Source organism: Procambarus clarkii, chromosome 19 (genome assembly GCF_040958095.1).
Source record: "Procambarus clarkii isolate CNS0578487 chromosome 19, FALCON_Pclarkii_2.0, whole genome shotgun sequence".
Taxonomy (NCBI): Eukaryota; Metazoa; Arthropoda; class Malacostraca; order Decapoda; family Cambaridae; genus Procambarus; species Procambarus clarkii.
In genome coordinates, this window is record NC_091168.1 from 30,611,036 (window position 1) to 30,679,944 (window position 68,909).

Sequence of the window (68,909 nt, forward strand, 5' to 3'; positions counted from 1 at the left end):
CGTTATCGACCCATGATAACCCTTTACGCTATGGACCCACAATAACTCCATAGTTCGCTGGTCCTCTAGCTGCTAGTTTGACCCACTGTGACACGCTAATGTGTTGACCTCTCATAACCCCTTATTTTATTGATCTACAATGGTTATGTGTTTATTAAACTACCATGATCCTTCATTTGCTCTCTCTCTCTCTCTCTCTCTCTCTCTCTCTCTCTCTCTCTCTCTCTCTCTCTCTCTCTCTCTCTCTCTCTCTCTCTCTCTCTCTCTCTAACATGGCAGAAGATGTAACCTATGTCAGAGAAAGAATTGTAAAGAGAAATTTCAGAATCAAGTGAGGGTCACTGATGCGCAGAGCGCCGAGGAAAAGGGACACGGGAAAACTTGTCTTAACAATAGGACTATTGTAGGAAAAGAAATGAATGTACATACCACTGTGCATAGGTTTGTGGTAGACGGAGAAGGGGAAGCCTGACACAGAGCTGTGAACATGCACATCCAGGACAGGAAGGAGGGAATTAGATTCCTAATCAACTTTGAAATTGACGTTTCTTAAATTTTATCAATTGTCTTATCAAGCTAAAAAGAGCTTTTCTTCATGCCAAACCTGTTTCTGACATTAGTAGTACTGTGCTCTGTCTTCCCTTCATGTCTGAACTATAAAATCTCACTAATACCTTTCGTCCTCTTGACAAAGTTCGCCTTTTAAGAAACTAACACTTCGTAGTAATGTGGTTCACACTGTTCCTCCTGCTGCTTCTAATGCTGCTGGTGTCTACTCTATTTCCTGTCCCTCTTGTCCTCTCTAATACTTTGTGGCAACTGCCCGTACACTTAAGGCACACTTAAGAAGTGTTAAGTCTGCAGACACAATGCTGTCTTCTGTCATGTTAGGGACTTTAATCATCCTATTGATTGGTCTTCTACAATAATCTTTGCTGCCTCTACACAGACGCCGTCGTGTTGACGGGGCTGTGATACACAACCTTCCCGACCTTAACATGAACCTTAGTCCTGGCTTTGTTGCTGTTCACTCTTCCCTTGTTGTTTAAGATTCAGCTACTCGGAACAAGTTCCAAGTAGCACGGGCTATGGTGAGCCCGTAGTGGACTTACTCTTCCCTTTCACAGTACATACTTTAATGCTCCAACCTTCTTAACAAACGTGACCTGATTAACTTATAACTCCTTTAGGGACTCTTTTTACCTTTCTTATTCATGTGTTGCGGTCTTTTGGGGTCTTTATATCACATCTTTCTCTTCGCCGTTAATCCTTGTTTTAATTCCCTTCGGTGCACACCTCCACCTCCACACCTCCACCTCCTCACCTCCACCTCCACACCTCCACCTCCTCACCTCCACCTCCTCACCTCCACACCTCCACCTCTTCCCCTCCACCTCCTCACCTCCACCTCCTCACCTCCACCTCACTCTTACCTCAGATAATGACTTTCTCCTCCACTCTTTACATGTCTTGTCCAGGACGGGTCAAGACGCTCTCACTGATAAAGACTTTTTGTGTCCTCTATAATCCCTTTGTATGCGCTACCGCTCACAGGACGAGTATGGGGTGCACAATAAACTACCGCTCACAGGACGAGTATGGGGTGCACAATAAACTACCGCTCACAGGACGAGTATGGGGTGCACAATAAACTACCGCTCACAGGACGAGTATGGGGTGCACAATAAACTACCGCTCACAGGACGAGTATGGGGTGCACAATAAACTACCACTCACAGGACGAGTATGGGGTGCACAATAAACTACCGCTCACAGGACGAGTATGGGGTGCACAATAAACTACCGCTCACAGGACGAGTATGGGGTGCACAATAAACTACCACTCACAGGACGAGTATGGGGTGCACAATAAACTACCGCTCACAGGACGAGTATGGGGTGCACAATAAACTACCGCTCACAGGACGAGTATGGGGTGCACAATAAACTACCGCTCACAGGACGAGTATGGGGTGCACAATAAACTACCGCTCACAGGACGAGTATGGGGTGCACAATAAACTACCGCTCACAGGACGAGTATGGGGTGCACAATAAACTACCACTCACAGGACGAGTATGGGGTGCACAATAAACTACCGCTCACAGGACGAGTATGGGGTGCACAATAAACTACCACTCACAGGACGAGTATGGGGTGCACAATAAACTACCGCTCACAGGACGAGTATGGGGTGCACAATAAACTACCGCTCACAGGACGAGTATGGGGTGCACAATAAACTACCGCTCACAGGACGAGTATGGGGTGCACAATAAACTACCACTCACAGGACGAGTATGGGGTGCACAATAAACTACCGCTCACAGGAGGAGTATGGGGTGCACAATAAACTACCGCTCACAGGACGAGTATGGGGTGCACAATAAACTACCACTCACAGGACGAGTATGGGGTGCACAATAAACTACCGCTCACAGGACGAGTATGGGGTGCACAATAAACTACCGCTCACAGGACGAGTATGGGGTACACAATAAACTACCGCTCACAGGACGAGTATGGGGTGCACAATAAACTACCGCTCACAGGACGAGTATGGGGTGCACAATAAACTACCGCTCACAGGACGAGTATGGGGTGCACAATAAACTACCGCTCACAGGACGAGTATGGGGTGCACAATAAACTACCGCTCACAGGACGAGTATGGGGTGCACAATAAACTACCGCTCACAGGACGAGTATGGGGTGCACAATAAACTACCGCTCACAGGATGAGTATGGGGTGCACAATAAACTACCGCTCACAGGACGAGTATGGGGTGCACAATAAACTACCGCTCACAGGACGAGTATGGGGTGCACAATAAACTACCGCTCACAGGACGAGTATGGGGTGCACAATAAACTACCGCTCACAGGACGAGTATGGGGTGCACAATAAACTACCGCTCACAGGACGAGTATGGGGTGCACAATAAACTACCGCTCACAGGACGAGTATGGGGTGCACAATAAACTACCGCTCACAGGACGAGTATGGGGTGCACAATAAACTACCGCTCACAGGACGAGTATGGGGTGCACAATAAACTACCGCTCACAGGATGAGTATGGGGTGCACAATAAACTACCGCTCACAGGACGAGTATGGGGTGCACAATAAACTACCGCTCACAGGACGAGTATGGGGTGCACAATAAACTACCGCTCACAGGATGAGTATGGGGTGCACAATAAACTACCGCTCACAGGACGAGTATGGGGTGCACAATAAACTACCGCTCACAGGACGAGTATGGGGTGCACAATAAACTACCGCTCACAGGACGAGTATGGGGTGCACAATAAACTACCGCTCACAGGATGAGTATGGGGTGCACAATAAACTACCGCTCACAGGACGAGTATGGGGTGCACAATAAACTACCGCTCACAGGACGAGTATGGGGTGCACAATAAACTACCGCTCACAGGATGAGTATGGGGTGCACAATAAACTACCGCTCACAGGATGAGTATGGGGTGCACAATAAACTACCGCTCACAGGACGAGTATGGGGTGCACAATAAACTACCGCTCACAGGATGAGTATGGGGTGCACAATAAACTACCGCTCACAGGATGAGTATGGGGTGCACAATAAACTACCGCTCACAGGATGAGTATGGGGTGCACAATAAACTACCGCTCACAGGACGAGTATGGGGTGCACAATAAACTACCGCTCACAGGATGAGTATGGGGTGCACAATAAACTACCGCTCACAGGATGAGTATGGGGTGCACAATAAACTACCACTCACAGGACGAGTATGGGGTGCACAATAAACTACCGCTCACAGGATGAGTATGGGGTGCACAATAAACTACCGCTCACAGGATGAGTATGGGGTGCACAATAAACTACCACTCACAGGACGAGTATGGGGTGCACAATAAACTACCGCTCACAGGATGAGTATGGGGTGCACAATAAACTACCGCTCACAGGATGAGTATGGGGTGCACAATAAACTAGCAGAACTCAAATTCCTCACTTCCATTATTTTCAGATGTATGGGTTGGTTGTCTGATGTTCAGCCTCGTTATTGTGACTTGCTCTTTACACTTTTCCTTAACGCCAAGCGCTTGTGGCCATCACTAAATACTCTAACCTCTAAGTTAATTACAATTAAGCCCCGTTACATAGTTTTTAGATATATATTTAATCGTCTCCTGTACACACTAATATATTAGTTCCCAACTGAGGCGCTCGTGAAGGGGTTCCAGGGGGTTCCAGGGGGGTTCCAGGTGGTTCCAGGGGATTCCAGGGGGTTCCAGGGGATTCCAGGGGTTCCAGGGGGTTCCAGGGGATTCCAGGGGTTCCAGGGGGTTCCAGGGGGTTCCAGGGGCCTGTGTATGTGCAGACTTCTGCCTCACGGTTCTAGGTTAGTCTGGCCTCCTATTTTAAGGCGGCCTCTTCGTCCTGTCTGGTAGTTCACACGAATGTTGTGCGGGTCAGTCCCACGCTTGTAGTCTGGCGTGAAGGGGCGAGGTTGAGAGACAGGGAACGATGAGAGCGAGACAAAGTGAGGAATGAATGAAAAGTGTGTAACAGTAGGGAGAGGTCACGGAGGTCAAGTGATGAGAGACCGCACGAGGCATTTTCCCGCTTGACCGCCCTGGGCTATGATCTGTTCGCCGCCAGCCCCTATTTTAGCAGCTTTGTGGGGTCCCTCGCCACCTGCCGCCTCCCCGCGACCCCTGCCACCTCCCCGCCACCTCCCCGGGGAGTGTTTGTGTGTGTGTTATCCTCCCACGTGCGGGAGCAGCCCCCTCCTCCCACGCTAACAGCTGACCCACAACAAACAGTTTGGGTCACGTTGACGCGTCGACTTGGGTTGATCAGTGAGGGTCATACTAGCACTCATAACAGGATGGACTTGATATTCTTATGTTCCACTTCAACCGAAATTAGAAATTATACTCGTAAGTCTTATATAAATGACGAGGAGTCACAACCGGTCCGTCCTGGACTGTTACAATGGTTCGGTGTATTTGGTCATCTTATACAAATGACGTATTACCAGATATCTGAGCAAAGTGGCCTCGAACTATTGTAAATAGTTCTTTGTTACAGTAACTTGCTGGCACCAGTTCTTGAGAACATCTTGCGTCTGTTGTTCAGCGTCAGCCGCACAAGAATATGTTCATCATGGCCTCAGAAAATGAACAACTTGGTAGCTTTCTTATTCCTAATAAATTTTGGGATTTAGTTCCTCAACTCATTATCTGTCCATTTTTTTTTCATCGTCATGCCCCATACCCACAGGATGGGTATGGGGTCCACTACCATCCACAGGATGGGTATGCGGGGTCCACTATCATCTCACAGGAAGGGTACGAGATGCATAAAAACGTATTGCATATGCATAAAACGCATTAACACGTATTTAGCGAGATGTGGTGTTTGACTACACAGGCCGCCTGCACCAGGAAATAAAACATACTGGTGTTAGCTAAACACACATATAAACACGTGTATAAACTATACAATATATACAGACGAGGAGTCACAATAACGTGGCTGAAATATGCTGACCAAACCACACACTAGAAGGTGAAGGGACGACGACGTTTCGGTCCGTCCTGGACCATTCTCAAGTCGATTGTCAAGACCATTCACAATCGGCTTGAGAATGGTCCAGGACAAACCGAAACGTCGTCGTCCCTTCACTTTCTAGTGTGTGGTTTAGTCATCAATATTCAATATATATATAAACAACAATTATAACATTTCTATTAACAGCGAGCGTTGGCGGAAGGGAGGGGGCGGGGGCTATTGTGGTGGGGGGGGGGGGAGGGGTAATATCAAGCCATCAGCTTGATATTACTGGTCAGCTGCCCCCCCCCGCCCCCCACCCCCCACCACACCCACACTAGGGTCTCTCCCACTTCCCTCTGCTCTCCCGAACCATTCCATTAATGCCTCCTGCACCAGTTAGAATCACTAAACAGTGGGGGAACGTAGAAATGATCTAATTTGCTTAGAGGGTCGTGCCACAGGGGGTGACAGAGGGGTTGAGTGGGGGGGGGGATGACGTGAGTCACGGCGGCCGTGTGTTACGGAGGAGGCGCCAGCTTGGAGCACACACCTGGACCTCAAATAGTAACGTCCGCAACACAAATAATGTCGGCTGGAGGCGCACTCACAATAAGGTTTACGTCGCTTTTAGTAACACTTTCACGGGTTGTCAGGAGGCTGGCGCTTCCCGCCTCTCACTTGTTTGTCTCCGGCTTCCCGCGCCTTTGCCTGACCCGAGCTTCCCGCGCCTTTGCCTGACCCGAGCTTCCCGCGCCTTTGCCTGACCCGAGCTTCCCGCGCCTTTGCCTGACCCGGGCTTCCCGCGCCTTTGCCTGACCCGGGCTTCCCGCGCCTTTGCCTGACCCGGGCTTCCCGCGCCTTTGCCTGACCCGGGCTTCCCGCGCCTTTGCCTGACCCGGGCTTCCCGCGCCTTTGCCTGACCCGGGCTTCCCGCGCCTTTGCCTGACCCGGGCTTCCCGCGCCTTTGCCTGACCCGGGCTTCCCGCGCCTTTGCCTGACCCGGGCTTCCCGCGCCTTTGCCTGACCCGGGCTTCCCGCGCCTTTGCCTGACCCGGGCTTCCCGCTCCTTTGCCTGACCCGGGCTTCCCGCGCCTTTGCCTGACCCGGGCTTCCCGCGCCTTTGCCTGACCCGGGCTTCCCGCGCCTTTGCCTGACCCGGGCTTCCCGCGCCTTTGCCTGACCCGGGCTTCCCGCGCCTTTGCCTGACCCGGGCTTCCCGCGCCTTTGCCTGACCCGGGCTTCCCGCGCCTTTGCCTGACCCGGGCTTCCCGCGCCTTTGCCTGACCCGGGCTTCCCGCGCCTTTGCCTGACCCGGGCTTCCCGCGCCTTTGCCTGACCTGTGCTTCCCGCGCCTTTGCCTGACCCGAGCTTCCCGCGCCTTTGCCTGACCTGTGCTTCCCGCGACTTTGCCTGACCTGTGCTTCCCGCGCCTTTGCCTGACCCGAGCTTCCCGCGCCTTTGCCTGACCTGTGCTTCCCACGCCTTTGCCTGACCTCACCTCCACACACACATGAAACATTTCTTGCACAATATTTAAATGTTTGAAACATTAAACTTGTTGAATACAATTGAAAATTGTCGAAATGCGATTAGAGAGACGACTTGATAAGGATCGAGGACGGACCTAAACAAGTTGCTGAGGGTCGCGGCTGACATGGTGGGTGCTGCACACGCTTGGGACGAGGGAGCAACACGGGGCAACAATTGCTTTACCTTAGGCTAATAACAATGTTAAATAATGAAAGCATTTATACATTAATAGTAAATACCTTACATTACTTAAAGAGCACTAAGCCAGTATGACTAACAACATTAGTGAGTGTATTAGTGACTTTATGTAAAGTACACTCTGTACCTGCATCATTGTATTGTCTCATGTTATATAAACATTGTTATTATTTGTAATATTATTATTATTGTTTGTGTTGCAGGAGTGAGGATCGCCGGCCGCCCTCTGCTTGATGCTGCAGCAGCCTCGCCTCGTTGACCACTTCCCCGCCCACACCACGCCCACCATGTCCGCCGACTGTGAGGCGGCCCCGCCCCACCAGCTTGCCAGCCCCATGCCCACCGCCACGCCCATGACGGCCTCCACCGAGCCTCAGGAGCGCCATGGCTCCTCCGGCATCAGCTACGAGGGACGCGTCTCTGTCATCCCGCCCCTGGCCGGTTACGAGGCTACCATGCGTGCGGCCATGGAGCTGGACCGCGCCCACGCCAGGGACATGGACCGCGCCCACGCCAGGGACATGGACCGCGCCCACGCCAGGGACATGGACCGCGCCCACGCCAGGGACCTGGACCGCGCCCACGCCAGGGACCTGGACCGCGCCCACGCCAGGGACCTGGACCGCGCCCACGCCAGGGACCTGGACCGCGCCCACGCCAGGGACCTGGACCGCGCGCACGCCAGGGACCAACACATCCCTATGGACACTGCGCATGCGCACACCGACCGCCACTTCGGCACGATGCAGCAAGACTTTCGTCGCTTGTACGAGCAGCGGGTACTGCTGCACGAGGCTAATCACATGTACGCCCATCGTGAGCAACAGATGCAAGCTTACCCTCAGCCTCAGGAGGCTTGCACGCTCAAGGAGGAGCCAATGAACACATCCAGCGAGCAAGAGAACGAGTCCATCGACACACAAGTAACTGCAAATAGTCCACAGTTTACCCCGTCTCAACAGTCGCCGAGAGACAGCACTTACACCCCCGGACACCAGTCTCCAACAGCTGGTCAGTCGCAGGAGGTGGCCATCAAGGAGGAGCCAAAACCCATGGAGGAGCAGGACCTTGAAGGACGAGAACGCGAGGACGATCACCCGTCGCATAACGAATCAGACACCGTTCTCCGCTTCGCTCGACCCGACCAAAATGATCCAACCAGATCCCCAATTGAAAAAGCCGGAGAATCACCCGATCTTCCAACCGATTCCGCTCGAACTCAGTCCAGTGAGGACCAGAACCAGTCTTTCCGTGCATATGATCAGTCCTTCGGGAACAGTGAAAGCCTTGAGAGAATGTCTCCCTACGACGAGAGCTACCAGGGTAATGATGAACATATGCCGTCAAGCGTCGAGCCTGACGGCGACGACACTACGGACTCCTGCATGATGCCTGCCGACGGCGACATGGACCATCTCTCCCGCCTGCAACACGCCATGAAGTTATCAGGAGTCATGTCAAGCGCTGACGGAGAGACAGGAGACAAACCTCAGGTGTTCCAGTGTCATATTTGCTCGTACTCCGGGACCTCTCGCTTCCACTTCAACGCTCACCTCAACACTCACTACGACCACAAGTGCGCCAAGTGCGAGTTCACGGCACACACGGAACCCAAGCTGAGGGAGCACATGCAGGAGGAGCATGGCATGAGCCTCGACTCCAACGAGGACCTGGAGAGCATCCGCGTACCCCGTGTTAATGCCCAGGGCAAAGTTAAAACGTTTAAGTGTAAACAGTGTGAGTATGTGGCCATTACGAAGGGGGACTTCTGGGAACACGCGCGGTCACACATCAAGAGTGAGAAGCTGCTCACGTGTCCCAAGTGTCCCTTCGTTACCGAGTATAAACACCACTTGGAATATCACCTAAGGAACCATTTTGGCTCTAAACCCTTCAAATGTAACAAGTGCAACTACTCTTGTGTCAATAAATCTATGTTAAATTCTCACATGAAATCTCATAGTAATATATATCAGTACAGGTGTGCGGACTGTACCTATGCCACCAAGTACTGCCACTCCCTCAAGCTCCACCTACGCAAGTACGGCCATAACCCAGCCATGGTTCTCAACCCTGACGGCACTCCCAATCCAATTCCCATAATTGACGTGTACGGTACACGAAGAGGACCAAAGCTAAAAAAAGACGACAAAGGCATGCCAATCCTCCCACCGCATTACCAAATTCAAGCTCAAATCCTAAAAGCACAGATGCACGCGTCTGGGAAGATTCCTGCGCCGCCCACCTCGCCGCACGAGGGCCCCCAGACACCGCAGGCCAGGCAGCAGGCAACCCTCACACCGGCCTCCAGACCTGCAGGGCCGCCACACTCGCCCTTCTACACATACCCAAGCATCATGGACAACTTTCAAAGTTCTTCGCCAATTCTCTCTCGCGCGCTCGAGAAGTCTCCGGATGATCCTCCTCGAGCCGTGGAGGGCCGGGAACAACTGCGAGAACTCTTGCTGGAAAGAGAACGCGCTGCACATGTAAATACTTTGTCCCCCAAGGATGTCTTAAGATGTTCTCTGTGCGAATTCATGACAGAGCGCCGGGAGTTATTGTCACAGCACATGATGACCCACGTTACTACTGAACACCGAGAGGACGCCAATGAACCCCCTGGTTCACCACAAGCCATTGAACGTTCAGTAACTCCGGAACATCGTCCGGGTTCTCCCATTCGGCCCCCCATCTTCCCTCACCAGCCTCCGCCCCTCACTAACAGCGAGACAGGCCCATTATACTCGCCCCTGGCAGCAGCTCACAACCTGAAGGAGTACCTGGCTCGCATGAACCCGTTCATATACCAGCACATGGTGGGTGGACAGCTTCACCCAGCCTTTGGCTTGCAACACCACTTGCAGCGCTTTGCACACCCTGCACTACACGGCCCTCGACCCATCTTGCCGGAGGAAGAGCGCCATCAGTCACCGCCGCAGTCTTCCATCCGGCACGCTCTCTCCCCCACCAGTGACGGAGTCTTGGACCTGAGTAAGGAGCAAACTCCGCTTCAGCAGCTGGGCCTGGTAACGGAGCACACGCCGCCCCAGCAGATCAGAGACACCAGCAAAGAACCGCCGCCACTGCTACAGAGGAATGACTCTCGGGCATCTCTTTCCCCGAATCATTCCTCGCCTCAGTCGTCGTCGCCGCCGCGATCCGAGACATCAACTCCGCCCTCGAAAAATCGCCGAAAGGGTCGCGCTTTCAAGTTGGAGCGTATTGCCCTGCGTCTAAGTGAGAGCGCCGAGGGGGAGAGTAGCGGCCATGATGAAGACACGAAGCGGGACGACGACGACGGCAGGAACAAGCCGTCGTCGGAGAGCCGCATGCCTCCCCTCATGCCTCTAGTGCAGCCTGACACTCCACAAGATGCCCTTCGAGCCTGGCACAGTGCCCACCAGTGCCAGTTTTGCGACATGGCTTTCAAAGATTTAGCTATGTATACTATGCATATGGGCTACCACGGGTACCGCAACCCGTTCACTTGCAACATGTGTGGCCACCAGGCCAAGGACAAAGTGGATTTCTTCCTCCATATTGCACGCTCTTCACACTCTTGAGCAGCGAGGCATTCACATGATCTCACCCATGAGATGCGATCTCATTGACGTTGATCTCGCTGGCTGTTGGTGTTGGGCTCTGGTAGTCAGCAATGGCTGCTACAGCGGTCACCATGGTGGTGCGTGTCTGCTGAAGACATGACACCATCTCATCCCTATTGTGGGTGCTTATAGGCTAATGGTCGTGGTTCACGGAACTACAGTAACACGTAGGCTCTAGTCAGCTGTAGCTCATGTACTGTAAATATATATATAAATATATGAGAGTCTATTCAATGTAAATTAATATTTAGTATGTTGGCTTAGTTCAAAGATGATCTTTAGAACATTTCCTTTGGGAAGTTGATCACCTCATTTACGTTTATTCATGCACTTAAAAACTTCATTCAGCAAAATTTAAGTAATTATTGTATGATGTATTCGAACATTTTGTCACAGTATTAGTTTGGACTTATGCGGGTAATAGTTTGTAGTGATTTTAAGTTTAAATCTGTGCAGTGATAATTTGTTTTAAGTCCATTAGGTACCGTTCTGCTTCATATATTAAGAAGGAAGATTGTAATGGAGCTTGTAACACTGTCTTGCCTCACGAGGCAGTCCATTGTAGATGAAGAGAGTTGACACGCGTCTCTGGCGCCGCCCTACACGGGCCAAGGGTTTCGGACCAGCTAGGAGTCCGAAACGGGCTAGTGTACCTAAATGGGCCAGGGTCCAAACATGGGCTAAGGTCCCGAAACGGGCCAGAGTTCATTTCGAAACCCTTCAGCTGTGGAAACGCATAAGGCCCATGTCAGAAAAAATAGCAATACTATATTTTGAAAATAAAAATTTATATATAAACAAAAAAGATTCTAACTCTCTGAAGGGATTTTAACCTTAAAATCATTACGGAAGATGTTAATATTAATTATACTTTGTGAGACTTCCTCACCAGCGCCCAGTTCATATGGTTTTTTTTAATCAATATTACACAAACGTTCCTTAACTATGTACTCAGGGATGAAAAGAGTGAGGATCAGGACCTCTCATGAACGCACGCCCACAACGTTTATTTTTATTACGTTGTACCGACGTACTGACGTTGATACGACGTTGTCTTTACGTTGTGTGTTGCTGTATCGAGTGAGAGCGTGTCTGGCCTCTCCCAAAACACTACCGGAACGCTTGTATCCCAAATCCTATATACACCTCGCATTCTGTTAACAAAATTCTGTATTTATACAACAAAAATACAATTTTATGTAACTGATATTTTTATTTTTTTCCCCGACATTGATAATCATATATATAAAACCAACATGTAAGAATTTGCATACATTTGTCAGGAATTTATCAAAAGGTAAAGCAGATGCTTATATTATCTCGACTTTTCTATATTGATTGTTAGTAGTCACTGAGAGTGTGGTTGTGGTAGCTGATGGTGGGAAGACTGACAACATCTATGTTTCTTACTTTATTATCATGAGGGAGCACATGACCACATGCTGCCCCAGAATGTGGGAGGCCCATGACCACATGCTGCCCCAGTATGTGGGAGGCCCATGATCACATGCTGCCCCAGTATGTGGGAGGCTCATGACCACATGCTGCCCCAGTATGTGGGAGGCCCATGACCACATGCTGCCCCAGTATGTGGGAGGCTCATGACCACATGCTGCCCCAGTATGTGGGAGGCTCATGACCACATGCTGCCCCAGTATGTGGGAGGCCCATGACCACATGCTGCCCCAGTATGTGGGAGGCTCATGACCACATGCTGCCTCAGTATGTGGGAGGCTCATGACCACATGCTGCCCCAGTATGTGGGAGGCCCATGACCACATGGTGCCCCAGTATGTGGGAGGCCCATGACCACATGCTGCGCCAGTATGTGGGAGGCTCATGACCACATGCTGCCCCAGAATGTGGGAGGCTCATGACCACATGCTGCCCCAGTATGTGGGAGGCCCATGACCACATGCTGCCCCAGTATGTGGGAGGCTCATGACCACATGCTGCCCCAGTATGTGGGAGGCTCATGACCACATGCTGCCCCAGTATGTGGGAGGCCCATGACCACATGCTGCCCCAGTATGTGGGAGGCTCATGACCACATGCTGCCCCAGTATGTGGGAGGCCCATGACCACATGCTGCCCCAGTATGTGGGAGGCCCATGACCACATGCTGCGCCAGTATGTGGGAGGCTCATGACCACATGCTGCCCCAGAATGTGGGAGGCTCATGACCACATGCTGCCCCAGTATGTGGGAGGCCCATGATCACATGCTGCCCCAGTATGTGGGAGGCTCATGACCACATGCTGCGCCAGTATGTGGGAGGCTCATGACCACATGCTGCCCCAGAATGTGGGAGGCTCATGACCACATGCTGCCCCAGTATGTGGGAGGCCCATGACCACATGCTGCCCCAGAATGTGGGAGGCTCATGACCACATGCTGCGCCAGTATGTGGGAGGCCCATGACCACATGCTGCCCCAGTATGTGGGAGGCTCATGACCACATGCTGCCCCAGTATGTGGGAGGCCCATGACCACATGCTGCCCCAGTATGTGGGAGGCCCACGACCACATACTGCCCCAGTATGTGGGAGGCTCATGACCACATGCTGCCCCAGTATGTGGGAGGCCCATGACCACATGCTGCCCCAGTATGTGGGAGGCCCATGACCACATGCTGCCCCAGTATGTGGGGTCCAGGCCACATACCAACAGCTACGGCCACAACCTCCTCGACACAACTTGCAAATATAACTTTCTCACCATTATTTTGTTTGATTAAAAACAAATAGAGGTAATAATTTGGTACAAGTGTGAACTAGCAAGGCGGAATAGGGTCCAGTGTCCCCAAAGTGGTGTTAGAGCAACACACGGTGTTAACACAGTGTGTGTTGGGACCCGGCGCCAACACATGCTTGAGAGGCGTTGATGTCACGTCGTTGACCCAACATGTGCCACTGGGGGTGACCCAACATGTGCCACTGGGGGTGACCCAACATGTGCCACTGGGGGTGACCCAACATGTGCCACTGGGGGTGACCCAACATGTGCCACTGGGGGTGACCCAACATGTGCCACTGGGTGTGGCCCAACATGTGCCACTGGGGGTGACCCAACATGTGCCACTGGGGGGGTGACCCAACATGTGCCACTGGGGGTGACCCAACATGTGCCACTGGGGGTGACCCAACATGTGCCACTGGGGGTGACCCAACATGTGCCACTGGGGGTGACCCAACATGTGCCACTGGGGGTGACCCAACATGTGCCACTGGGTGTGGCCCAACATGTGCCACTGGGGGTGACCCAACATGTGCCACTGGGGGTGACCCAACATGTGCCACTGGGGGTGTGGCCCATACTCGAGTAATTAATGTGGCTGATGATGAGGTCCTCATGATGTGGCTCCGAGCGTCCAGTGTATGTGTAGTGTGTTGTCATGTAGGGTTTGCCTGTGTTCTGGTACTGTGTCATATCAAATATTAAAAACAAATCACCGTTTTAAATGTTTTTTTTCTTCCTTAATATTTCTTTGTCTTGTGTCTTATGCTGGCGAAATTTAATTTTCTTAGGCTGGATAACGTAGCCTCAAGGGCCAGTATTCTCCTTCATAACATATATCCTCCTTGAACAATATATCCCTTGACAACATAGTTCAAAATGCGACGTGCTATAACCAGAACACGTTGCAATGTAACCACTTGATAACATAACCCTCAAACACTAGTATACCCCTCGACATACTCAAGGGTCAGTAAGCCCGACCCTTAAGTCAGGCTTGTCAAGCCTGACTCTTAAAGGGCTTGTGAGTAGAACTCCCAGAACCCCATCCAGCTAGTATTTCCTTAATTACACAGCCTCAAAGGCCAGTAACTGATAACATATTCTCAACGCCCAGTATACTCCATGATAGCAGTGCTTCAAGCATAATCCTTGGTAGCATAACATCAATGACCAGTATAACTTGTTAATAATCTCCTGGGGTCAGTATTCACCTTGATAATATAGCCTCAATGGCCAGTATATCACTTCATAACGAACATAGCTACAATGGCCAGTATATTTTGACAACTGTTAGGATCGCTCCTCCTGGTGATATACCCCAACTGTGTCAGAGTAACCTCAGTCATGGCCTGGTGGAATATAACTGTTTAGCAAACTAGGAGCCAGACTTACCACCACCCGCGACACTTGGCTGGGCCCGGGTAGTCCAGAGAGAACTATCAATACTTGTTCACTACTAAGCTCACTTCATACAGCTTTTCACTTTTAGGCTTTTGGTGGATGTAATAAATATGTAAACGAGTAAAAACAGCTCAGATGTGTTGCAGATCTGCACGTGTACGTCACCACAGCTTATACCTTCTGTGTACACTATGTGAGAGCAATGTTAATTACTTTAGCCAGTTAGTCTTCGGTAGTTACATAATTATTTACCGAATATCTATGGTTCACCGTCTTCCTTACTAAACCTCACGCTATATACAGACCACAGTAATCTACAACACTTTCCCCCAAACTATAGAACAGTAAGAACTAACGGACGATGTTTGACCAATAGTACGAAGACACTAGTCTTCTAACATGAAAGTTGACAAGACTTGTATTCATGCATCGTTACACATACCTGGTACAGTGGCTCCTAACTGCTCGGTGAGGTCGGCCATAACTTCCAGAGAGATGACACGAGACTCTTGGCAGGTGGAGAGAAAGACTCCTCCAGTCTTCGTGACCACAGCTGACCTCGCTTCGGGCACGTGGAGTCTCTGGCCAGTTCCCGCCACGCCGTCTCATTCAGTGCTCAGAGGTCCCGACACCAGTCGACGACTACCTAACAACCTTCCGACTTGTTAGCGGTGATTTTATCCCTTAATTTACATAACCAATAAAATTCTCTATATTGAGGAATTCATACTACGTATAAAGTGTTGTCGTGGAGACATATGTCTTGGAAATGCCATTTTAATCCCACATGTCGGTGTAGCGGAAAGAAACATTACTCGCGAGAGTCGTCAACATTGGAAAAGAAGAACAAATCTTACCATCTTGGTGTAATTGTCGAGGATCCCACAGTGCTGGTTCCTCTGTCTTAAGAAGCCCCATCTCAGATATTACAAAATGGCACCCAAAAGCAGGCAGCTCGTCCTCATAAACAAAGTCCAAAGTCCATTCCATGCACCCGCCAACCCCCGCTGTTTATAAATGAAAAACGGTTTACACGACTCACAATTGATGACGTTCGAACATTTCCGAAAAAAAAGTGTTTCGCTGATGACTTTTGTTCGAACCACAACGCTATAAATGTTTCACCCGCGTACTACAAATACAAATAATCGCCAACAAACCCCGAACACCTAACCTAACCTAACCTAAATATGCACAATATGCTAATATATAACAATATTAATTTATATTTGAGAAAATTCCTATTTTAAATAAACAGCATGTTAAAATTGATGAATGCGTCTTTGGGGGTGGAATGGATAGAATGGATTTGGTCTGAGGACGGGTTGCAAGCAGGATAGACGAAGCTCCGAAGAGAGGTACGATCGTATCTCAGGAACAGGAAGAAACAGTAGATAGACAACAATAGCCCCGTTGATCAACACTTGGGAGAAAGGCGGTGACCGAGGCTGGCCTAGTGACAGGAGGATATAAGGCCGAAAAAGTGTGCCCTTGTGGCTGTAAGGTACAGTCCAACTATACAAACACATATCACTAACGATATATATATATATATATATATATATATATATATATATATATATATATATATATATATATATATATATATATGTACCTAGTAGCCAGAACGCGCTTCTCAGCCTACTATGCAAGGCCCGATTTGCCTAATAAGCCAAGTTTTCATGAATTATTTGTTTTTCGACTTCCTAACCTAACTAACCTAACTTAACTTTTTCGGCTACCTAATCTAACCTAACCTATAAAGATAGGTTAGGTTAGGTTAGGTAGGGTTGGTTAGGTTCGGTCATATATCTACGTTAATTTTAAGTCCAATAAAAAGAAATTGACCTCATACATAATGAAATGGGTAGCATTATCATTTCATGAGAAAAAAATTAGAGAAAATATATTAATTCAGGAAAACTTGGCTTATTAGGCAAATCGGGCCTTGCATAGTAGGCCGAGAAGTGCGTTCTGGCTACTAGGTACGACATATATATATATATATATATATATATATATATATATATATATATATATATATATATATATATATATATGTCGTACCTAGTAGCCAGAACGCACTTCTCAGTCTACTATGCAAGGCTTGATTTGCCTAATAAGCCAAGTTTTCATGAATTAATGCTTTTTCGACCACCTAACCTACCTAACCTAACCTAACCTAACTTTTTCGGCCACCTAACCTAACCTAACCTATAGAGATAGGTTAGGTTAGGTTAGGTAGGGTTGGTTAGGTTCGGTCATATATCTACTATAATTTTAACTCCAATAAAAAAATATTGACCTTATACATAATGAAATGGGTAGTTTTATCATTTCATAAGAAAAAAATTAGAGAAAATATATTAATTCATGAAAACTTGGCTTATTAGGCAAATCTGGCCTTGCAAAGTAGGCTGAGAAGTGCGTTCTGGCTACTAGGTACGACATATATATATATATATATATATATATCAATGAGAAAATAATTGGAAAAATTAGATGACTGGAACCAGCGATGATGGTACTCCCAAGCGTGAGCATTACCCCTGTACCACGACTTGGTATAACTTATACAACCTGGGTTTCCACTGAATCCACAGAAAGTCTAGAGAAATTTTATTTTTGTTCTTGCTCACTTTTTATGACAAAACTTTTATTAATAGTTTCATAATGGAGCTCTACGGAGGAAGTTTTGCACACTACTGTTTCCATTTTAAGATGCAAATGCTTCATCATCCAGACTGTCAAGAAACTGTTGTACTAAAGTGTCCTTATCCTAACCAACCAAAGGACCCTTCAACAGACAACGGGACAGTACGTCAGTTTCATGAGCCGCTTCAATTTTCTTGTACGACAGTTTTTGGCCTTAGGTAACGCATACGTCAAAATACAACGTGCTATAAAGACAACAGATTGTGACGCCCTTTTTGGTCAAAAGAAATGTTTCTCTCCATGATTCTTAAAAATCTCTGCTGTTGCTTCCTTCATTTGAACGGTGTTTTCCTCTGCTAGTTGAGCTGACATTCTGAACACTGAAAATGATGAATACGATAAATAACAATGTTAATAATGTATTGACTGGCCAGTCATTACTATATACATCAAAAATATTTACGGCGTGGAGACGCCTAACGACATATTTACTGATGTTATCACTAAACATCCAGTGTTCTCTCACAGTCAACACGACGCATAATCAGAGCGAAGCCTATGACAATTATTTACTTTGTCATTACCCAAATACTGACGTATACTGCGTTGCGTCACGACGTATTCCCCGACCTCACTGGTCATGACGTGATCACACCTAGTTGTACTTGCGAAGGTTGAGCTTCGGCTCTTTGGTCCCGTCAATCATCTGATGTACAGGTTCCTGAGCCTACTGGGCTCTATCATATGTACACTTGAAACTGTGTATGGCGTCAGCCTCCCCCACATCACTTCATAATGCATTCCATCTATTAACTACTCTGACACTAAAAAAATCTTTCTAATGTCTTTATAGCTTATTTGGGGACTCAATTTCCATGTGTTTTCCCTAGTGCGTGTGCCCCTTGTGTTAAATAAACGGTCTTTATCAACCTATATCAATTCCTTTGAGAATCTTGTAAGTTGTGATCATGTCCCCCTCTAACTCTCCTGTTTTCCAGGGACGTGAGGTTTAATTCTTGTAGTCTCTCATAGTTCATGCCCCTCAGTTCGGGCACTAGTCTGATGGCAAACCTCTGAACCTTCTCCAATTTAGTTTTATGCTTGACAGAGATATGGACTCCATGCTGGTGCTGCATACTCTAGGATTTATTTGACATACGTGGTACACAAGGTTCTGAATAGTTCCTTACACAAGTTGCAAAAGGCCATTCTAATGCTGGCCAACCTGGCAATTGCCGCTGATGTTATCATCTTGATGTGGGCTTTGGGGGACAGGTCTGGCGTGATATCAACCCCCAGGTCTTTCTCTGATTCTAGAAGAATTTCATCTCCCAAATGATACCTTGTATCTGGCCTCCTGCTCCCTACACCTATTTCCATTACATTACATTTGTTCGAGTAAAACTCTAACAAACATTTATTGGACAACCTTTAGCTTGTGCAGGTCTTCTTGAAGCCTCAGGCTGTCTTCATCCTTCTCATAATTTTGGCATCATCGGCAAACATTGAGAGGGATGAGTCTATACCCGCTGGGAGATCATTAACGTATATTTACCTGACGGCCGCCACCTTTTTTCTTTCTTCACAGGTGGATACAGAAGCAGTCGCCGTCTGACTCCTATTAACAGAGTGATAGCCTGACCTTCCTATAGCTCATGGTAAGCCTTACCTTACTAATTTCCCTGGAACACGACCCGCCAATCGGTAAACAATCAGGTAACCAACTGGCTGGGTGAACAGAGGCAAACAGTTAAGGTTTGGCACCTCCCTGGCAAGGACTTGAACCCAGACCAGACTGCCGGTGTGTTAACACTGTACCACCAGGGTCTCAACGGGGACAGGAAGCCAGCAGCTTCTCAAAGATTCCCCCAATGTTTATGAGGACTCTTTCTAAGTTAATTTTGAACTAAAGTAATATCTTTGCATTTACAACCATTTATAACCCTACTTGGTGGGATACTTTGCCGCTGACTGGCTCAACCAGACAACCCATATCTGTCTTGTGTTGTTTTCTGTCTTTGTTTCCATGTCTGACTGTCTTCCTGTGTCTGTTGCCCGACCACTTGGGCTGGACAGTTGAGCTTCATGCAAGTTGTCGCTCAATCCCCAACCGTCCAAGTCATTGGGTATCATTTCTCCCTCCCCGTCCCATCCCAAATCCTTATCCTTAATTCCTTCAAAGTGCTATATAGTCGTAATGGGTTGGCACTTTTTTCTATTACTTTCACTTCCTAGTTCTATGCTTCTCTCTCTGTCTATGCTCACCTTTCTCCCCCCTTTCTGTCTTCATGTCTTTCTTGGTCTGTATCTGCTGTCTACTTTTGTCTGTCTTCCTCTATCTATATGTCTCTCTTTCCTTTTCAGCTCAAATACATACCAGTTTTCCTGTGGTGGGGTAGAGCAGGAAGTTTGGCAGGCTTTGCGAGGAGTTAGTAGCCTTCTATGTACTGTATAGGTGACAGCTGAGTGGACAGCGCTTCGGATTCATAGTCTTGAGGTTCCGGGTCCAATCCCCAGTGAAGGCAGAAACAAATGGACAGTCTTTCACCCTGATGCCTCTGTTCACCTAGCAGTAAAAAGTTACATGGGAGTTAGACAGCTGCTACGGGCTGCTTCATGGCGGTGTGTAACAAAAAGGAGGCCTGGTCGAGGACTGGGCCGCATGGACGCTAAGCCCCGAAATCATCTCAAGATAGGCAAGTAATCCCTTACCTAGAGATAGGCAAGTAATCCCTTACCTAGAGATAGGCAAGTAATCCCTTACCTAGAGATAGGCAAGTAATCCCTTACCTAGAGATAGGCAAGTACTCCCTTACCTAGAGATAGGCAAGTAATCCCTTACCTAGAGATAGGCAAGTACTCCCTTACCTAGAGATAGGCAAGTAATCCCTTACCTAGAGATAGGCAAGTAATCCCTTACCTAGAGATAGGCAAGTAATCCCTTACCTAGAGATAGGCAAGTAATCCCATACCTAGAGATAGGCAAGTACTCACTTACCTAGAGATAGGCAAGTACTCCCTTACCTAGAGATAGGCAAGTAGACCTGGGGGTGTAACATCCTTATTCACTATTGGCTTTATGTCCTGGCATACTATCACTGAATACGTTTGGCTCACCTACTTCAATCTTAATTATACTGATGAAAATGAGATTATTGTTAACCTTCAGCTGCACATTCATCTATTTCAGTCCATTAACTCAAATGTTACCTTCAGTAGCCGACAGTTTGGTGTGTGTTGTTGAGGACCAGTCTCGGGAGGAGGCCGACCCACTTATTCCACTGTGGTGAAGCACCAGCAAAGTCACCAAAAATGTATGGTTGAATGCTAATGTGGATACAAACCTGCCATGATATTAAAACTGTAGTGAAAAAGTATATTAATGTGACCAACATGAAGTGTACCAATTATGAGGTTGGTAACTTTTACAAAACTAGTATTCTAACCCCATTGCTCTACAGTACAGTATTTTCTTTTTTAAAATAGGTTCAGGCATAGGTTCATTACTGTAATATCACTAGCCAAGGACTTCTTGAAATCTAAAGAAAAGTCACAACACTTTTTAAGTAAAGTTTACTTATTAGCAAGAGATACAGATGATTTGATGAGAGCACTGGGAGCCACACAAGACCGATTACTGGCAGGACAGTAGAGGAATAGGTAAGCAAGATATCCTCCACAAGTTAAGGCAATTTCATAAATATGCCCAAGAAGCATAAATTTATTGAAAAATATACAAAATATTGATGGAACATTATCCTCCTTTAAATGAAAAGGTTTCGAATCTAATAATGATCAAATATTTTCCAAATAATACAAGTTTATGTATGGGATGTAATATGGCAAAAGGTATATACAGGTCACTGGTTTCTTTAAAAATTGCATTTCACTCAAGATACCCAGACATGCATATCCCATGTAAGCAAGTGAAGTTTACAACTCTAGTAAGTCTCTTGCAAATGACAACGACCGGCCGAGTGTGCATGCACCTGAAGGAGCGTACACCAGGCTGCACGTAGCCCCTCGTAACATTTTATAACGGCTGGCTATACATACACATGTTAGATAGGTACTCTATTTTCAAGCACCATAATCAGCTAGTTATATGCAATTTTCAATAAACTAATTGCAATATGCATCTAGGATCACAAAATAGTTAAATAACATTTCAAAAGCAAAATGGATGCAATCAAACATGACACCCTGAGACCTGTGTGGGATAGTAACACTGTGATCCACAGTTCCCAAATGCTACTTGGCCCAGTTCATGAAAATCCTTAATAATGAATGGCATGTTTCTGTATTATTTATACTCGCTTCATAATTGATATATGTACGAAAATATTTAAGAGTAAAAATAACACGAGGCAACACGCCTGGATTTAGACGATCAACATTTCTATGAGGCAAATCTCATCCAATAAACGCCTAGGAGAACACGATACAACAACTCCTATCCATCTGCAGAATCGAGACGAGAGTTAACTTGTGTTTGATTATTGATGCCCGTCTTCAATTTCTACCAATGCTTTCTCTAACATCTATTACCAGTTGCTTTTACACATTGTGGTATGACGCAAGTTTTATTATCTACATATATTTGTGAGCTACTGCTGCACATGAGTTATGTTGATCCTTACACTATTTAGCAAATTCATGAGCTTTTCAATCATTGAAAGAATGTAAATATTAGAAAGGTTGCACTAAATAAAATGTGATATATTACTTATTTATAACAAAACAAATTTGTCATACAAACTTTGTTTTATTTTAATTAACACACTTTCACAGTATCAACATACTTACACTTTGTTTCCATTCAGAGTTTAAAAAATGTGATGGAATTTGAGCAGTTAGTCATTCATATATATTTAGAAAAAGCTACACACTCACAAAGCAATATTTACTAAACAATTCTAGGGTAAATTTTTGTTTTTGGCAGTACAATAGTTCTGACTTGCTAGATATTTCAAAGAGAAATTAAATAGCTGGCAGTTGTCTCAAATTAACACATTCAAAAGCTATACTGTATAACACACAGAAATCACAATAGCGTGATGCATCAAATGAACAAATCCACAAGGGCCGTGACGAGGGTTCAAACCTACGTCCGAGAGGATCCCAGACGCTGCCTTAATTGTCGTAGCTCAGTCGATTAAGGCAGCGTCTGGGATCCTCTCGGACGTAGGTTCGAACCCTCGTCACGGCCCTTGTGGATTTGCTATACTGTATATTTCATGCTAGTGTAAAGCAGTGTTTAACTCAAACTTCTCTTAAGTTTAGGTCAAGCAGCAAGCCTAAGATTCTAGTGTCACAATAACATGTACTTTAACTGTTTAATGTCACAGGCAGAGTTATGGCAACACACACGTAATAACCAACCCCCACACAAAATTAAGTGGAAGTGACAATGTTTTGGTTCAACCTGGACCATTATCAAGTCGCTTACTTTAATTTGAGTGTAGAGGTTTTGGGTTATTTGTTTCCACAACATTATTGTGACATTCTTTGTAGGATATATATATATATACCCTGTTTATATATATATTGTATATATATATATATATATATAGTTCAATAAAATTTTCTTAAGATTTATTTAGATTAATAAATGATTTTATAATATAATTTCCCAGCCCTGAATTGTTTAAATATCATTGTGTTACTCCTCCATATCTTCAGACATTTTTAATTAGTACCAAGCTAAACCCCAAAAATATAGCTTTCAGACAACAAGTTACAGAAGAAAAATTAGTATCTGAAGTAAAATGAGTAACTGTAATTACTTTGTGAGTGTATCATACTGAAGTCTGTGACTGCCATCTCCCGCTACTAAGAGGTAGCATTCTCGTGCTTAAAAATTTTGTTTAACACAGACTGTAAAATGGTCAGCGATCAGCAACACACATACCATGATAGATTACACTCAGCCAGGCTCAGCAATTCAAACAAAGTTACTGCATTCTGAATGCAGCCACAGTCCAATCAATTACCCTCACACCCATTAACCTTTACAAGGTACTATGTGCTATAACATGATGAGCTTATCGGTTAACATGAGGAGCTAATCAATTACCTTGATGAGGTGATCCATTAACATGAGGAGCTGATCCTTCAAAATGAGGAGCCGATACATTAACACCAAAAGGTGACCTGCTAGCATGAAGAACTAATCAATTAACACAAGGAAGTGATCCCTTAAAACCCTGATCCCAGTTTGACTCTCCAAGAGAATGCTACTCACTTATAAATTATAGTTTACAATGCCTTCCAACAATGTAACATGGCTCGGTCACACTTTCCAAGTAGAACGTTACTTCTAGAAAACACATCTCAAAATGTATCTGAATGAACCGTTACCCCAATACTTTGTGTATCATTGATGTATTACACAAATATGGAACATAAAGTGAATAATTTAAATTTAAACCTCGACTTGTTTGTTTCTTATATATCAAATTGTATACACCATTCCTATAGTGGATGGCAACAAGTGAATACAAAAGTACCAGTACAGTATAATGAGGTATTGTACTATTGCTTCTTTGAATTACAGAAAAAAATATAAAGTTATGTAACCACCTTAATTACATTCTTATAAGTACTTTTCACACAAAATATAAGCTAGATCAAATTACTATATAACAATGGTGTAAGAAAGTTAGCAAACTTTTCGGCCGTGATTCCATGCCAATGGACAGATACGGACTACAGATAACACTTTTGTAATATTTTTTATATCCAAATATCACCGAAAGATTCTGTATTTCCTCATAATGTTGCTGCCAGTTTTAAAGAGTGCACGACAAGTAACTTATGTGCTTAACGGAAAAGTGCTATACGCCACTAGTACTACTAGTACTAAAGTAGTACTCCATGGTATGGTGAACATGCTCCAGAACATCCTGATGCACATGCAGGAGAAAGTAGCAAATAACCTGATGCACATGCAGGAGAAAGTAGCACTTAACCTGATGCACATGCAGGAGAAAGTAGCACTTAACCTGATGCACACACAGGAGAAAGTAGCACTTAACCTGATGCACACACAGGAGAAAGTAACACTTAAGCCTGATGCACACACAGGAGAAAGTAACACTTAGCCTGATGCATACACAGGAGAAAGTAGCACTTAGCCTGATGCACACACAGGAGAAAGCAGCACTTAGCCTGATGCACACACAGGAGAAAGCAGCACTTAGTCTGATGCACAACACAGAAGTAATACGCTACCAAACTGTACTAATTATAACCAAAGTGAAGGAAAGCAAGTTTAGCAGATGGTTTAGTTGGTAGAACAGCAGTGGAGACCAATTGGGGAAGACCTGCAGCTTTCAGGTCCATCAGAAGAAGGGACAAAGTTCATACATGGTTATAATCTTTCTGATATTACAGTAAGTTCGGAAAACCAGGGGGGGAATATAGTAGTTGTTTACATTTAAAGTTCTAACAACTACAGTGCAAAATTTTGGATTCAGACCTGTATCTTTCACATTTTAAGTGCTAGACTCTTGAATTTATAACACATGCCCCACACAATCAAAGAAAAAATTATGTCATTATAATTCAATGATGATGCAAAAAGATTTTAATAAACATATTCTAATTACCTTTTATCATGCTTGATTAATCCCATACAAGCATTTTTCCTAAGATAAATATATAAATATACTGTATCAAGCAATTCAGTTTCCAATCTTTATACAGAAAAGCTAATCGTTTATTTATGTATAATACGTTTTGAGATTGTCAAAATCAATAATCTCATATGCAGGAGATGCATTCCAGTCAGCCAAAAAAGATATTCGAGGTCTACTGATACATCATTTGTGACCAAAAGTGAAACACACACACACACACATACCATATGCCCAAAGCACATGTAATGCTACTACATATATGCAATTCACACACACACACACACACACAATATTTAAATATATATACATACGTTCAAACTCATACTACACATGCATTCAAATACATAATATACAAACAAGACACACATATAGTAGTGAGTAAATGGAATATGCTATGAAAGTTGATATTTGAGGCTAATACCATATATATATAGTATACTGTATGTAGATACAACAGAACCAAAGTGGCTTGGGCACCACTGCTCTAGATACCCGACACACAAGCAAACATCCACGTGGGTACCCGACACACAAGCAAACATCCACGTGGGTACCCGACACACAAGTAAACATCCACGTGGGTACCCGACACACAAGCAAACATCCACGTGGGTACCCGACACACAAGTAAACATCCACGTGGGTACCCGACACACAAGTAAACATCCACGTGGGTACCCGACACACAAGCAAACATCCACGTGGGTACCCGACACACAAGCAAACATCCACGTGGGTGCCCGACACACAAGCAAACATCCACGTGGGCACTCGACACACAAGTAAACATCCACGTGGGTACCCGACACACAAGTAAACATCCACGTGGGTACCCGACACACAAGCAAACATCCACGTGGGTACCCGACACACAAGTAAACATCCACGTGGGTACCCGACACACAAGCAAACATCCACGTGGGTACCCGACACACAAGCAAACATCCACGTGGGTACCCGACACACAAGCAAACATCCACGTGGGTACCCGACACACACAAGCAAACATCCACGTGGGTACCCGACACACAAGCAAACATCCACGTGGAAAATGACAAGATCTGTGAGAACTACAACAAAACATACAGATCTACAAAACATAACTAGTGTGGAGACTGAGGGTGAGAGACGACAGGCAGCCAGACAATCATGAGACAATAGAATAGTTACTAAAGATGTGCAAGACTAAACAAAACTGGAGGAACTAAATGCAACAAGAGTCAGGCTAGGTATCACCTGGCTGTTGAAGGAGGCTACAAGCTATGTTGATAGATCAAGGGAATGCAATCTAACAATCCAAGAGAAGAACAGAGGGAATATCCTCAATGTTTACAAAATATTTGAGTGAATGGACATGGCAGACAAGAAAAGCTTCTTTAAATTGAGAGTAAATACTTCAATGAAACATCAGAAGAAGCTAGAAATGCAAAATCAACACATAAGAAAGCATTTCTACAGTAAATGTATGCATTTTTTATTATTTGCACTGAGAGATATATAACAAATGTGTCCAAAAAGAGTGAAGATGGTATGACCAAGGTCTAGTATGAATCATTACATTAAAGCAAGCTTCCACTGTCCTACACACGTACTATATACCTGATATATATAACACACACACACACAATTACACATACAAACAATGAACACACTTACCAGTACACATGCATGCATGCACATGCAAAAGTACACACACACACTTTTCACTTTCTCAAACAGTGGTAGACAGTTGGAACAATTTAGGTGAGAAGGTAGTGGAGGCCAAACCATCAGTAGTTTCAAAGCATTATATGACAGTGCTGGGAAACGGGACACCTCGAGCATAGCTCTCATCCTCTAACTACACTTAGGTAATTACACACACACACACACACACACACACACACACACACACACACACACACACACACACACACACACACACACACACACAGAAGAATCAAGACAGATGATGATAGACAGAGACTACAGGACGACCTGGATTGGCTGGAGGAATGGTCTAGAAAATGGCTACTAAAGTTCAACTCAGGCAAGTGCAAAATAATGAAATTAGGCTAAAGTAGAAGACTGAACACAAGATACCATCTGGGAGGTGAAATCCTACAAGAGTCAAATAGAGAGAAAGATCTGGGAGTTGATATCACACCGAACCTGTCCCCAGAGGCCCACATCAAAGGGATATCCTCAGCGGCATATGCTAAACTGGCCAACATAAGAACTGCCTTTAGAAACTTATGTAAGGAATCATTCAGGACCCTGTATACTACTTATGTCAGACCAATCCTGGAATATGCAGCTCCAGCTTGGAGTCCATACTTAGTTAAACACAAGACAAAGTTAGAGAAGATTCTGCGGTATGCCACCAGACTCATTCCGGAACTGAGAGGTATGAGCTAAGAGGAAAGGCTAAAGGAGCTGAAACTCATGTCCCTGGAAGACAGAAGAGTAAGGGGAGACATAATAACCACCTACAAAATTCTCGGGGGAATTGACAAGGTAGACAAAGACACTCTTTAGCATGGGTGGAACACAAACAAGGGGACACAGGTGGAAACTTAGTACCCAGATGAGCCACAAAGACATTAGAAAGAACTTTTTCAGTGTCAAGAGTAATTAGTAAATGGAATGCATTATGCAGTGATGTGGTGGAGGCTGACTCCATACACAATTGCAAATGTAGATAGAACCCAGTAGGCTCAGGAATCTGTACACCAGTTGATTGACAGTCGAGAGCCAGGACCAAAGAGCCAAAGCTCAACCCCCACAAGCACAAATAGGTGAGTACACACACACACAGAGAGGAGCGTATGTGTCGCTTTTCAATTTCAGACTTGCTTTTAATTATATGGATGGTGAAATATTAAAAAACCTGTTCATGTCTTTTGTGAGACCAAAATTGGAATATGCAGCAGTTGTATGGTGCTCAAATCTCAAGAAGCACATAAATAAACTGGGAAAGGTGCAGCGGCATGCTACAAAATGGCTTCCGGAACTTAAAAACACGAGTTACTAGGAAAGACTAGAGGCGTTAAACATGCCAAAACTAGAAGATTGAAGAAAGAGAGGCGATATGATCAGTTGCAAAATACTAACAGGAATAGACCAAATTGACAAAGAGGAATTCCTGAAACCAGCAACTTCACGAACAAGAGGATACAGATTCAAGCTAAGAAAACAGAGGTGCCGAAAAAATATTAGAAAATTTTCTTTTGCAGAGTGGTAAACGGTTGGAACAAACTAAATGAGAAAGTGATGGAGGCCAATACCGTCAGTAGATTCAAAGCGTTACACAACAAAGAGTACTGGGAAGATGGGACACCATGAGCGTAGCTCTCATCCTGTAACTACACTTAGGTAATTACACTCACTCTCACTCTCACTCTCACACTCACACACACACACACACACACACACACACACACACACACACACACACACACACACACGTATGCATCCATGTGTACCCAAACATGTGCTGCACATGTGAACATGTTAACACACCAACCATAAATATTGAATACCTGTAGTATTTTATGTACCTGCATTTTCCAGTTTTGTAACAGAATGCAGCTCCTGAATAGCAACCAAATGATAGAAAATAAATATGAGGAGAACTTGACATTGTACAACACTTGATAAAATAGGTCATGCCATAGTCATGACATTATCTACAAAGAAAAAAAGCAGTTTACAATGGAGTTCTAGACCAACACGCACAATGAAATCAGAAATGTGTTGAATGAGTAAATATTGAAATTGTATGATGGGATCAGACCCTACATAGGTGTGCGCGTATTCCAAAATATCAAGGTAAGAAAATGCCTCTTCACATAATCAGATAAATGAACAACTTCGTTCTCTAAAGAACTTGAAATGCAACATATTAATTAGCCTTTAAAATATTTGTTCAAAGTTTTTGAAAATTTTATTTGCCAACTCGTTTGCTGTGTTTCATTTTGAAATAAGCCTTGTAAAAACCCTGTACATATACAGCTTGGATTAGTATAGTACACTTTCTATACACAGTTACCAGTTTACCATTTAAATATACAACACTAATGTAACTAAAATATGCAATCCTATACAACAAGAATTCAATTATGCACACCATAGTTAAACATGTATGATTGTTCAAGATACCAGCACACTTCGTCCTATATCATCGCACTCATCAATGCTAGCACAAGATATCAGCTCACTCTCTCCTATATGAAGATAACATCACACTCATCAATGCTACCACAGGATATCAAAACCTTTCTGCCCATATCAAGACATCACTCATCAATACTAGCTATAGGATATCAACACACTTTCTTCTTATCAATATACCACCACATTCATCAATACTAGCACAGGATATCAGTACACATCCCCCTACATCAAGATATCACCACACTTGTCATCGCTAGTGAAAGATAACGTACTATATGCAATAATGTTTGATTCACATTAATAATCACCTGTAATTATACCATAAAATAAATAGTACAAAATTATGACATAATTGACAATTAGGAATTTGAACAAGCAGGTCTTGAATAATTGAGATGTTGAGATAAAGAAACCAAACAACATATGCACAATGAAATCACGAGAGCATGATGAATCTATGAGAAAATATTGAAGCTGTACGAAGGGACGAAACCTGTGTACCTGGATTTGCCAGCCACATGCACATGGTTCGGTCGGAAGCACATGTACCTGGAAAATCCAATAACGCAGGTCAGATCCAATCGTACGGTCTCAATATCTCCTCATAAGCAACATATCTTTCTCTAATACAGCAAAGTATTCTAAACCAATGTTACACAATCTGAGACAGGAGAAGCAGGACAGGACTGCATCTTCTATTTATAGATAAAAGTAAATACAGCATTATGAATGAGTTAATATAAAGGAGGTGAAAATGATTCTATACAGTGAAAATGATTGCAACATACATGACTCAAATTTCAAAATGTTTTGGCAATTCAAAGTTACCCCTTTTTATATCCTAATAAAAAAAAATCCACATTTTCTATTGAGTAACATGTAACAATAAAGTGCAAGGAAGAATTTATTGACTACAACTGAACGCAGGCAGTAACTTCTTCCTACACATTATATAAGGAATGCTAACCCAACATACATGCTGGTTTCACTTGATTGGTCGATAGAATAATACCAAGTCTTGAGAGGCGTTTCCCCAGATGAAGTGCTGCACGGTGCGTAGATCCATACTTGGATCCAATACCTGCATGGAAAACAAATGTTAAAGTACAGAACATATGCCTGCACAGTTATTTACTCACAATACGGTAACCCCTGAACATCTTTCAAAGTTATACGATGGCTACTATTTGAAGTAGCCGATTTTTAAAGACATCCAAGCTGGTGTCAGGACACTTGCCGTCCTCTGGATCCTGGGACTAGCGTAAGTTCGTCTCACGTCAAGGTGTTGTCAGTGTCAAGACCACTGATACACGCAACTTGCCTGATACTGTATAGGTAGGATTTTGACTCCATCTTAATTGTTACTGCCTCCTAACAGTTTCTTTTAAATCCTCAGGTCATTCCAACAAATAAATTGTGCGTCTAGTGGATTCTAATGACCACTCATTACTTTTTTCTTTTTATTTAGGCCTTGGACCCGACATTGAACCTGGGTGGGTTGTTCAATGTTTATTGCTTGCTGATGTGTGCAGAGTCTTGCTTTTAACCGACTCCCTCGAATATGTATATTATTGATTTTTTCTATTAAACTAGGAATCACTTTCTTAACATACAGTACATATATACATGCATGCATAAATACATAATAATACATAAATACTAAATAATTAGCATCTTATTAATTTAAAAAATTATTTTTTTTCAATTAATAATTTTTAATATTTTGTAACTAAAAAATATGAAAAACATTGAATATTTAGAATGTAGAAAAACTGGTGAGAGTAATTACAGTGGTCATTATTCTGTGCATTTTGTAAAAATGTCAACAAAATTAAATTACTGTACTAATACACTTCTGAAACAAATTTATCCAAAAATTTTTTTTTGTGATTTGAGTATTGTGTCAACAAATGTACGGCAAAGAACCCCTTACAGAATTACTTCTTCCAAAAGGCAACTGTTGTGGGGTTGCATCTTTGGGAAGGTCAGTAGTTTGACCTTGAGGGGGGATGGGGGAACCTTGATACAAGCCTAGAACTATGTATGTGTGTATACTGTGTATATCTATGTACATACATACAGGCATATACACACACATACACACACAGGGGCCGGTGGCTGACTGGACAGCACGCTGGACGCGTGATCCTGTGGTCCTGGGTTCGATCCCGGGCGCCGGCGAGAAAGAATGGGCAGAGTTTCTTTCACCCAATGCCCCTGTTACCTAGCAGTAAAATAGGTACCTGGGTGTTAGTCAGCTGTCACGGGCTGCTTCCTGGGGGTGGAGGCCTGGTCGAGGACCGGGCCGCGGGGACACTGAAAACCCCGAAATCATCTCAAGATAACCCTGATGCTCCTGTTACCTAGCAGTAAATAGGTACCTGGGAGTTAGTCAGCTGTCACAGGCTGCTTCCTAGTGGGGGAGGGGGGTGTTTGGGAAAAAAAAAAAAAAAAAAAAAAAAAGAGGAGTTGAGAGGCTGGCCAAAAGAGCTCTGCAGAGCTCAACCCCCGCAAGCACAACCAGGTGAATACATACATACATATACTGTGTACTCACTTATCAGTGCCTGTAGGATCGAGCATTGGCTCTTGGATCCCGCCTTTCTAGCTACTAGTTGTTCATAGCAATGACTCCTGTCCTATTTCCCTATCATATCTAGTTTTAAAATTATAAATAGAGTTTGCTTCCACAACCTGCTCCTTAAGTGCATTCCATCTTCCCACTACTTTCATGCTAGAAGAAAACTTCCTTACATCTCTATGACTCATCTGAGTTTCTAGCTTCCACCCATGTCCCCTAGTTCTGTTAGTATTCAGTGAGAACATTTCGTCTATTTCCACTCTGGCGATCCCCCTAAGTATTTTATGTTTTTATCATATCGCCCCGCTCCCTCCTTTTTTCTAGTGTCATCAGGTTCAGTTCCTTCAGTCGCTCTTCATATGCAATCCCTTGCAACTCTGGGATGAGCCTTGTCAAAAACTTCCGAACCTTTTCCAGTTGGATTTCCTTGATAACGTGTTGAAGCACATTTGTGTTAATGCAATAATATATAGTATGCACATTTTATATATATACAGTACATTACAATACCTCTGTAAACAAACAGCAGTATAATTTATTCCAGACCTGATAAGTTTTCAGTTAAAATTAAATAAATCTGCCAAGTTATAATCCTCTCACCTTGTCATTGCACAGGAGCTGAACACGTTCTTCAGCAATTGATGCCGTTTCTGCTTTATCGTCACTCCCTCGGTCATTGTTATTATTAGTAGTTGAACCTGCATCACTGCCGCCACCTAAAACTTTCTCGTAAACGTGCTCTTGCACTTTTCGGATCTGGATGAAATCATTAGCACTTAACCGATCCCTGAAGAAAAAGCAAACAGGTACATCAATGACAGAAATTACATACAACAAGCATTACAAAGGAACTACAGAGATCATTTAAGAAGCAAATGGTTGGATTGACTGCATTTACCTGAACCTAAAAAATACCAGCATTGAATGTAATTAAACTCCAATTTCTGGATGAGTCCCAGTGGCTTCCTGAAGCAACCTGGGCTCCTGCCAGAAAAAGCCTTTGACAGTCCTAAGCAAGTGGCTGTTCTGGAAGCTAAAACATACAAGAGGGATGACAGGTGGACTGCTGACACGGATGAAAAATAATATCACTGACAAAAAAATGAGAGCAGTGATTAGAGGAAATCCAGAGGGAATTCACAGCAAACATGAATATGTTTGCTGATATTGCTAAACTAATGAAAAAGAGTAAAACACCCACATCACTGTCATGCACTTCAAAATGACTTAAACCAAATAAGCAAATGAAGCAACTTAATGATGGGTGGAATTCATTGTAAATAAATACCTCATAATGAGATGTAAATTAGGAAAAAACAGGATACACGCAACCTACAAATTATGCGGGAAGACATTCAAAACTTGGACAAAGAATGAAATCAGAGGACCAATAGGACCACATAAAATGTATCATGGAAGAAGCCTATGCTACACTTGCAAACTTTTGAATTGCTATTAAATACATGAATGGGGAGATACATTTCTAAAGAATTTGTTCACAACATTCATGAGACTGACATTGAAGGCCGTAGCAGTTGTATGGTGTCCATATCTCAAGGAGCACAATAAAATAGAAATGGTATAAACACATGCTCAAATGGCTTCCAGACCTAAAATAAAATGCTATTAGAAAAAGCGAAATAGGGGCAATATAATTACCACGAACAAAATTGTACAGGAATCGATAAAACTTACATGGATGAACTTTTAAACAATATGCTACAGACTCAAGCTAATAAACAAAGGTGCCAATGTGTCCAAAAGGTTCTAATTTGCATACTGAATTGTGAATGGTTAGAACTATTTAAATGAGAGGGTAATGGATGTCAAAACCATCAACAGTTTCAAAGTGTCACATGACAAAGATTATAAGGAAGATGGGACACATGAAGTGTACCTCCAATACTGCAATTACACCGAGATGATGAGAGACGGGCCTACTTCTTTACTTAAAATGGAGCAGTAACTTACTTTTTCTCTCTCTTGATACCAGAAGACGCATGTGGAAGCAGGAAGAAATAAACTTTGTTCTTGGGTTTGGGAGAGGTCTTCTCGACCACAATGTCTAGTACCCAGGGAGGTACAGTTTCATTAAGCAGAACACCTTCGGTATCACCACCTGCATCGCCACACAGCAATCTATACAGCGTCCTTCCTTGTATTTCACTGTGCACACAAACACCACCATAAGCACAAAAGAACTAAAGTTTAGTTACAATCATACAATGAAAAATTGAATATTCACAACTTAATTTATATTATTAAGAACACAACTAGACATGGTTTGAGTACATTAGGGCAAGGGGATAAATATAAAGTCAAGTATCAAAGCAATATATATCATCTGGGTTATTGATTTATGGAGCAAATTACCAGGTAACAAAATAGAAGTGGGATTGCTGGACTGTTTCATGCGCAGGTTAAACATATACCAGTGGATCCTCACTCTAACCAACTGTGCCCCTAACAAATTCCTGGAAGGTCTTAATGGATAGAATTCAGTAGAACATGAATACCTTTGATTAAGTGAAGGACTGTTTATTTAAGCCATCGCCAAGGCCAAGCTGTATTAGCATCATCAATGAGCTATCTAATCCAAGTGTAAACAGCCAAAAGTGAATATTATACGACACGTATTATTAACGCTCGTCATTACCCAAAGGATTTTAATTCAAGTTCAAATATGAATAAAATAAACAAAAACTTTAACAAAAATATGAAAAGTCAATGTGTTAGAAAACCAATCATTAGATGCTTGGCAGAGTCAATGTTGTATTGGTAATTATTACATTATCTTCACAGTAATTTGCCTTTCTGGAGGGACCAAACGGTGGCTCCTTAAAGATACTTTGCTGACATAACTCCCCACCAATAAGTCACATCAGCCTTCAGGGTGGTGAATGGCCTACTGGGGACCAGAGCTTCAACATGGCCCCCTCAGAGAGGAACAGGGAGCAGGCAATTGTTATGATCACCCTCCTACCTTGAGGTTACCTTGAGGTGCTTCCGGGGCTTAGCGTCCCCGCGGCCCAGTCGTCGACCAGGACCTCCTGGTTGCTGGACTGATCAACCAGGCTGTTGGACGTGGCTGCTCGCAGCCTGACGTATGAGTCACAGCCTGATTGATCAGGTATCCTTTGGATTTATGGATTTGGACCCTCACCAAGAAAACAACCAGAAAACAAGAAAAGCAATACAGACAACTGCAAGCATCACAGAAGAATACTTTGTACGTATCTAAATATGATTCAGGGTTATTATGAAATTATTTCGCTCTATTACTCTCCCACAAACCTTTTAGATGCATTATAGTGGATGTGGGCCCAATGATTTTGTTACTGGAGAAGAGAGGTTTCCTGGTGTCTAAATCCCTTATGAAAACATCAGCTTACCCCATATAGTTCACTCAAGCGAGCACACACTGGTATATGAATGAGTTTGGGGTCAGATATAAATAAAAACTGCCTCTTATGGGCTGAGAAGCCTTCTGCAGTTTATTAATTCTAAAGTTTCACAATACAAAGCACTTCTTGAAACAATTCTAAGAAGCATAACTCTCTCATATAATATACTCACACACACAGACTTTCTCATACAAACACTCATACATTTCTCACACACACTTTCTCATACAAGACATTTAAGATACCTTATTATAACTGGTGTGTGTGGAGGAATAGTGAAGTATTCGTTGCCTGGTCTCGGAGTGTGACCATTGTGGTTTGTCACCCCACCTTCTGCTCCTTCTCCAGTTTCATTTTCTTCAAATAAATAAGTTCTTGGCCAGTGTTCAAATAATGCTTTTAATAGTAATTCACCATAATTTACTGGAAAAAAATAAGCATAATTAAGTAAAAGCAATAACAATATACACAGTATATTAAAATACAAGCAATATACACAGTAAAGATTTTTTCTTATACAAAAAAGTTTCTTAATTATATACTGCTGGTGCGTTATAAAATGCAATCTGTTTACCAATAGCTATGAAGCCGTGTCTTGCATTTAAGGAAAGCTTGAGACACGACTACGAGCACAAAGTGCTAAGAAAATTGGCATTGTGTTAGGACTAAGGATAAGTTGAATGAATTGCTTTAAACTCAGCTAGTGAAGGCAAAAGATTTGCTTAATACATACTTTTAAGATCAACTCCATCTTGAGTGGGAAAGTCTGCTTCTTTGGCCGATACCCAAGCCGACAGACAATCTACTTCATCACGTTTCTCTGCTAAATGGATTGTCAACATCTGTGAACACAACAATCATATTTGGCTATATAAATGAAAAAGAGTTTCAGCTTCAACAAACTTATCGTTGCAGTTGTTAACTACAAATGGATGAATTATCAGCAGATATATGCACAGTCATTACCAAGTCTATAATCTTAACTTTAATGTATACTGTACAATCATATTAAAAATCTAAGAAAATATAAAGAAACTAAAACCAAGCTCTGAGGAAGATACACCAGCACTGGGAGTCTTCAAGCATCTACACAACAAGATACGAAACCGGATTTCTGGGAAAATCCCCACAACAGATATGATTCTGTACTAGCCATAAATAACACCACCACAGCTATGACCCTGCACTAGTCATAAATAACACCACCACAGCTATGACCCTGCACTAGTCATAAATAACACCACCACAGTTATGACCCTGCACTAGTCATAAATAACACCACCACAGCTATGACCCTGCACTAGCCATAAATAACACCACCACAGCTATGACCCTGCACTAGTCATAAATAACACCACCACAGCTATGACCCTGCACAAGTCATAAATAACACCACCACAGTTATGACCCTGCACTAGTCATAAATAACACCACCACAGCTATGACCCTGCACTAGCCATAAATAACACCACCACAGTTATGACCCTGCACTAGCCATAAATAACACCACCACAGCTATGACCCTGCACTAGCCATAAATAACACCACCACAGCTATGACCCTGCACTAGTCATAAATAACACCACCACAGCTATGACCCTGCACTAGCCATAAATAACACCACCACAGCTATGACCCTGCACTAGTCATAAATAACACCACCACAGCTATGACCCTGCACTAGTCATAAATAACACCACCACAGCTATGACCCTGCACTAGTCATAAATAACACCACCACAGCTATGACCCTGCACTAGCCATAAATAACACCACCACAGCTATGACCCTGCACTAGTCATAAATAACACCACCACAGTTATGACCCTGCACTAGCCATAAATAACACCACCACAGCTATGACCCTGCACTAGTCATAAATAACACCACCACAGCTATGACCCTGCACTAGTCATAAATAACACCACCACAGTTATGACCCTGCACTAGCCATAAATAACACCACCACAGCTATGACCCTGCACTAGCCATAAATAACACCACCACAGCTATGACCCTGCACTAGCCATAAATAACACCACCACAGTTATGACCCTGCACTAGCCATAAATAACACCACCACAGCTATGACCCTGCACTAGCCATAAATAACACCACCACAGCTATGACCCTGCACTAGCCATAAATAACACCACCACAGTTATGACCCTGCACTAGCCATAAATAACACCACCACAGCTATGACCCTGCACTAGCCATAAATAACACCACCACAGCTATGACCCTGCACTAGCCATAAATAACACCACCACAGTTATGACCCTGCACTAGCCATAAATAACACCACCACAGCTATGACCCTGCACTAGCCATAAATAACACCACCACAGTTATGACCCTGTACTAGCCATAAATAACACCACCACAGTTATGACCCTGCACTAGCCATAAATAACACCACCACAGTTATGACCCTGCACTAGCCATAAATAACACCACCACAGCTATGACCCTGCACTAGCCATAAATAACACCACCACAGCTATGACCCTGCACTAGCCATAAATAACATCTTAAGGCCTAGTATTCCATTACTGGGTGTAAATTTAAATACTTACTCCAGTTTTGAGATCCACTGTAAACCAACTAGGAACATAGATAGGCTTGTTTCTCTTCTCCTTTTCACTGTCAAAATCAACTTTCCCCAATTCTTCTACTTTTGCTGCCTGAAAAAATGCAATAAACCAACATTTCTAAATTACTGTTTATAACTGTAGAGAATAAGTCACAATAATGTGGATAAAACAAATTTACCAACCCAACTATATGAAATGAACTTAAAGCCATGATACACACAGGAATCACAATAACGTGATACATGGCATGGCGCAATCGACTTGGGCGCGTCTGGGATTATCTCGGACGTAGGTTCGAACCCTCATCACGGCCCTTGTGGATTTATTCATTTAGAACGATGATGTTTCGACTCGTCCAGAACTATCATTATCAAGCCATGACATAACAAGAGCCTTATTAAATTGAATTATATTGATTCTCTCTTCCAATTTTTCAGTGATGTAACTTGATAATAGTACAGGACAGATTGAAACATTATCACTCTTATTTAATTTTAAGTGCATGGGATGGATTATTCTCATACTGTTCTGTATATGCAGTGTAATAACAGCAGAAAACTCCATTTTATTGTTCTATGAATTTAATATTTGTATCACTAATATGCTCACCATATTTTTGAGTATGCAAAGGTCCACATATTTAACACATTACACGTTATTAAATAACATTACTGCAATAAACAGAGAAAAAAAAACAACGAGAAGCATTGAAACAACTGGGTAATACTATCTTTATGGCAACTCCCACCACATGGCTTAGCTGGAGAAGACCGCCCCGAGGTCTGGACCATGCCAGCACCTGCGTCATCATAGACTTCCCCGCCATATCACCACCAAAATGTCTCATAGGTTTTTTGCTTTCCGAGATCAGCAAATGCATTTAAACAATATTAGAAGGAAAAATAATTTGTTCCAGTTATTTTTCTTGCGCAGAGTGGCATTGTCGGCTATTAATAGCTGGCCTCCCAGGGGTTAAGTGTTAAATGACCCAGATTAGGTGCTGAATTTTGCAGAAATTTTAAGCTTCTACTGATCTGTTAGAATACAACAAATGCCTAAATTCCACTAGAAAAAATGTAATTCTCATGCACTTAAATATAATCACTTATGAGCTATTATGATACTAACCTTTAGAATATCCCACAAAACTACATTTTCCTCAGTGTCACGAGTCAGTAAGTGTCGTTTGTCGTTGAGGACTGTGTACTGCTTGATGGATGGACCACCACGAATATTCCAATCTGGCTGTGTCATTACAGGTCGAAGTTCTTGTTCCTCTTCGTTGTCACAATAATCTTCAACGTGCGATGATAACCTGTTGTTCAGTGGCTGTGGAGGTGATAAAACAAACAAGTCCTCAACCACCGTCTATGGCAAAACAAAACTGATACCTTACATATAGATGAATAATTATATAACATCTATAACAATAACTTACAAGATCACAAAATAACCATGGACAAAATATGAAGCAGTTCTAAGAATTATCAATTGCTATAACTACATATAATATAGTACTACTCTAAAATAAGAGCTAATTTTTGTCTATACCAAGTTTACAAAATTACACATATTAAACTTTTAAATCCTTCATGGACTTATATGGATACTAAAGTGAAATTTGTACAGTATTGAATATCTAAGTAACAGTAATTATAGTGCCTGATGTCCTGGACAGGAATCCTCTACTTTCCTAATTTCCTACAATCTCAACTAACCAAATAAATTACCTTTTAGTTTATTTTCTACAACAATAGTTGCCAAACTCATGGATTTTACTGCTAGGTGAATAGATGCATCAGATGAAAGGAAACATGCGCAACCATTTCTGTCCCACTCAGCAAGGCTCCCCCCCCCCCTCCCTCGGTTCTGAGCCAAAGACATAGAGCACTGTGCTACTATATGGAGAGTGCATGACAGGACTCTGCTGGCATCCAATCAATTCAACCATATCAGCTTTATCAAATCTAATGCTTTTTATCATTCATATTTTTTATTGTCAAATATCACACTTTCATCTAGAAAATATGGTTGTAATCCAATTTAAGAGATATGAATATAAAAGGTAGGTGTAAAATGTCTTTGATATCTGAAAGATCGTTGCCAAGAGTGGCCCACAGCTTGACTTTTCCATAACAACATGGCTCGTCCAGCATTTCCAGCTGGAATTTGTCTAACTGCCTCTTGAAATCTTCCCCTTGTGTTCAATGTTTTGTATAACTGGTAGAAGGAACTTGAAGAACTGTGGGGTTTTGACTGTACCTCATAATATAATGACACACATTTCTGCCTGATAGTAAAATTATACAAAATAAGACATACTTACCCAACATCTTATGGCTGAGTTTGTAGTGGCTACATAGAGTGATGAATTATCTGGAGTTAAAAGCATCTTGAGAATTGGGGCAGCTTCTTGACATAACAAAACGTATTTATCTGGTGTACGCGTTTCACACTTGTAAATGAGTTTATCTCTTCCCCCCGAGTATACAGAAGTGAAGGTCTCATTTGCCTGGAGGAATAACAAATACAAACGTTCTAGGAAGAATTTCCATTTAAGAAAAGAAAAACACTTTCTAAGAACTTTCTTGTAAGCTAAGAACACTTATAAGCATTTGTCAGTAGTCAAGACATACAGTATTTTGCTAACCATGGGCGAGATTCATAAAGCAGTTACGCAAGGACTTACGAATGTGTACATCTTTCCTCAATCTTTGACGGCTTTGGTTGTTACATTTATTAAACAGTTTACAAGCATGAAAACTTCCCAATCAACTGTTGCTATTATTATATACAGCCTCCTGGTGCTTTGGAGCTCATTAACCGTTTAATAATTGTAAACAAAGCCACCAAAGATTGAGAAAAGATGGACAGGTTCGTAAGTACATGAGTAACTGCTTTGTTAATCTGGGCCCATGTTTTTAAACAGCGAGATAGTGGCAATGAATAAAATTTTGTTCTGCGTATGAATTCTACAAACCAGCAAAACCAGATGTCTACAGTTATAGTACTGCAATCTCAAAAGCAGTACTGTATATTCACACACAAAGACTTAACTGGTTAGTGAAGAGATTAATTTAAATTCATCAGTCTAAGAGCTACGATGGGATTGTGCTGTGTAAATACAGTTCTCTACTGTTTTCACCTATGAAGTCATGGCGATGGTCATAATACTCAGTACCTGAAGAGCCCAAACGCCTTCTTCGTGGATCCTGATGGTTTTGATGCACCGCTGCTGACCTAATGACCACAGTCTGACTGTGCCATCAGAGCTGCCCGATATGGCTTGAGTGCCATCACGATTAACTATTAAAGCCTTTACATTGTCGGTGTGACCTGCATCAAAGACAAACATTCAGATTATCAGGCAAGAATCACAAACTATTAATACTAATTATACTGTACAGAATTCTTCAAGTTTTCACTTAAAACAAAATGAAATCAAATTTTATATTAATTTAAATAGTTCTACACAAAATCACATAAATATTTTAGTTTCCAAATAAAAGCTCCTTATGGTTTTTAAGAATACAATAATGTACAGTACATTATTATCATTGTTATTCTTATTCTTATTCTTCTTATTATTATTATTCTTATGAAGGGATGCCAGGTCTAAGCCCAGTGATGAGACAGGCAGTCGTGCAGCACTATAATACAGTACAATATAGGTAACAATGATAATCTGCATTAAATTTTATGTTAGGTACAAGTCCTCCATTCAGATATTTATGCATCTTGTTGTCCCTTAAACATTCAATGTATTATCACCTTAGACAAATCTGTGCAAATGATGCTTATGAAACATTGACCCAACTTTGATCAAATGTTACTCAAGCACATTTTGCCCACTGGGGGGGGGGGTATTATATATACAGTATACATATATAAGATAAAGAATATTTTGTATTTCTTGTACAGTATCCAAAAGGCAATACCTTTCTGATGAAAAGCATACTGACCCCTTATTCATGCACAATGTACAGAGCAAAATTAAAATACAATATCATAAAATTTACAAATTCCTCTTAGAGCAACTGATATCATTTTACCTCAATTTATCACATCAAATATTGTTCAGTAAAATTACAAGTACCAACAAATTTATTTTTACCTTTCAGTTTCATTAGTTTATTGCCAGTGCGGGGATCCCAGACTCTAAGCTGCTTTTCAGTGCTGCCGCTCACGATCACGGTTCCGGGCGCATTCATGGCCAAACTATAGATGGAGTCTTTATTGCCATTTAAGGATGATGCTGAAAATAAAAATAGTAGTGTATGGATTTGATTTCCCATATACAGGCATAAACAAATATTTATATGTGAATGCAGAGTTATCTACAATAACATGGCTAAAACAAGTAACACAACCCACACGTATGAAATGAAAGTGACGACTTTTCAGGTCGTCCTGGACCCTTATCATGACATGAATTTGTATTTATTAGTACTATACCGCTGATAGAAGACGAATTACTGTAGTTATGGTTTACCATAACAGCACAACGTTGAGAGGATGGCAAGTACAGTAGTACTTGACACTAGTGGCACATTGTTATCACATCATGTCATCACAATAGCTCATAACTAATGTATATATATGTAACTCATAACACACAGTATATACATTTGTTTACAGTATTTTTATGTATTAGAACATTCCAGTAAAAATTACAGTAACTATTATTAAAGTATAATATTACTACTGTATTATACATTTTCAGTGTGCATCACAAACTGAATTCCTAGTAATTTGTATATTCTTGTTATATCTATAAAATGCATAGGCGTGTTTATAGAGTATTGTTTAGTAATGGTGTGAGGAGAGGTACAGTATATATGTGCCTTCATACATGTTGTATCAGATCAAGTCTTGGATGCATGATATTACATCATTTTGCCTGTGTTGGCTGCGTGGACAGTACTACCAACAGTAGATGTTACCATCGGGGATATTAATTTCTAAATGTATTTAATGTCCAGGTAGGAGTATGTGTGTCAGATTCTATTATTAGTGAATTACTTAGTTTATGTTATGTTTTGGCAAGTTGTGTATAGAGGGACTTGCAAGTCTTGTTACTGATGAAGTATTGTTGGCAGACCCGAGTTTGCAGCCGTAGCAGGCAGACCCACACCGCCGTTGCTGGCTTGTGGACACTGCAAGTACTTGGAGGACTGCTCTAGGTTAAGTGTAGATCAGAGTTTTGATAGGTCATAGGTTGAGTTAACTGTCTAGTAAACAGTGATTTTCTTATGGAATTAATTATATCTTAATTTTAAGGAGCGTACCTAACCTTCCTAGGCCTAATACACTGCTATCTGAGGCCTAATATAGTACATGTGTGTGCTATGCTAGGCCAAGGAATATTACGTTTGGTTTTTAGCTTTATTTTTCGGACTATAAAATGAATAGTACCAAAGTCTACTATCTGTCAATTACATCTATGTACATTAGTACACATACTTGCAAAAGGTACTATCTAAATGAGAGGATGAGTTGATCTCTTCCATACTTGGGATGTAACTCAAGCTCATTCACTCCTCCATGTCCATGCACGGTTTTAACCATGCAACCATGCACAGGTTAGCCTGTAACCTAACTTTTAAAACAAAATGCTTTTAGATATCTGGAAAACTGCAAATGTTGTACCAATGTTAAAGAAATGGGCACCCTGACTGGGTGCCACCAATCCTTAACTGTATGTCTCTATTCTCACAGCAGTGATTGGGTACTTTGTTGTCAAATGATTAGGCAGGTTATATTACAGGGAAACTTAGTGGGTAAGGCTTACCATTAGCTAAGGCATGGGAAAGCTCTCGGCCTGCTAACAGGAGTCAGCAGTCGTATGTTCCTGTACCCAAATGTATAAAAGGATGGGGGGGGAGGAATGAGGGGTGGAGATACAAGTGTCTGAACAAAAGCCTGACTCAAGGCTGGGCTAGAGGAGAAGACTTCCCAGAACCCACTCCAGGTATATGAGATAGGAAATGATGACTGATGTCTGCAGGAGCCACCGAGTCACTGAAATGTGTGAGAGGTTACAGAGTGACATGATTGCCTTGTGTCTTCCCAGAGCTCTGAAACATTCGCGTCAATACCTGGTGACGGTGGATAGAGGTGTTTAAACACATCGTTAAATTTGTTCAGAGCTTTGTTTGGCGATTCATGCATTGCCATTGTTTGAAAGGGGTTGTGTGTTTAATGATTTCCTTTGTGCTCTGGGTGGGTGCTTCACCTCTATAGTGGGCATGATCACTGATCCTTACTCCCCAAGAAGAGAACAATAGTAGAAATGGTGTTTGTCTCTGGAGCCTGTCCTCAGTTGAGAGAGAAATTATAGGAGCCTGACTGTGCCAATGCCATAAGCTCAGGGGTACTGCAAGGGACCAGTCTAGCATTAGTGCTTCCTCACTGGAAACACACTCCAAGAGAAAATAGACTGTGCTAAAACCACTGCAAATTTAACAAAATATTTAAGAAAAAACAAAGACTGGACACCAAAAGCACAGCACTCAGTGGGAACTGAATTGTTGCATTAATCTAAGAACAATTAGAAGGTGGGGCAGTAGCCAATATCAACCTTGCAAGAACAGCTAGGCAGGTACTTCTAGGTGACTACTACTCGTCTAGCCATAATTCAGTGTAATCACAATATAAAAGCAATACAAAAATATTTGACCAATTACAAGTAACACACCAACTGAAAAGGAAGTTTACAAAGTAAGACTAACAAAGACACACGATACTTTTGTCTCAATTTGTTAAGTAAAACACACATGAAGTATTGTTACAACCATATACACATAACCAACACCAAAGATAAGGAGATTATTTTGAATAGTTTCATTTTTCTTTTGAAGCAAAGAATGTGCAAGGCAGGGTAATTATGAGGAGAGAATGGTCAATGAGCATGACTACACAGCACTTGGAAGGGGTATGAGGACAAGGAGCTGGGACAGAGCAGAGGGATGGAATGGTGCCCAACCACTTCAACTGTCAGGAATCAAACGCCGACCTGCAAGATACTGAGGCCGTCACTGTGCCAATCAGTCCAAGTGGTTGGACCAAGAAGTGTAATTAAACCAAAAACTTGATTTCAGCTATACATTTGTCTTACAAAGTTACTGTGCAATATGTATATACATATTTTCCAATGGACAGGATGCAAGTTTTTCAAAATGAAAATGATTGAAAATTACCGTGTCTGATGTACAGTACCTGGACGGGTGCCTAGCTAGCATGATGAAACATACTAAAATAAATTCCCCAAAATGCTATCCTTGCATCTTATATACAGTACTGGTAAATATGGTACAAGTAACCCTAAATATTCTTATAACATTCTAGAACACTAAAAATGACTGCAACATATCTTACTTGTAACTGTATTGTTGCTAGCTGTTAGAGCTGTTAAAGTTTGAACATCCCAGAGGAAGATTGCCTTATCTAATCCGGCAGATGCCACTTGCTCACGATCTCGTGCATACGCCAGGGCTTTCACGTAATCTTTGTGAGTTCGTAGAGTTGACATGCAGAAACCCTGTACGAAAATAAAAAGTCATCTATAATGAAATATACGATAAAACACTGATTGATACCGAACCGTGAAATTGGATTTCATGTACAGTACTGTATTTATTTAAATATTTTGTGCCGACTTCTTTGAGAGCAAATCCTGGACAGAGAAATAAGAAATATCAAATTATTATTCCAAGACTATCTACTAATGTACAGTACCATGAAAATATAGTGTGAAGTAAAATAAAATGCCCTTTTCTGAGCATTACTTCAATAGGCTCAGTAGCTCCTCTTAGCCTAATGCATTGAGTTTATCGAGAGAAACACATTACTGGCAGGCTTTGAGTAACTCTAAATGCAGTTGGGAACTCAGGTGGAGAGCATTTGCCAATCCATCAAGAGGTGAACTGCTCACTGAATCTACAGAAAACAAAAGAACCGTCACTGACCAACTACTATGGCCACCATAAGATGGCAGTATCAGCACAGAACCGGGCCAGGGAAGGAAGGCCACCCCCCTCTCTCTTTGCCATGTTAAATATATCTCGAGTAAGGTGGGACATGATAGGCAAGAACAGGGAGTTAATGAAGTTAATGCTTTACTTCTGAGAAAGCTCCCCTCACTCAGGGGAAGTGAGGGGAAGCTTACTCAGAAGCTCCCACAAGCTTCCTCCTCCCCAAGGTGCTACACACTAAATGCTTTAGAATAAAAAGAGATGTGGAAAATAATCCACAGTCTAATATACAATGCCAAAACAATACCCATTGGACTTGAGATTAAGTCATGAATGCCAAGCAATACTGCATTACAATTGGCTTGGTTCTCAATGCACAATCTGGGAGCCCGGGTTGGATTCTCGGGTGGGAGAGACATAACTGAGCACTGTCCTGCAAGATCCAACACTGTTGTCAATCCCATCCTCCTCCCCTTCCCCCACCACTAGCTGATGCTAACACACACACACTCATTACTATATCAATAAACTACATGAACATACCTTGTGAGCATTCCATACTTTCACTGTAGTATCTGAGCTGGCTGATATTACTGCAATGGAAAACAAATTTAATTGCAATAGTTATCTGAAAATCAAATGGAAATACATATTATCCAAATCTCTTGCACAAGTCTCTATATTTTCCTCTTCTCTTTTGTTTCCCCTTCAGCCCTCTGTCCCTGTCTCTCCATTAGTTGTTGACATACAGAACACAATAAATTACCGACAAAGAAACGATAGCATGACTGTCTGGAACAAATGTTGTGGGGGATTCTATAATCTGACCCTACATTAGAATAAAACACGTCTAATTCAAAATGTCTTCAGTTTCTGATGGAAACCCTTCACTGAACATGTATAGAACATGGAAGACTGGGGTTATTAAACCACTTGCCTAACAAGTAATTTTTTTTACAGAACCAGTCCATTAAAAATGCAATGTATTATTACAAATTAAAGCACTGTAATATTAATGTTTTCCATACATTGGCCTTGACAGGTTAGGTGGGTTGCTCGGGTTCATATATTTCTAGTTTGACCAAACAGTTGCATTTTTATGTTTCTGGTTAGGGAAAACACGTTAATTTTTACAGTGTGGCAAATTGAGAGAAATGGCTGGTTTGTCAACTGTAAATTATTATTCAAATTTGGCCACTTGGCATGGATACACCAAATTAAAAACTAATAATAATAACAAACTTGACATACTCTACCAGTTTTAGAACCCTACAATTCGTACTAAAGGACCGTACTAAGAGGTTCTTGAAGCCTCAATGTGAACTCATAATGAAGTACAGCACCCTGAACACTGATATAGACTTCCACAAATTAATCTTTCACCAGTCTTATTTCTCTATAATGTTAACAACACAAAAATTCAGCTTAAATAACCTCAATAAGACTGAAATGATAAATCACAATCAATTAATAAGCAACAACTCACAATTTTTTCCCCCACAGCATAGTACAATGTCATTAACCCAATCTGTATGGTGTTCCATAGACTGGATATATGGCTCTTTCTGGTTCTTGCAGTTCCATATCCGAATGATGGAGTCGCGGCCTGCTGAATACAATCTTTGCAGGTATGGATCATACTGTAATGAATTAACGGATGATCGATGGAACTTCTCCACTTCATCACGAATGACGAAAGAAATCTGCAAAAAAGTTTCAAGATTTCACTACGGCTACATGTATTATATTACAAAATAAATTTACATTTTGATTTCATATTTATTTTGGGGGAGGTTTAAAGGGGCAACAACAGCATGGCAATCAATTTTTGCTCTTGCTCTAAACATTTAAAACAGAAAATTAACTGAATATTATTATTATAAAACAGAGAATCAGAAAATATTTTAAAATTTCACCAAAATACTGTATATTGATTTGTTTGCATATTAGTTTCTCATGGCTTTAGTGACTCTCAGCAGTGCATGAATTCACATGACCTATAAACATTGCCAATGGCCTGTAGAGCTTGAGGCTTGCATTACCAAATTAGTAATTATCTATTCACCTATGAGGCAATTGGTAATTATCAGGAGAAAGCACTAAGCCAGTATGTAAATATCACTAGGAAGCCCAATCATTAAGACCATCAGAGATCAAACGCAGACACCTGCACGAAGCAGGTGTCATCATTCTACCGACTCAGCCAAGTGGTTAGGTATAGGCTCCCCCCTCTCCTACCCCTCCTACCCCCTCCCGTCCACCCCTCCTGTCCCCGGCGTTAGTTTGGGGGGAGGGGGCAGGAGGAGGCAGGCTGACCACCTGACACACACACACACACCATAGGTAACTATGAGGCGCGTCAAAAATAAGTAAGGAATTGGTAGGAATGAATACAAGCCGCCACTAGTTGCTCCCCAGACCAATGTGAGGGTCCATGCAGGACACCGCTCACATACTGCACTCTACTACAGTTGTGACCCATTGTGGCAATGAACTTTGCAAATGATTTTGCAACATATTGCAAACAAAACTATCATTACAACACACTGTACAGAACTATCACTACATCACATTGTACTCAACTATTGCTACACCACACTATCCTGAACTACCACTACCATAATCTATCATTACAACAAAAGAGCCTGGGGGAAAAGCCAGATGATTCTCAAGAGATGATGGGGGATAATCCCCAATGAACCAAGAGGCGCACTGAGAAAACAACAATGAGAGCAAACAATCAGGTAAATTAACAGGAGGTTCACATCTTGCAAGAAACAGCCCTGAACACAAACAAAAAGCCAGTTCCCAAAGTTCTCAAAGGAGAACAAATCCCAGTTAGCAGTCCAAGACTATGCACTGTCAAGAACAAGAACAACCAAACCAAACCAGAGTATTTGGTGTAAACTTAACAAAAGTGCTCCATGTAATGCCAGTGAAAGTTTCAGAATGCTCAAGAATATTCCCTTTTATCAATTCAAGAAAATAAGGCATTGTATGCTACCAAAGACACCACAGCAACACGGGGAAAGCAGGCAGGAGAGACCAGGTCCTTCTCTGATGAATGGTCCCTACTTCAAAAGTTCAGAAGTGTCCTAGACCCACATGGCCTGGACAGCTGGGTAGAGAAGTAGGAATGATAAGAGAGGGCAGTCATCCTCCGCAGAGCAAATACAAACCAAATCCATAGCAGGAAACAAGGAAACTAGTTTGTAGAAGGGTAAAACATCTTCACATAGAGAAAGATGCCCAATAGACTGAACATCCACACCCAAAATGGTCTCAAGCAAGCCAAACCAGTTTCTTGAATATAGTCTCAAATATCAATGAAAATGGGCTCACCATCAAGCCAACCAGGAAACCAATCCAATCTGTCTTTAGACAAGGAAGAGGCAGAACCATTTTCTTACCTCCATACCCATAGAAGATGACAATTTTTATTTATTTATATATACATGAGTTGTTACATTCTTGTACAGCCACTAGCACGCATAGCGTTTTGGGCAAGTCCTTAATCCTAATTTTTCCCTCACAAAAGACGAAAGACAACCGGAGAGAGGAAGGGTTGCCGGGGAGACTCCAGGTCTCATCCAGAAAATGGCATTTCTTTACATTCAACGCTGGTTTTCTGGGGGGAGCCCAGAAAACTCAAGCTACTTACCAAAAGACGAAAATAAGAGGGACTTACCCTGGAGGCCGTCGTTGCTCGCTCCTCAACGCGAGGTCAAGACAACTGGCTACAACTGCCGACCCAAAGTGATACAGGCCCGACTAGGCCCAGGAACATTCACCAGGTAATGTGCAGCCAGAACCCTGTTCGACTGCCAAAAACTCCACACCCAAATGTCTGCCCAAGACATGTTACTGAAGACGACAGCAAGCACAGCAAACTTACGAACATTGTTAGCACGGGGATAGACCACAGTCTGGCTGGATTGAATAACCCGGTGGACAACCTGGGAGACCCAAACCCTGGAACAGGGAAGAAGGGAAACCAGATCAACCCAAAGTGCATTCCCAGTCATGGAGTCCGTGGCGCGCAAATAACGGGGTAGAGCCGCAACCGGACACAACACATGATGCACTCCCCGGCCTGACCAACCAAGCATCAACAATCCAAGGACCCCTCTGGAAAGCAGCCGTCTCATTCCTTGCCAGAAAAGAAGGAGACTGCTGCAACTGAACAAATCTATCACCAGGATCCAAAAGAGCAGAAACCCCTGTGCCGGAGGAGAGCATGAAGCTCCCCAGCCCGACCCCTAGAGGCCATTGCCAACAGGAAAAGAGCCTTTGAGAGAGAATCCTGAACCGAAGGGGCCACAACAAACCGAGGGGAAGAGAGATAAGAGAGAACCCTGTCCAAAGACCATGACGGCTCAGGCGGTGCATGAGTTGACTCGTTTTTGTTTGGGGAGGTCTGTACACTAATTTGGCTTTCAGTAGCAACTTGTTAACCAGAATAGGGGTTTGTTTTGAGGCGCTTACCTTTCTGGGTGCTGACCCGGTTGATGGCAGATGGCTTCCAACCACATGAGGGTTTCTATAGGCCATTGCTCCTCGTGCCTCCCTGAAGGGGCCAGGTTCTGGCTTGTGGTCCCCAGAAGGCCTAAGAACTCCATTCACATGACTGATGGCAAAGTCTAATATAGCATTATCAGCCTGGATAAGCTCCGAAGAGCCATAGGGTCACCCTCCAGAAAAAGAAATAATCTGATACTAATACCGATGCTTAGAACTTTTGTTAGTTGTTAGAATTGTACTCGCTTATGGAAACAAAAAATTGTCGATATATTGACTTAAATTTTTCCAATGCCGATACTGTTAGTGCAATAGGTTGCAACCACCAAAATCAATATATCGGTACACCTTCTAGCATCCTCTCTTGATTTATATTCCAAGTTTATCCTATTCCTCAATTTGACCTCCACAATATAGTGGATTTAGCAACAACTTCCTTTCTTCTTCTCCTGTACACTTTATATATGACTGCATAAAGTCCCTATGACTTCTATTACATTCCAATATCATCTTTATGCTTACAACTACAGTATTTAAAAGCACTACATCAAGATGCATATGACTAAAAATAGTTAGCAAATCAACTGGGGAAAAAAGTGCACACGCATGCAGCAATGGAAGAGTTAACGCACATCAATATGCTCATTCTAAACAATTTTAAGAATGCCCACGAGTGAAATTATGATAAAATTATTGCCATCAATTTTAACAGTTCTGTACTGAATGCTGATCTTTACTACCATGGGACAACCTTGTGATCTTTTTACATATACCCGACTCTTTCTTCGGTAAATTAAAGGCAAAAATTATATAGCACATACCTGAACTTTTTTTCTTGTGGAGTGAGTACTGTTTTGCCTGTGGCCTGCAATCATCGACATTGTGTTAATGCCCTAGTTGCCTTCATCAGTCATGTGGCGCCAGCTGTCATGCTCAACTCTTAAAAGGAAAAAAAAGAAACATTAACTAGATATCATTCTCAGCCCATTATTTGCCTCTGCGATCTTCCTCACTACAGCCCACAGGATGAGTATGGGATGTTTTAATAACCAAGGTATACTGTACATGCAGTGAATTCCAAGAGTTTTTTTTTACTCCCCAAGCCCAGCCTGAGGCCAGTCTTTTTGTGTTATAATGGGGTCCAAAAGGGTGTTGCCTGGAGTGACCCACATCCACTCAAGAGTGCACCTCCACTCAAATCATTCAGTATTTTCCTTTAATTTTTCCTAAATGAACTAAACAATTTCACATTTAACAGTCTTTAATGTTGTAAATAAAATGTTCAACTAGTCTACATAAATCTCTCTTGCTGTGCTAAAATCACACAATTTCTACACAATGTTAAATATGATATATTCCAACAACTAACATTAGGTCTATATGCTAGGGTTCCCAGCCCTCTCCAACATCCATACCATGACCTCCCTTATGACCCAATAAATGTATAAACTTATTAACAAAATGACATCACACATACCATAGCATAACCCTATAAAACGAATCATTAATTATACCACGAAGCCTTAAACATGCACTACTGTACTTCATACTGTAATGAATCCCCCATGTAGTCTCATGATATGAGTCCACCCCACACACAGTAATTCCCCACCTGGCCATAGTGAAGAGTCAAGGGAATTAAATAGTGGAAGCAACCGTCATTAACTGCGACCGAGGAGGAGATATGTCACGGATGAGCATCCGTGACTTATGTTGACCAGACCACACACTAGAAGGTGAAGGGACGACGACGTTTCGGTCCGTCCTGGACCATTCTCAAGTTGATTGTGATGAAGTTGATGCAGGCAACAAATAGGCAAGAGAGAAGTGAGGAGCAAGGTAAGGTGTAGTAGAGGGGTTGTTGTTGTTGTTGTTGTTTCAGATTTAGCTACTCAGAACGAAGTGTCCATGTAGCACGGGCTATGGTGAGCCCGTAAAATGAGCCTGTCATGTGTAGTAGAGGGGATAGTATCCCCCTATATAGATAGGGGATATTACTATCCCCCCCCTACTACATCTTACCTTGCTCCTCACTTCTGTCTTGCCTATTTATTGCCTGCATCAACTTCCTCATCACAATCGACTTGAGAATGGTCAGGGACGGACCGAAACGTCGTCGTCCCTTCACCTTCTAGTGTGTGGTCTGGTCAACATTCTTCAGCCACGTTATTGTGACTCATCGCTTGCATCCGTGACTCATCTTTGTGACTATGATGAGCAACAAGTTTTATCTTTGATAAAACTTGGAAGTGAGAGGTCGACTGTATGCGATGTACCGTGTGCAAAAGTGTCGTCATCGCAGGAGCCTGTCATGTGCAAAGGTCTTAAGACGTCGCATGTCGTGAGAAAGTCTGAAGAGAAGGACGCATGTCTTCGCTCCAGAGGAAGAAAGATATTTGTGGCTTATGGAGAAGAATTTCTGAGGAGCTCCGCGAGCTAAGCATAAGGATACTGTGCGAGGGCGATTAGTGACATCTCTCTTTTTAAATACCTGTAGTAGCAACGAGTAGAGGCGACCCGAAGCCAGTTGGGTAGTGGTGCCCTGGAGACCCACGGTGGTGAATCCCACAAGACGATTGGTTGGGAAGGTGTACCTAATTGGCACCTGTGCCATGACCCTTCTTACGCAAGTCAAGATTGAGAGGGGCCGATTAGTGGCAGTCAAGGGAGAGTTGTGGGGGCGACTTAGCAGAGCACCATATTTGGACATTGTGCGACGAGCATCGCAATCTCCATATTTCGCGGTAAGAGCTTAGTAAACTGATATCTGTTGCTTGTTGCAATGAGATCATGTGCTCAGCGATCTTGTATTTGTTTATGAGCGTTGATTAGAAAGTTTGTGAAGATAATGGTGATCTACCTTGAGGTTATCTTGAGATGCTTTCGGGGTTTTGCGTCCCCCACGGCCCGATCCTCAACTAGGCCCCCCTTTTTGTTACACATCCCCAGGAAGCAGCCCAAAGAATCTGTCTAGCTCCCCAGGTACCTAGTTACTGCTAGGTGAACAGGCCGTCAGGGTGAAAGAAACTCTGCCCATTTGTTTCCGCCTCCACCGGGGTTTGAACCCGGAACCTTAGGACTGCGAATCCCGAGCGCTGTCCACTTAGCCGTCAGGCCCCCTATATATAATGAGTGATATAACGAGTTTAGGGTGAATTGATATTATGAAGGCAGGAGCAAAGGGTGCTTACTCGGCCAGGGTCAGGGGTTGACTGAGGGGGAGAGCCCCCCAGCGGACAGATTTTTGGTATGGACTCATCCAGGTAGGGAAATACCTCCATGGTAGAGACTGGGGGACAGAAAATGGAATTGTGAGGATGTTTTTATTTAACGAATGTTATTTATGTTTCGATGGGAGGATATAGTTTATTATTTTGTGGCAATGGAATTACAGGTTCATGTATGAGGGATGTGGTGCATCCAGAGTTGATGTAGTAGTGGTACATGGTGGACACGATTTATCATAAAGTGATGTAGTAGTGATACAGAAGCTGCTGCAAGAGGATCTACTTATGCAGGCGATGAGTCACAATAACGTGGCTGAAGTATGTTGACCAGACCACACACTAGAAGGTGAAGGGACGACGACGTATCGGTCCGTCCTGGACCATTCTCAAGTCGATTGTGATGAGGAGGTAGGGACAGGCAATAAATAGGCGAGAGAGAGCTGAGGAGGAAAGTAAGGTGTAGGGGATAGAAGTAATAATGAGAACTGCAGAAGGCCTATTGGCCCATACGAGGCAGCTCCTATTATAACCCCCGAAGGAGATAGTAATAGGAGTAAGAAGAGGATAGCAAGGGAGCGTAGGAGAAGACAATGAACAGAAAAAGGGAGAAGAGAGAAAGAAAAGGAAAGAGAAAGAAAGATAAATGGAAGGGGTAAGCTTATGTTAAGTCACGTTTGTTAGAAAGATTAGAGCATTTGAGTATATACTGTGAAAGGGAAGAGTCCACAGCAACAAAGCCAGGACTCAAGTTCATGTTGGGTACATTGTGTATAAGAGCCGATTCTACAAGACGGCGTCTGTGTAGAGTAGAGGCAGGAAAGATTATTTTGGAGGAAGACCAATCAATGGGATGACGAAACGTCGTCGTCCCTTCAACTTCTAGTGTGTGGTCTGGTCAACAGGATCTATTTAATTTGAAGACCCATTGATGGATGATCCCAGTAGTGATTCCCAGAAAGATCAATCACCGTAGAGGAGACTTCTTGTGTGGCGAGAGTAGCTGATCTTCCCGATGAGATGCAAAGGGTTGTGAGGGCAACAATATATGTTTGAGACGTGGATGGATTCATGTAGTATGTGTGACGAAATGCAAGGCGAGTGTGTTAATATTTTTTGGATAGTTAAATTTCATGTAAAAATCCTAGCTAAGGCAGTGAGGTGACCGAGGCACAGTGGGTTGCTGAAGAGGAGCAGACAGGCGCCTTAGCAGAGATCATCAGATGGTGTATTGTTCATAGGGAAGAGTGATGCCATTTTTGTAGCACCATTACCTAATATTACCATGTTATTCTTTATTGTTTGTAATATGTATTTGTCTGTTCGACAAGCATGTTTGACGTTGTCCTGGTGAGGATTACTATGAGGAAAGAGAGAAATATTTGCAGGCAGATGACAGCATACAGACACAAAAAAGGGAACTACAAAGAGGTCACCCTTAAACAAGGAGAGAGAGAGAATAAGTCATAGTGGCTCAGTTTGGGTGTGTACTCATAACAATGGGACAGTTCTGAGCCGAACCCTCAATTATAGTATGACGTTGAGCCCCTTCATATTTAAGTTCATTAACGGGTGACTCCAGTGTGCACTCCGCTGGTGTTAGTAGTAGAGGTGGTGAAAGAAGTACATTATTGTATTATTTTTATTTTATCGGCGGCTCCCTGACGAGGTGAAAGCCCAGGGTAAAATTGGGAGACGCCTGAGAGAGACTTCAGAAGGCCCTGATAATACACACAAATTTTCACTACACTTAACCCTAGGTTAGTATCCTTGAGCTCTTCTGAAATATAGAATGGCCTATCATGGTGATGTCAAAGTGAGGAGTAGATTAGATATATGTTAAAGTAAATACATAACTGACATTAGTTTATTTAAATTTCTTGTGCTGTGTACGACAGGATACTAACAAAGTTTTCCCAGACACCTGAGACAGATACTACTGCGGGTTAAAAGCACTGCCAGCTCTATTGACGTTCATTCTATAAAGCTCGCTTTCAAAAATTTTGTCACGTGCTTCTTCCAAGTCCATAAATATGATGTAGATCTTACACCACCACCTCACATGTACCTTCTCTACAAGCAGTCATGGGGTGAACATCTGAGATGCACAACAGAACCTGCTTTGTTCATCACTTAAATCCAGCAGTCCACTTAGATCACCAAGTATTTTTCCTTACGTGTCCCATCAATATACTCCCCTACACCACTTTGTACACTATTTAGTAAACTAATGCCTATGTATCTCTTACACTCACTACATTTTCCTTCAAGTGTACACAGTAGCACATCACAGCCCTTTCTTACAATTCACTGTCACTCACTATTCACAGGCCTTCATTTTTAATAATAATAATAATAATAATAATAATAATAATAATAATAATAATAATATTATATTATTATTATTATTATTATTTACAAAATGGTATAATGGGTTTGTGAGATTATGTAAGATTGGTATTTTTACATTCTTGCAAAGCCATTAATATGCATAGCATTTCAAGCAGAAGTGTTCTTCTTAGCAATAAGTTATCCTAAAACATTTTGATAACTTTGGGAAGTTATTCAAAACATTTCCACCACATAAAATAGGAAATACTTCAAATACAAACTGTACAGTACAGGGTAATTAAATTGAATTGTATACTGTACATATATCAAGCAGGCTTTCTCAATTTTTCACATTTCAACACACAATTTCTTTAATATCTAAAGAACATTATTATGTACAGTACTGTAGTATACATATCAATAATTAGCACGAGCAAATTTTCAATACGGAATACCGTATACAATATGCAGTATACATGGGCTTTCACCCTGATACAATTTTCCACAGCCAATTACTGTGCTATAGAAATGGTTTATTTAGACAATTTACAAGGGTACTGATACATGCACATCGTCATACTGCACAACATAACTCAAACATATAAGATGGTAGTCACCTATGTAGAGCAGACAGGTGCCGTCGTGCGCAAGGTGACTGCCACGGATGTCCTTGTCTGCTCACCATTAACACCCGGTCTTCCACCTCCCTCCCTCTTGTCTCGATATCTGCACCATAAACAAACTTTCTCTAGTCTCATAATTTAATCCTTTGTGCCGTTCTGTTTTGTTGTTTATATATATAGCTGTTGATCTTCATCACTCTCTTACTGCAATCTCTAATACTTTAATTATCTCTAATTATTATAGGGTATTTAAGATACAGGAAGAAATCAGTGATGCATAAAAAAATCTTTTTCGTATGATTTCAAATTATCATAATTTTTTAATTATTTTATCAATTAGAAAATGCAGAAAGGGGGATTATACCAACAAGAAACAAACATCAAATATAATGAAATGCCCTTTTCTGGAGGAACCATCAGTTGCGCCTTCGAGGTAAAGGGCGATTCAGCCATGCCTTAGGGAGATGAACCAAGCCTCTCAGACCAACCCGCATCTACCAGGAGCCCTGACCAGAACATGGCTCTCACTACACGTGGAGCATGGAGATGAGAGAGAAATCCAAAATGGAGAATAACCCACCTGGTATAAATTAAAGGTATAGATAGCTATGATTGAAGTACAGTATAACAATCTAATGCTCCCTTCCCAGTTATTCCCCCATCCTCATATTAATGCTTTTATGTAATGTACATTTCTTACCTACAAAGTTTCTACTGTATCATGTATCAAACAAGTATTGTACTGTGCTTTTTATATAAATAAAATAATAATAATAATAATATTATTATTATTATTATTATTAGTTTTTGAGAGCTCACCATCGGTAGCTCCTTGACTGAACTACAATAGCACCTCGAGATAGTAAGGCAACATGTCCGAGAAGGAAGTACAGTACACACTGTAGTAACAAACAGAATAATGTGGCCAGGGTTTACCCAAGGAGGAAGATAGCAGAATATTAGCTGCATACCAAGCACCCAGCTTCTGAAGCCAGGGGACACCCAATAAATAATGCCAGCCCAACATCCTGTTGAAGCACCAAAAGCTCTAAGTTGAGATATAAGCCAAGACAAAGAAGTTGTCAAAGAAGCTCATGTACAAAGAAATCACATTAATGTGATATATAAATGAGAAAATCAGTAGAATCCATGATGGGGATTCAAACCTGCACACTGGGTACTCCCAAGTATGTACCGTAACCAACTCAGCCACGACATGCTCAAAAGCAATGCAACCTGTGATTAAACCGAGTCCTCCAAGGATCCTGAGGCTTCCACTGAAACCCAATTGAGGTTTCACACATTGTCCAAATGCACTCAGGCTTTCTGTCAGAGCCGCAAACATCAGGCCATCATGAAAGCAAGGATATACAGTTAGCTGGCTGAAATGAACTGCCTTATATAAAATTAGGCAAGCTGGGCCTCAGAACTCAGGGACGGAACATAACCAAATCTATCAAAAACTACTTCGCCAAGACCAGACAATATGAGGGAACAGAATTAAGCATTAACTGACAATAAAGGAAGAGCAAGGAAACAAAAGACATCACAATAGGCACCGACACAGAGGAAAGATCCCACAAAGATAGAAAAAGACGGAAGGAATGCAAAGCCACCTCGTACTGCTGCCTTAAAGAAAGATGCAACAGGCAAAAAAATGTAGAGTACATCACAAACTTACATAGTCATCCACACACACAAAGACCATGTTAATTATCTCTGTATCACTCCAAGTTTAGAACAAGCAGCCAACATGAGTACTGTACAGATAACAAGGGCAGCACACTGCCTGAGACCCTGGCACCACAAACCACCTAGGAGTCAGGAGTCACCAGGAGTCAGCCAACCTTAAAAACCTGGTGAAATAGGTAACGCATAGAGGGAAAAGACTACACCACAACATATCCGGCACAAGGGCAGGAAGGCAGAGCTAGCCACCCTGAGCTCATAGGAAAAATTCCACCCCAGGGAACATAAGAAAAGGGTGCAGTGAACAATGCCAACTGAAGGCCAGCAAGCCCCATGAAAGCTGTTCCCTCAAACATTAATGTGAGGAGGTGAACACCCAGGACAAGACCTCCTGAAGCAAGCGCCACTGGAAAGATAAAGAGCCATAACACCTTGGTACTCCCCCCCCCCCCTGCCCCCTTGCCATGCTGCAATGCAAGGAACAGAAGCCAAGGCAAACCACCAGGTGCTGCCACATGATCAATAAAGGACGGGCAGGATGCACCATGGGGGCCTTGCTGAGGCCTACCAGGTGCATGAATGACTGGGGTAGCTGCCCAGGACCCTTCGGTCACCAGGGCTGCCATCTGATGGTGACGGTGTGGAGCTAACTACCACATGGATTTTGACAAAAACTTTAGATATGTAAATACTTTAAATCAGCATTGCAAATGTTGTTCAAGCAGTTCCTTGTTCTGGTGCACTATCTTTCTGATGGCTTTTGCCTTTAATAATGTGGTTGATCTTGTATCTCCACTCCCCTATGACTGTTGAGGAGACCAGCTTCTGGTGCTTTTCTTTTTTTCCCTACTGTGAGGTCAATGTTATGCTGTGTACTGTTATGTCCTATATGCAAGGTTAAGCATTTTTAAATATTGAAGAGCATGTCTGTCCTCTTACCCTCTGAGCCTTATATAAATTTTTTGCACACTCATTTTTATTACCGTTTTCCCATAGATCTTGACATCAGGTGCAAATCTGAAGATGTTGTTCATGACAGTCGTCTATATCTTTGATGTACAGTATATCCTAAGAAGGGTTAAACCTAAAATGGAACCTTCCAATACTGTACTTCATTAACGGAGGCCTGGTCGAGGATCAGGCCGTGGGAATGTTGAGCCCTGAAATCATCGCAAGGTATATCAATGTATGTAGTACCTTGGTAACTAACCCTTTGCTGCTGTGTTTTAACCATCATTTTATCAATTTCATTAGTGCATAATTGATCCCATGTCCCTAAAGTTCCTAGGCCAGCCCATTACTGTATGTGATATCTTATCAAAAGCTTAAAAAAAGTTCATATATACCACATAAACAAAAATTATTTTAGCAGAGTAGGTGGCTGCTGTTTTGAAAATGCAAGAATGTTCATTAGGTAGGATAAGTTTGTGATGTTACTGTGACATCATCGGTCTACCTCCAGAGACCAATTCAGGCGCTAGATTCAATTACCTTGGCAGTTTTCACCAGTTCAAAGCATGAGGTCTCCTGTGCTACGTATGCTGCAGGCTGAAGACAGTTCCTGCTAACGGTTAAGCTGGGACACTCGTGTTTAGATGTGCCAGACGTTCTTTATCTAATAAGTTCTTTATTTTGAGTCTATCTGGAGATTCATATGTGCATAAATATGTCTTTCACATGCAAAAAAATATAAATATTTTAATTAATAATGCACGTAACACTTCAAATTGATGGCTAATGGGGATGTAACACACACACACACACACAAAATTAATAAATGCGTTAAACTACTTTAATCGTGAATCCTCAATCCCATACATTGACCCTGACATGGATCTGTGTACTTATAAAAGTTGCAACATTACTTACATTGTTCTTTCTTTGATCTTGCCTTTACTTGTTAGAGTATTGTGGCAACTTAAGCTACACACCGTGTCCAACTTTGGAATATATATCAAACTTTGTAGGCATGTAGTTAAACTGGTCCCGGGCTGACATTTACCGCTCGTTTCCCGACACGACTCTGTACTGTGTGGTGGGATATACGGCCAGGGTGACGGCCTGACCTAGCACCAGCCCCCGCCAGGGTCAGGGGTCAGCACGGGTCACACACTCACCTCCTGCACGAGACAAACTGTGTGTAAGTCCGGACTGCTGCGAGACAACTTCTTGTTTGTTTACCATGATAGCCGCAGGGGAGACAGCTGAGGCGCGCCCCGCGCACACCCTCACTCCACCACACTCCACCTACCACACTCCACTATTATATTCTATGTGTGCAGTGGTAGACAATACTTTGAGCTATGTAACTACTTCATACACTCACGGATATTGAAAGATGCTCTTGTGCTTTATTCAAGTTTGCGTGTGCAGACTAGTAGACGAGACTGGCATCTCATGTTTTCTGATTCCATGTATGACTAACCATCCTTGTGAGATGAGAATATTACATGAACTCATACCTGGCTCTTGGTCTATACTCTCTAATTCCTCATATAGGATAAGGTCTGTATCTAAGCTTATTATATAAAAAGCATTCATTGTTCCATGAAAATAATAATAATAATAATAATAATAATAATAATAATAATAATAATAATAATAATAATAATAATAATAATAATAATAATAATAATAATAATAATAATAATAATAATAATAATAATAATAATAATAATAATAATAATAATAATAATAATAATAATAATAATAATAATAATAATAATAATAATAATAATAATAATAATAATAATAATAATAATAATAATAATAATAATAATAATAATAATAATAATAATAATAATAATAATAATAATAATAATAATAATAATAATAATAATAATAATAATAATAATAATAATAATAATAATAATAATAATAATAATAATAATAATAATAATAATAATAATAATAATAATAATAATAATAATAATAATAATAATAATAATAATAATAATAATAATAATAATAATAATAATAATAATAATAATAATAATAATAATAATAATAATAATAATAATAATAATAATAATAATAATAATAATAATAATAATAATAATAATAATAATAATAATAATAATAATAATAATATAATACGGAGAAATCACACTGAGTGTTGCATTAATGAGAAAATCCGTAGGAGCAGTTATGACGATTCGAACCTAAGTGGTAGGTATTCCCAGGCACACACCCCAGGCAACTAAGCCACGACATGGTCAAAAGAATTGCAACCTGGGGTTCTACTGAACCGACGAGGGTCCTGAGGCTTCCAATGAAGCTAAATCAGGGTTTCACACAATCCCTCCATGCACTCTGATTCTGTCGTCTAGGAATGTTCTACCTCTGATGCTCCTCCTTTAATATATAATGAGAAGTCAACTAAAGCGATGTATTAATGAGAAAATTCGTAAGAGCTATGATGAGGATTCAAACCTATACACAGGGTACTTCCAGGCCCACGCCCCAGACAACTAGGCCACGACAGTCAAATGGACTGCAACCTGAGATTCTACTACAATACAATACAATACAATACAATTTTATTTAGGTAAGGTACATACATACAATAAATATTTACAAGGATTGTTTGACTTATAGGTAGAGCTAGTACATACAATGCCTAAAGCCACTATTACGCAAAGCGTTTCGGGCATGATAAACTTAAATGACAAGCTTAATACTAATTGAGCATAATGAGTAGAATGAAAACAAGAAATGAAAACATAGATGAAAAAGCAGCACAAATACAATTATGTCGACAAACAGCGCTCTTTAAAGAAAAAAACAGACATTGGTTGACAATAGAAGGGTAAGGTAGGTTACAGGGAATTTATTAGGTATAGCTTCGCTTTTAACTTAAACTGGTTGAGAGAGGTAACAGTCTTTAACATGGTTGGGAAGGTCATTCCACATTCTGGGCCCCTTGATTTGTAGAGCATTTCTCGTTTGATTAAGTCGTACTCTAGGAATATCAAAACTGTATTTATTTCTGGTGTGATGCTCATGGGTTCTGATACAACCTTCTATGAAGCTTTTGAGATCAGGATTTGCATTATAGTTTAGCGTTTTATATATGTATAATACACATGAGAGAATGTGCAGTGACTTAATGTCTAACATATTCAGAGATTTAAGTAGGGGTACCGAGTGATGTCTGGGGCCAGAATTGGATATTGTCCTAATAGCAGCTTTGTGTTGAGTAATTAGAGGACGTAAGTGATTTTGGGTAGTAGAGCCCCAAGCACAAATACCATAGTTGAGATATGGATAGATAAGGGAGTAATAGAGAGTCACCAGGGCAGGGCGTGGTACATAATATCTGATTCAGATTCAGATTCAGATGTTTATTCAGGTAAGGTATATACATACAAGTGATGTTACAGTAATGGATTGATATATAGATAGAGCTAGTACATACAATGCCTAAAGCCACTATTACGCAATGCGTTTCGGGCAAGAAAACATTAATATCTAGAACTTAATACTAATTGAGCATAAAGAATAAAAGATGTTGAGAACAAATACAAATAAAGATAAAAAAAAAGGGGGAAACATGACTGAAAAAGCAGCACAAATACAATAGGTTGACAAACAGTGTTGATTAAAAAAAAAAAAAAAAGAAAATAACAGACATGGGTTGACAATAGAGGAGTGAGGTAGATTACAGGGAATTTATTAGGTAGTGTTTAGTTTTTATCTTAAACTGGTTGAGAGAGGTACAGTCTTTAACATGGTTGGGAAGGTCATTCCACATTCTGGGCCCCTTGATTTGCAGAGCATTTCTAGTTTGATTAAGACGTACTCTAGGAATATCAAAACTGTATTTATTTCTGGTGTGGTGCTCATGGGTTCTGTTACAACCTACTATGAAGCTTTTAAGATCAGGATTGGCATTATAGTTTAGCGTTTTATATATGTATAATACACATGAGAGAATGTGCAGTGACTTAATATCTAACATATTAAGAGATTTGAGTAGGGGTACCGAGTGATGTCTGGGGCCAGAGTTGGATATTGTTCTAATAGCGGCTTTGTGTTGGGTAATTAGAGGACGTAAGTGATTTTGGGTAGTAGAACCCCAAGCACAAATACCATAGTTGAGATAAGGATAGATAAGGGAGTAATAGAGAGTCACCAGGGCAGGGCGTGGTACATAATATCTGATCTTAGAAAGAATGCCCACAGTTTTTGAAACTTTTTTAGATATATTTAGAATGTGTCCCTGGAAATTCAGCTTGTGGTCAATGAGAATGCCAAGGAATTTGCCATCTAATTTGTTACAAATTTGGGTATTGTTTATTTTGAGATTTATAAGACTAGAGGATTTATTGCCAAACAGAATATAGAAGGTTTTGTCAATGTTAAGGGTGAGTTTGTTGGCAGTTAGCCAAAGATGGACTTTATTTAGCTCAGTATTTACTGTGGCATTTAGAGCAAGAGGGTCAGGACTGGAGTAAATGAAGGTTGTGTCGTCAGCAAATAGAATTGGTTTGAGGTGTTGGGAGGCATTTGGAAGGTCATTAATGTAGATGAGAAAGAGGAGAGGGCCAAGTATGCTGCCCTGAGGAACACCAATGTTGATGGGTAGGGTGGGAGAAATTGTATTATTCACAGAAACATATTGGAGCCTGTCAGTAAGGTAGGACTCGAGGTATTGTAGGGAGTGTCCTCTGACTCCATAATGATGTAATTTAAGAAGAAGGTTATGGTGGTTGACAGTATCAAAAGCTTTACGCAGGTCCACAAATAACCCAACAGGGAACTCCTTTTTATCAAGAGCTGTATGAATCGAGTTAAGCATACTAATAAGTGCATCGTTAGTGCTTTTTTTGGGTCTGAAGCCATATTGGCAAGGGCTAAGTATATTGAGTTTGGCTAGATATGAGTAAAGCTGCTTGTATATAAGTTTTTCAAAAATTTTTGACAAGTTTGGCAGGATTGATATAGGTCTGTAGTTGTTAACATCTGTGGGGTCACCACATTTGTGGACAGGCGTTACTCTCGCTTTTTTTAGAATATCTGGAAAGGTTTGGAGTTCAAGTGACTTGTTGAAGAGCAAAGCAATAGCAGGGGCTAAAGATCTGGAGGCTTTTTTGTAAATTAAAGTTGGTATCTCCTCAAGGGCACCAGACTTGGTTTTAAGGGAAAGGATTATCTTATCTGATCTTAGAAAGAATGCCCACAGTTTTTGAAACTTTTTTTGATATGTTTAGAATGTGTCCCTGGAAATTAAGCTTGTGGTCAATGAGAATGCCAAGGAATTTGCCATCTAATTTGTTACAAATTTGGGTATTGTTTATTTTGAGATTTATTTGATTAGAGGATTTATTGCCAAACAGAATATAGAAGGTTTTGTCAATGTTAAGGGTGAGTTTGTTGGCAGTTAGCCAGTTACTAAACCCACGAGGGTTCCTGAGACTTCCACTGAAGCCGAACGAAGATTGTCAACGGGACCTTTAACAAGCCGCCGACTTCCTGTCCCTCTCGAGGCCACTACAAAATTAGCGGCCCTTTGGTAAATTCAGAATATGTGAATGCAGCACAAGGCTCGACGTACCCGTCGATCCTCCAGAAATTACAGCCTTTCCAACATATTGACATATCTGCTTTGGAGAAAGTTCAACACAGCAACACAAGTAATCTGAGAGCTGTGTCGACGCTCATGGTAGGAACTGTTGAGTTTACGACTCAACTCACGACTAACAACACTGTACACCAGACGTGACAGGGCTGAACTTATCGAAAGATTTAAAATACTTAATAATTTAAGAGGATGCTGACCCAGGCAACTTCTTCATAAGGTCAGATGTAACACGAACAATGAGTACCGGTTTGAAGCTCAACAAGCCACAACGTAGGACAGAAAACAAGAGATGCCTTTTCACCCAGGAGGGAGTTTTCACCCATAACTATAAACCGCCTACCCACCGCAGCTGTTAATGCCTAAACGCTGCTGAATTTCAAACTCCAGCTGGGCAGAATCATCAGGACATGGGGGAACCTTCAATGCACCGCCGGCTTCCTGTCCTCGTCGAGGCCACCAGAGAAATAGTGGCCCTTGGACAAATCAGGTAGATGTCGATATGGTGATTGTGTTGTGTATTGTTATGCCCCCTATGGGTGAAAAAGCATCTATTTTCTGTCATATATTGGTGACTTACAGGCTCTTTATGCCCGTGCCACCTCTTGGGTAGCTTAATCATTCACTATCTTGTTGAAATTGAAACTGTTGCCCTTTTTTGCGTTACATTTGAACATTTAAAGCAGTGGTCTGCATTAATATCTTTTAATTTTGAAGATCTACCCTGTCACGTCTGGTTAGCAATGTTAGTCGTGAATTCAACAGTTCCTGCCATGAGCGTCGACACAGCTCTCAGATTACTTGTGTTGCTGTGTTGAACTTTCTCCGAAGCAGATATGTCAATATGTTGGAAAGACTGTAATTTCTGGAGGATCGACGGGTATGCATCGTCCAATGGGATCCGTCACATGTCGATATTAATGGCAATGAGGTGGCCGACACACCAGCAAGGATGGCGCATGCTCTCCATGACTCTACACATGTGCCTCTGAACCTTTCCGAAATTCTCCCGCAACTCCGGGCGGCTTGCCTTGCGAGTTGGGAAGCAGTGATGGAGCCAGCACTCAGGTCCTCCTCTCTGGCCGCCGGCGGGTCTCCATGAGGGCTCCTCCCCGCGTTCATGGACTTGTCATCATTCTTGACTCCTCGACACTACCATCACTCGTCTCTGGATAGGGCACACCTGCCTGGCTGCACATCTCCATCGTCTACAGCTGGTAGATTCTCCATACTGCCAGTGTTGTCCGACCCAGGAGGATACAGTGGAACACCTTTTTCACTGCCCTCGATTTCAGAGCGCTCGCCTCAGACTACAGAGTGCCGTTCGTAGTTTTTTTTTAGTTAGTTTAGTTCATTTATTATACACCCCATACCCATCTTGTGGGCGGTAGTGGAAAGGGTTACAGAGGCACATAATGGGCTCAGGGACTGAACCCCACAATTCATTTAGCTAAGCAAGTTACAATCTTGATGAACTAGTTACAAAATTCAGTATAAGTCGTCACATCAATAATGGGTTCGAGATCGACCACAAGTACAGCTTGTAAATTAAGCAACTGACATATGTGGAGAGCTAGTGTCACAATAGTCCTGCACACCGCCCCCCTCCATTCGTAGGCTGACTATTCCCCGCCTCACGGTTCCCGTTCTCCTTGACGGGGCAGGTGCGAGACGAAGACGTCCGTTATGACATCCTTCGGCCTACCTTCTGCTTCATCCGTCATGTCCGTGGCCTGAAGAGACTTTAAAATATGTGGCCTGAGGAGATTGTAGGGTCTGTGGCCTGAAGAGACTGTAGGGACCCCTTCCCTCCGCTATTTCCCGCATCGGGCAGCCGGGGCGCATCCGACCCCATGACCGTCGTCGCCCCTACATCATCAACAACACAGAGGGTTCACAGCAGCACACTAGTGGCTTTCACCTCAGCAACACTGAACTAGCTTGTCTGAGACACTCACGATAATTACAATAAAAGGAGAGGACTATGTGACTAGAGGAGGTGGTGAAGGGGAGCTGGTGAGCCTGGCGTGTGCCCAGGAGGCCCCGGCATGATGGTGTCTCGCCTGGTCCTGCACCTTGCCCGCTCTCAGTCATGGTGTACAGTGCTCACTGGTCATGGCAGGCTCCACCACCTGGCTCTTGTGGTGCGGCCCGCCCACACTGGCCCACCTCCCTCCCACCGTGGGCCAGGCTCCCACAGTGGGCCAGGCTCCCACCGTGGGCCAGGCTCCCACCGTGGACCAGGGGCCCCTGGGGCCAGCCACCAGACCAGGCTCATGCTGGACCAGGAGTACAAGGTTCAGAGGGACACCATACTCTTCAAATATGATAATCCGAGATTCTTCAAATTGATGAACTTTTTTGCAATATCTCAATTTGTGTTCTGGCTCTACTTGAGTCACTTCGCATTTACGACCATGAAAGATATTAAGATTCCTACAGATAAAAAAGAAGATAAAACTTTGCCATGGTGGAAAAAAATTAATTTTGGCCAGTACAGAAATGGTATTACAATTGGAAGCTTTACAATAGGTGTGTATTTTCAGTGTGTGATGATCATACCTTCATGTGGGGTTTTCAACTTTGTGTTCAACTTGTGAACTTTGATCTTTCTTGTACAGATAACACAATAACACAGCCTGATCTAACCGAGCCTAGCGCAGCCTGGCCTAACTGAGCCCAGTGCAGCCTGACTTAACTTCAGCCTAGCACGGTCTGACCTAATGATACACATGGGTTTGAAAATTGGAAAACGAGCTTTGTTGAACAGCCTTGTGTAACAAAGCTCGTTTTCCAATTTTCAGACCGCTGTGTATATCAGGGTATGAACATACCCTGATATACACAGGCCCACATGATCGTAAATCTTAGAAAGATTTTGGTTTGACTTATTTGGTGTTATTTTGAGTGCTGTTAGGATAGTCGGGGTCATTTTCAATTCACAATTTAGAATTCCGGGTTCGAATCCCGGGTTTCGGGATGGGATGCATTTCCTATTGCCTAATACCATGTTCACCTAGCAGTAAATAGGTACCCAGGAGTTAATGAGCTTGTTGTGGGGTTGCATCCTGGGGAGGCTCAATAATTCGACTCTGTGGGGGACACCCTCATGAGCCTAACATGTATTGTATATATAAATTGGCTTCCTGTCCCCTGACAATGCATTATATACATACACATACTGTATATACCTACATACTACAGTGTACCTATAGGTAAATATAGCAGTACACCCTCTTAAATTATACTTCATGGGTTAAAGCATTCTTCTTTTGTACTCATTACAACATATTAATTCCACAATTATATAATAATAATGATGAGAATTATTTGAGGCAATAAGGTGATGTGAACCAGCATTCTAGGGATTCCCAGCTGCTCGCCTTAACCCACTCGGCCACGATAGGATGAAAGCCAGTAAACTCGGAATTCTAATAAAATTCACCGGGAAGGTCTGGAGGCCCCCACTGGTGCCACAACCAGGACTTGACAAATGGCCCACTTACACTCCTGGCTTAATGATAAAGGTGTTATCCAAATAATTTTCTCATTGATATATCAAGTCATTGTGATTTCTTTGCCTTCTAAATTATGCCTTATGCCTTCTGTGACGAGGCATAAGGTTGACTTTACTCAAAGGCCAGACTGTAGGCAGGTCATTAGTAAAGTTCTGGTTTTGTTACCAGTTGGGGCATGTAGACCTTTCCAGTGAATTCAGTAGTTCCAGGTTAATTAGCTTTTGTCCTATCATGGCTGAGTGGGTTAAGGCGAGCTTCTGGGAATCACTAGAACGCTGATTTAAGTTTCCTCATTGATATGTCATGCCATTGTGATTTTTTTGTGTTAATAATAATAGTACAGTAATAATAATTCATTGTATTGGGAGACAGGCAGCCAGTGTATATATACA

General features: G+C 42.2%; 3 protein-coding genes across 8 annotated transcripts in view; 2 read left to right on the plus strand and 1 right to left on the minus strand.

The window, feature by feature from the left end:
* The window catches only part of LOC123757423 (protein hunchback), a 48,678-nt gene extending 36,582 nt beyond the window's left edge, over nt 1-12,096 (plus strand). The window contains exon 2 of the mRNA XM_045740984.2: nt 7,485-12,096. Within this exon, the coding sequence (XP_045596940.2) occupies nt 7,515-10,847 (3,333 nt within the window). The 5' untranslated portion in view covers nt 7,485-7,514 and the 3' untranslated portion in view covers nt 10,848-12,096. The remainder of the gene's footprint in view (nt 1-7,484) is intronic.
* A 15,576-nt stretch (nt 12,097-27,672) lies between these two features.
* LOC123757424 (WD repeat-containing protein 48) lies at nt 27,673-60,670 on the minus strand. 6 transcript variants are annotated; one of them, XM_069327209.1, is made up of 17 exons: nt 60,537-60,670; nt 56,725-56,833; nt 51,374-51,491; nt 47,521-47,737; nt 46,578-46,627; nt 45,439-45,601; nt 42,176-42,316; nt 41,243-41,397; nt 40,388-40,573; nt 39,190-39,390; nt 38,044-38,151; nt 36,198-36,306; nt 35,710-35,887; nt 34,032-34,226; nt 32,661-32,847; nt 30,456-30,560; nt 28,682-30,028 (listed from the first exon to the last, which is right to left on the minus strand). In XM_069327209.1, the coding sequence occupies exons 3-16, from the start codon at nt 51,431-51,433 to the stop codon at nt 30,465-30,467; spliced, it is 2,046 nt and encodes a 681-aa protein (XP_069183310.1). In that variant the 5' UTR covers nt 51,434-51,491; nt 56,725-56,833; nt 60,537-60,670; the 3' UTR covers nt 28,682-30,028; nt 30,456-30,464. The 6 variants fall into 6 exon arrangements, with proteins under 6 accessions (XP_045596942.1, XP_045596941.1, XP_045596943.1 ...); XM_069327210.1 differs by having other exon boundaries at nt 29,903-30,028; nt 30,447-30,560; XM_045740986.2 differs by having other exon boundaries at nt 27,673-30,560.
* A 5,953-nt stretch (nt 60,671-66,623) lies between these two features.
* Nucleotides 66,624-68,909, plus strand: part of LOC123757425 (transmembrane protein 223) — a 17,597-nt gene continuing 15,311 nt past the window's right edge. The window contains exon 1 of the mRNA XM_045740990.2: nt 66,624-67,531. Coding sequence (XP_045596946.1) covers nt 67,048-67,531 — 484 coding nt within the window. The 5' untranslated portion in view covers nt 66,624-67,047. The remainder of the gene's footprint in view (nt 67,532-68,909) is intronic.

Coding starts and splice junctions, on each gene's coding strand:
- LOC123757424 (XM_045740986.2), bottom strand. CDS start 51,433: ATGTCGATGATTGCAGGCCACAGGCAAAACAGTACTCACTCCACAAGA. Junction 45,602..46,577: donor AAGTATGGAATGCTCACAAG/GTATGTTCATGT, acceptor ATTTTCGTACAG/GGTTTCTGCATGTCAACTCT. Junction 32,848..34,031: donor GGTATCAAGAGAGAGAAAAA/GTAAGTTACTGC, acceptor CTTTTTCTTCAG/GGATCGGTTAAGTGCTAATG.